The 72,089-nt window shown below is 40.5% G+C and overlaps 3 protein-coding genes across 3 annotated transcripts; 2 read left to right on the top strand and 1 right to left on the bottom strand.

The window, feature by feature from the left end:
• The first annotated feature begins 12,020 nt into the window (after positions 1-12,020).
• LOC115777423 (Fc receptor-like protein 5) lies at positions 12,021-15,808 on the top strand. Its single transcript, XM_030725331.1, has 6 exons — positions 12,021-12,147; positions 13,005-13,040; positions 14,771-15,034; positions 15,114-15,359; positions 15,435-15,605; positions 15,708-15,808. The coding sequence occupies exons 1-6, from the start codon at positions 12,117-12,119 to the stop codon at positions 15,806-15,808; spliced, it is 849 nt and encodes a 282-aa protein (XP_030581191.1). The 5' UTR covers positions 12,021-12,116.
• An 11,820-nt stretch (positions 15,809-27,628) lies between these two features.
• LOC115777422 (low affinity immunoglobulin gamma Fc region receptor II-like) lies at positions 27,629-37,080 on the top strand. The gene is made up of 7 exons (XM_030725330.1): positions 27,629-27,718; positions 31,255-31,423; positions 33,945-33,980; positions 35,745-36,008; positions 36,088-36,333; positions 36,522-36,662; positions 36,795-37,080. The coding sequence occupies exons 1-7, from the start codon at positions 27,629-27,631 to the stop codon at positions 36,824-36,826; spliced, it is 978 nt and encodes a 325-aa protein (XP_030581190.1). The 3' UTR covers positions 36,827-37,080.
• A 4,356-nt stretch (positions 37,081-41,436) lies between these two features.
• LOC115777421 (uncharacterized) lies at positions 41,437-56,109 on the bottom strand. Its single transcript, XM_030725329.1, has 5 exons — positions 55,767-56,109; positions 51,457-51,541; positions 45,301-45,654; positions 42,725-42,867; positions 41,437-41,496 (listed from the first exon to the last, which is right to left on the bottom strand). The coding sequence occupies exons 1-5, from the start codon at positions 55,989-55,991 to the stop codon at positions 41,437-41,439; spliced, it is 867 nt and encodes a 288-aa protein (XP_030581189.1). The 5' UTR covers positions 55,992-56,109.
• Between the last annotated feature and the right edge of the window lie 15,980 nt (positions 56,110-72,089).

Raw genomic sequence — 72,089 nt, 5'->3', positions numbered from 1 at the left:
CGTTGTCGAGAAGCGTTCAACCTGACCTACCTTGTTTGAGGGTCCGCTTCGCGCTCGACTTTGACCCTTTTTCGTTTTTCGCGCGAGCGAATACAATAGGCTCCTCGCCGATCCCTTCGGGAGGCTCGGGCCTAAAAATGTCATGGACAAAGTCTTTAGTCAAAATGTAGATACTTTTAGGGTCAGAGGTCATACTCACAACACCATTGTTGACCTTACATGCAGCTCACTGCAGGTTTGTCATCTTTGGTTGTCTAAACTGAAATCAGGGCGTGTCCCCCTTAGACCTCATGGGAATTTATAAGAGAACAATAGTTAGTGTTGGAGGAAGCATTAAACAAATTATACTCTTGAAACCACAAAATTCTGGCCCCTGTAGGGGTGGCCTTACAATAGTAGTTGAGTCATACTACTGAATATAGCATAACTGTAATTAAAATCTTGAAATCAATTGTTTTCTGCCTGGGAGTTCTTTGACCTTTGACCCTCTAATGTGCTCTTTCTTCACTGAAACCTGTGACTGAGCGTGCATAAGGCCTAACACTCCCCATGTCGAAGAGATCTCCTGTTGATGACTCTCCTCCTGGTCTCAGACTTTACACCGAGATCAAGGGTCAAGAACTCTCAGGTGACCTGTTTGTGAGATGGTTGGCCTCCTCCTTCTTGAGCACCAGGAGCCTTATTTATATGAGTTTATGGAGCTCTCAATCTGTTCAGGAGATCTTAGGATGAGCTTGAACACCTCGATCTGCACCAGTTTCTTTATTGGTAGCTGATCCAGTCTCCTGCAGCGCCGGTGTTGTTGTTCAGGCTCCTGTTAGAATAAAACTGAGAGATTTTCATTAGTTAAATCTTTACTTTTCTCCTAGTCCATATCCCTCCTTTTGAGACATAAACTCTGTTTTTTATCTCAAAAATTTACCTTAATTTAGCTTATTTATCTAAGGGGCATATTGATTTTATATCATTAGCTTTTGGGATTTTCCTTTAATGCTTGATTCAATATCAAATTGTTCAGACATTCAAAATTCAAATGTTCTCTGCTTTTCTCTTATAATCTTAGCTTTAAACAAATCTACCAATTAAAGAAATGTACAAAACAGTAAATCGGTATCTTGTATTCTATTCTTCATGGGCAAACAAATAAATTTTTAGTTCTCTGTGTTTTGCAAAAAATACTTCAACCTGAGATTTTCAAGGCATCTGTTTTACTGCCTTTGTTTGTTCATTATTTATTTTTAAAGCAATAAAATCCTGACTCCCTTTTTTTAAATGATTTTTAATTTTTTTTTGTCTTTTTATCCATCTGTGGTCGGCTTATCTCTCATATGTATCGGAAGCGAAACCTTCCTTTCGAGAATTTTTGACCAGCATACCCTTATCTTCAACCAGAACTATCCAAATTAAAGGAAAGAAAAGAAGCGAAAAAACTTAGAGCTATAACTGTCATCCACACGCACGACTTCTGTCTCTGACTCTCACTTAGATTCACGTGCACACATCCTTGAGATAAAAATGCACACACACACACACACACACACACACACACACACACACACACACACACACACACACACACACACACACACACACACACACACACACAGCAGTGCTAAAACCTTGGCACCATTCTCTTTTCCTTTTTTCCTTTTTCTTTCCTACACACACAGTTATGACAAAACAGCTAATATTGACCAGTGGAAGATTGTCCCATTCCTCTAAACTCTGTTCCTTTTTAAACAACAAATGACACCATACTCTGCAAAGAAATTCACCTCAAAATATTTTGTCCTTATTTCCTATTTCTCTCTGAAACACACATGACAATACAAATACACAGCAGTACTCAGTCACACAGACAGACATGTGGAGGCCTCCTTACACACACAGACACATATTCAAGCATCAATCAGTTTTTTCAAAATTCATTATTGTTATAGATTTTTCTTTCCCAAGTGACCTAATTTTGGGATTGCTTACTTCAGGTGGGTGAGTCAAAGTTTTTGACCCAAAGATCAACTTTTACCTGATTAAGATGGAGAGATTTCTCCTTTAAACTTAGCTTTCAGCTTAATATCTGTGCTTGGAAGTTTACACTAAAATAATTTTACATCACCAGTTATTTTTGAAGTTTCACCCTCTTTTTAATCAGAGCCCCTTTTCTACACCCACTGTCGTCAGTCATTTTGTCCGTCAGTCCAAACTGCAACAACAAAAACAATGTTAGCAAGGTACCATTTATATTTTTTCTTTTTTTTTAGGATTTTTACTTTTATTACAAAACTCTTTTTTCTCTTTATCTCTTTATTTCTTCATTTCACTGTATTCTTTTACTTTTTCTTTATTCTCTTTATTCTTTTTATTCTTTATCTCTATCTTTTGAGGCTTTTAAAGGGTTTTAGTTGCTTTTATGGATTTCTGAGATCAAGGTTCGTGAAAAGAACCGTGAAGAGCACAAGTGTTTACTCTATCAACTTTTCTACCGGGAGCCGTAGACAGACGCATCACTGTTACGCCGTTCAACTTTCCAAAGGATATGAGTAAAGACAAATGTTCTGCTTTAGATTTCAGAAAAACCAAAGGCCCTCTAAACCTGAAAACCCCCTGAAAAGGGTATTAATTCGGTCCGCTGATCAGACGGCCCTTGGACTCATCACCATCGCTATTCGTTTTGCCTATTTTTCTTTGAACTCTTTTATTATTTTCAACTCTTTTTCTTTAACTCTTTTAAACTCTTTTTTTTTTCTCAAACTTTTACACCTGTGTGAAATGGCTCCAATTACACCTTCCTCCTTTCTTACCACCAGTGACCATTATAATTTGATACCATTCAATATGCAGATATTTAGAAAAGGTCTCTGCCAACTTTTAGGTGGAGATCTCCTGGTCACTGATAGAGTCTGGAAGTCAGTACTGTCGCGCGGAACCTCGAAGCGGTGATTATCGGTGGCCAAATTCACTCCTTATTCCCAGGAAACTCAAAAAACACAAATAAAAACATCTGAAAATCAAAAACATTCCTGTTCGATCACGTCGGGGTCACCAATTGAAGGAATTTAAAATAATAAGAAGAAGAGTGTGGTGTTGCTGTTTAAGCCTTTATGTTTCTGCGTGTTCGTTTCATCAAACAGGAATGACAAAACAAACAGGAATAAGGAGTCCTAATATTAAATTTAATAAAGCCATTTTCAAACAGTTTACAGATTAATCCGGGTCAGAACTGCATACCATACTCGTGTGAGATGGCATGAAGTACTGGCACTTTCTAATTCAAATTACAGTTGTCATATAGTCAGAGCATATCAGTCTTAATTACATCATTTACAAAACAGAATGTGGAAAACAGATAATTTCAACAACAGGGTGACCTCGAAGTCTCCATTTCTATCATTGTTTAGTCTTCGTCAGTGTGGCTCATTGTACAGTCAGAACACAAAGTTCATGATGACACAGAACATTATAAGCTTCTGTATTTTTAATCAGTTAAGTTATTTTCCAGACAAATTTCTCAGGGAAGTAAACGTATGTAAGTAAATGTATGTAGCATATATCATATTCCAACAGGATGGAATCCCAAAACAATTAAAAAAACCCCAAAAAACAAAAAAAACCCTAAAGCAAGCTAAAATCAAACAGACATGTGACGACCACACCCGAGAGTGAAGACTCCAATCCCAGGAAATCACAGCAAACACGAAGACAAGGGGTAGGGGGAAACTACCACCCAAGCCACCAGTACTGCCACTTCCACGACTTCCAGCAACTGAAATAAAATAAACAAACAATCAATGAAGAACGAAAACAATTAACAGAAAATAAACAAATGAACAAAACTATGGGACAGTGAATGCCTCACACTTATTAAAACACTGGGTATGAACTCACATTAAAACTAGGCCTCAGAAAGATGGCTTAAGCTGCAGGCACAAAGCCGAGCACCGCAGCTGATACTGCTGTAACGTGAGGGTTCGGGATATGCCACTGATTCTCTCTCAGCTAAAAGAAACAGCACGATGGAGATGGATAATTTTCTCAGCAGCCTCTTTGTTTACTGCACCACATTTTGTGTACACTACAACTTCCTTGTTCCCACTTCCCGTGTGACTCACACAACCAATCAGAAGCCAGAAACTCCTAGCCTTAAGTAAATGTGGGAAAACCACAAAGGTACATTCACCACCGCATTAAAACTTCACTGAAATGTGCATCAATAAACATCCTAATGTACTTACAAAAACATGTAAACACTAAATATAAATGCAAATATGTATATGCTTAGCTTCTGTAACCGCATCTCTATAAACTAACTGAAGTTTACCTCTAAACTTTACATTTTCCTCCCTCTCTCACATAAGAAACGACCTCGGTTCACATAGGACAGGAAAAAAAGAGAGAAAGACAAAACAAAACAAAGCAACAAGCTACAAATAAGAGAACAAAAAAACCCCAGCACATTCATTTCAAAACATTAAGGTAACTGGGAGTCACAACTGAAAAACTAGATCCTTGACCAGTAGGTGGTGAGGGGACAGTGTCCTGTGGGGAACAGTCAAAACATCAGGTTGAGGAGAAGGGGGCAAAGGGGAGGGGGAGTTGGGCTTTGACTGAGTAGGGGGTCGTGGCTGACACACCTGAGGGGCTGATGAGGGTGCAAGGCTGAGGTCCTGCATGTTGTAGTTCCTCTTAACCTTGGATGTGGAAAATTTAAAGGGCAAAGCACCTGATAATGCAGTCAACTGATGAAGCTGAGGCTGTAGCGGTATGTCACCAGTAGGTGGTTTGTTCCCAGTTTCAGGAAGAGGTGCATTGTAAGGTCTGAGACGATTATAGTGAATAATCTGAGACTTGTCTGATTGATCCAGGAGGTAATGAATCCTGTATGTGACACCAGGGGATTCATCCTCAGAACCAACGCACTCAAGTATATCAAAGGGGCCCTTCCAATGGGGAGCAAGTTTCTGTTTTGCTGTAGTGGGGATATTTAACCACACAAGGTCACCAGGAGCATAAGTGGTGTGTTTGATGCCTTTATCATACTGTTGCTTCTGCTGGTTATGGGCAAAGTCTCTGTTCCCGGCAGCAGTACTGAAGGCGGACTGAAGCCTCTGAGTTAACTGTTTAACATAATCAGCAGGCGAACATGGGGTACAAGAAGCAGGCATGTTATTAGGTAACAGCATGTTATTAGGTAACAGCATGTTAGCAGGTATCCGTGCTTCACGTCTATGTGTGAGAAAGAATGGAGTAAATCCAGTAGTAGAGTGAGGGCTAGTGTTGTAAGCCAAAGCAACTTGATTGAGACAGCCATCCCATTCACCAGGCTGCTGAAGTAGTGACTTCGCTAACTGATCAATAAGAGTTCTATTGAATCTCTCAATCATACCATCACACTGAGGATGATATGAGGTGGTACATGTTTTTTGGATTCCCAGCAGGTGACACAGGTGTTTCACCAGATCAGATTCAAATTGACGTCCTTGATCCGTGTGCAGCATTTCAGGGATACCATGCTCACAGATGAAGTTTTCAAACAGACATTTTGCAACTGTTATTGAGCATTGGTCTGGAATGGCATAGAGGTTGACATAGTTGGAGAAATAATCCTGAACAACAAGCACATACCTGTTGTCATGACTTATGATGGGGAGCTCAAGTATGTCAGCTGCCACCCTTTGAAATGGCTCAGTGGCAACAATTGTTCTCATTGGAGCTCTGTGCCGAGGTGTGGGATTTCTTTGGGTGGCTGTAGCTCAGTAGGTAGAGCAGGTCACCTACTGATCAGAAGGTCAGGTTCGATTCCTGGCTACTCCAGGCTACATGCCAATGTATCCTTGGGCAAGGTACTTAACCCCAAGTTGCTCTCCGACGCAACCGTCGGAGTATGAACGTGTGTGAATGTTAGATAATTAAAGCACTTAGCTTAGGTAATATGGAAGTGCTTGTATGAATGGGTGTGCATGGGTAAATGTAAAACGTGTTGTATAAGCGCTTTGAGTGCTCTGACTGAGTAGAAAAGGGCTATATAAGAGCTAGTCCATTTACCATTTACCATCACATGGAGTGCACTGTGTACACCACATTTTGATGTCACGTGACATGAATGGCCAGTAATATAATTGCTGAGCACATTTCAGGACTTTATCTGCTGCCAGATGACCTGTTACTGGGTTTCCATGCAGCAGCTGCAAGAGGGTGTCTTTTAAAGCCTGAGGAACAACCAACTGGTGCAGCAATGACTTCGTGGATGGATTGAAAACTTTACGACAAAGTAAACCATTATACAGGGTAAGTTTAAAGTACTCATGCCAAAGCACTTTCTCTACGGGCGAGCGTTTTTTCATGTGCCAGTGGGGTGGTTTCCGACCCTTAGCTTTCCAACCAATGACCTCTGGCAGTACAAGATCATTTTGTTGCTCCTCTCTTAGTTTATCCTCTGGTAACACGAGCACAAAGGTGGATGAGACAGATGATGCATCATAATGCATCATCATTGCGTGCAACCTGTTTGGGGTCAGTGCTGTAGGAGCTGTAGTCAGGTGGGCTTAACCGGATTGAGCAGCTTTTATCAGGTTGTAGGGTGGCTGGAGCAATACAAAACATGCTCTGTTCTGTGGGCATAACAGTAACAGGGCAGTGTGACATGGCATCTGCATTGAGGTGGCAGTGCCCATCTTTATGGATAACAGTCCATTCAAAAGGATCAGGTTCAATGGCCCAGCGTGCTCGTCGACCAGTCCTATCACTGTCAATGGGTATCTTTCTGAGACCCAAGAGTGGTTTGTGATCTGTGACAATAACAAAGGGCTGCTTGTAGAGGTAGTGACGAAAATGTCTTACTGCCCAGCAGGGTTATAATAGTTTTGGATTTTACATTATAGTTTAGTTTTAGTTAGTTTTTACTTTTTTTTCTCTAATTCAGTTAGTTTTAATTAGTTTTCAGAGTGGTTTTTCTCGTTTTTATTAGTTTTTATTTTTGGTTTCAGGCTTAGTTTCAGTATTAGTTTTAATATTTTCATACCTAATCAGGTGCAAGATTCAAGGCACAAAAGTGACTATTGTGTAATGAAAACTTGACAAAAGATACCGTTTAAAGAAATATATTCAACAACCAACTGTTCACAAGACATGCTAAATGTGTGTAATATTAAGGACACACATGAGCATCAACAGGGAGAAACAAAGAAAAATATGAACTCCCAAACTCAATAAATTCTACAATAAACTCCACAATAAACTTCAGCATCAGTGCAGCAGATTAACAACACCTACATTTGGTGTTTGACAAAAACAAACTCTTTGAAGGTGTCAAAGCTCAAATCCAGCTGCATCCTGATGTTCTCACCACCTGAAGCTGCTTCTGTTTTGGAGCTAGCTTGGTTAGATGCTGCTAATGAAACTTGCAGGGTCTTTGTACACAACCTACAGAAGTGTCCGACCTCATGTCCACATTTATGCTTGTGTAGCTGGATTGTGTGAGTTAATTACCTTGTGGTCGTGTGCAGGTGTTTTATATGCGGTGCAGACTGGGACTTCTTTTTTGGTCCTCGCTCTTTGTGCTCAGTTTTTTGGCTGCAAACATATTTGTCCCTGTTTTTTTTTTCACCTTCTTCATTCCTTCACGTCCATTTCGATAGTTTCAGCAGTCTCCCTCTAGGAATTTGCTGACAGTTGTGAGTCCTTATATTGATGCTTTGATTATTATTCCTGATTGTTATTCTCTGACTGATAAAATAGCCGGAAACGCACAAGAACGCAACAGTTTGAGGTGGACTTTGATGTTGCTGGTTTTTCCTGACTGAGAAGTGTTCCGCACATTTTTCATCATCCACAACAAGACTTTCGATTCTATCTGTGCTCTTGTACTCAAAGAACCTCCATATGGGACTCTGCCGCTTTTTCGGCAGACCGCAGCCATTACTTTGCGGACCAGCGCGGTGAGCGCACGCGCATGCACACTCACACAGTTGTCCTGTGGCGCTCCCAGCTTAAATTCGGAGAGCGGAAAAAATGATTTCATATCAATCCACAAGGCTTTAAAAAAAAAAAAACAAAAAAAACAAGTAAATGAAAGTCAGTTTATCGATAATTTCAGTTAGTTTTAGTTAGTTTTGTAAACTCATAATTCAGTTTTAATTAGTTATCGTTATTTCCTTTTAATTATAGTTTTTATTTATTTCAGTTAACGACAATGTTTTTTCAATTTCAGTTTTCGTTATTTTGTTCGTTTTCGTTAACTATAATAACCCTGCTGCCCAGACAATAGCCCAGAGTTCTCTATCATAACTTGACCATTTTCTTTCTGCTTTGTGAGCACATGGCTAGCATAGGCAATCACTTTCTCCTGATGTCCCTGTTTTTGAGCTAGCACAGCACCAATAGGAGTGGATGATGCATCAATGTAGAGAGAAAAAGGCAATGTGAAGTCAGGGAATGAGACCCCTGGAGGGTTTGAGAGTGCATGTTTCAGATATATGAATGCATCATTACACTGAGAAGTCCACTGGAAAATTGCATTCTTTTCGGTGACTGCATGAAGGAAGACACTGTGATGTGCAAAGTTCTTAATGAACTTACGGTAATATGAACAGAGTCCCAAGAATGCTCTTACTTCTGTAGCTGTGCGGGGAATAGGCCAGTCTCGAACACTTTGCACATTTTTGGGGTCAGGCTGAATGCCATTTTTAGATACAATATGGCCTAGAAATTGTACCTGATCCTTGGCAAAAAAACATTTTGTTGGATTTAGCTTGAGGCCACTTGACTGGAATCGGGAAAAAATTTCTTCCAGGTGCTGTAGATGTTCAGCAAAAGAGCAGCTGTAAATGAGGACATCATCCAGGTACACTAAGCAGGTTTTCCTGGGAAGCCCACGAAGTACCATCTCCATTAGCCGCTGACATGTAGCTGGAGCATTTGTAAGTCCCATTGGCATAACTTTAAAGTGACAGAGTCCACTGCCTGTTGTGAAAGCTGTCTTTTCACGGTCTTCCTCTTCCAGTTCAACCTGCCAATAGCCGTGCTGAAGGTACATGGTGGAGAAACAGGCAGAACCTGAATCCAGCGCATCATCAACTCTGGGGAGAGGATGAGAGTCTTTGATTGTCGCTGCATTGACTTTTCTATAGTCAAGACAAAAACGCCATTTGCCATTTTTCTTTCGCACTAACACAACTGGTGCAGCCCATGGACTGTAGCTTTCTTCAATGACATCTGCCTTTAGAAGGTTGTCCACTTGAGTCTGTATTTCTGCTATTTGTTCAGCTGTTACTCTATAGGCTCTCTGTTTAATTGGTGTGGTATTAGCGGTGCGAATATGGTGCTTGATAATACCCATGCGACCTCTGTATTCTGGATGCTTACTGAAGATTGCAGAATATCTCTCAAGAAGTGATTTTAGGGACTGAATTTGAGAGCGTGACAAGTTTGTTTCATCTATTACAACTGGTGGGGTCAAATCAGATACAGGCAAAGTTGCACAACATGTCTCATCAAGTGGTATGATGTCAACAGATGAGCCTGAATGAAACTCATCAATGTGTTGACCAGAATGTAGCTCTACGTTGTCACTGGAGGGATTCAACACACGGACCACAGTAGTACCATTCTGAACCTCACTGAGAGAGTGAGCCACAATAATGTCTCAAACTGGATTTGGCATTAGGACACCATAGTAGTCTGTTGGCACAGCTGCTGACACACAGGCTGTGATAAGAGTTTCACTCATAGCTGGAATTTTGGTTGGTGCCAGCACTGAAACATTACAGCAGGCAGCCACCTCGTGTCATTTGGGTAACAGGGGAATTTTCATGTCCCACAGTTGCAGCACTTTGTTTCTGAGGTCAAGAAGGGCATGGTGTCTTTGCAGAAAATCCCAACCTAGTATGACTGACTGGTAAGCACCTCTGAGAACTTCAAATTCTTCCTGCAATATCATAAACAACGACACAAGGCCAGAAAAACAGTCCATAATGTTCAGGGGGCCACCCAGGCCAAGGAGCAGAACTCACAGGCCGGGGAACACTAGGTTCATCAGGAGGCCAACCGCAGTCCCAGCGGCGGCAGCAGCGAAGCAGGTCAGGAGGCCGACCGCGCTCCCAGCGGTGGTGGCATGGAGACAAGACTGAAGGCCGGCCGCGATCCCAGCGGCGTGACAGGGGGCCAATGAAGGAGGCAATGGCACACGTCCAGGCGAGGCTTGACCTGAACTAAATCCTTAGGATGCTCGGACTGAGCAGACGCCACAGGACCCTCAGGTTAGGGGCGAGGTGCAGGACGGGGCTCCGACTGTGCGGTACCCTCCAGCGCGGGCTCTGGCTGAGCGGGACCCTCCGGGTGCTTGGACACTGGATGCGCAGGCTGGGGCTGCTTTGCAGGGCACACAGCCGTCTCGTCCTGCGACTGGGGCTGCTTTGCAGAGTGCACAGCAGCCCCTAGACAGCTGGAGCTGCTTAGGGGATTGTTTGAATGTATCTGATGGTGGTGAGGATGATGTGACAAGGGCTCTGACTGGGAAACTAGGGGCTCTACTGCAGCTGACGGGAAAGACTGGGGCTGAGACAAGGAAGCTGCTGAGGCTGACACTAGAGGCACTGATTGAGACAGGGAAGCAGCTGCGGCTAAATCTGGGGGTGCTGACTGAAGCTGAGGGGCTGCTGCAGATGACAGAGACTGAGGGGAGGCTGCTACAGCTAACACTGAAGACTGTGAGGAAGCTGACACTAGGGGAGCTGATTGAGGTGGCTTGGAGATTGCTGCCACTGACACAGACTGCAGGGAAACTAAGGGGACCAAAAATACAGAGTGAGCAGGAGCTGAGGGGACCGGGACAGGAACTGGCGCTGAGGGGACCGGTACTGAAGCTGAGGGGACTGAAACTGAACTGACCAGAGGAACCAAGGGGGTTAAGGAGCTAACTGAAGCAGACACTAGGGGAACTGAAACTAAAGCACAGGGAGCTGACTGAGAGGGACCTGAAACAGCTGACACTGACACTGTATCTGACTGGGACCGGGGGAGCTGACTGAGACTGTGACTGGGGCTGTAACTGAAACTCTTTGGAGGCCAGGGCAGCTGACTGTGGAGCTGACAGGGACTGTGGCTGGAGGGAGGCTGGAGCTACTGCTGACTGAGACAGAGACTGGGGGAGATCTGGAGCTACAGCTGACAGAGACAGGATAGCGGCAGATGAAGCTGCTGCAGATGCAGAAGACAGAGACACTGTGGAGTGTGGCTGTGGCTTGGGGCCTGCTGCTGCTGCTGTAGGCGGCGGAGACAGTGGCTGAAGAGGCGCTGCAGGCGGTGCTGAAGACTGTGGTTGCCTGCAGCAGGGGCTCTGCTGCAGGCAACGGAGTAAGTAAGTGAAGAATGCATTGAAATATGTCATTTTCCAGATAAATCGAGCTAACAGAAACACCATAGAAATGGGAAGTGGTACAATACCGCAGTGAGAGCCAACACCAAGGGACCACGTAAATATTCAATGCCATATGTCAGAACAATATCCAGAGTGTGATTAAAGTGGCGTGGCTTATTTACATTTTGAGAGAAGCCAACTGAATCTAGTAATAGATTAATAGGTAATAGGTTATTAATAGGTTATTTTCACCACATATCAGTGGTTAAAGCAAAAAGAAGGTGTCACCCACTGAAACCAACAAATGAGCAAATAAAAGGAGCCTCACTCGAACAGCTGAACTACTATCAGCTATAGAAAGATAACTTGCTGCTTTGGATTTTCAACAAGACCAGTAAAATCTGTTTTAGTGAAATTATCAGTGATTTTACATTTAAGTCCAGATTTATGTCTTTCCTTAGTTTGAGTGTCCGTGCACATCAAGTACTAAATATCTGCTGGCATTGCCAGAGTTTTCTTTTGCTTTTTAGAGCAGCTTCTAGATATTTTTTGGCTTTTTCTTCCTTGTGAAATGCTTCACTCTGGTTTAAATCCTGCCTTTGCTGTGTATAAGGACAATGATTCCTCTTATAACTTATTACCTCTCATTTCTCTGAAGAGGAAACAACACTGAAACCCGCAGTCAGTCAGGAAGAGGAGGGTTTTATCACCTGATGTGACTGTTAACTGATCAAAGGCTTGATTCATTTTGTAAAGCAGCACCATGAAGGGAGCATCTCTACTACGGCTGATCTGTAAGTCCACTCTTTGATTTTATGCCCAGGCTAGTATTCAACAGTGACCTTTCAGAACATATCAAATTTTCATACATCCATTTTATACTTCATTAGGAAATAAAGCTGCAGTTAAATTTGCTTAGCATTCTTAGCGCCTCAGTAATAGTTTAAAGAACGACTAACTGCTCCTGTAACAATTAGCAGTACTGGAAAGAACATTTGCGACACAAAATATCAATTTAAGACAATTTTTACTAGCTAGTAAAACCTCTTTAGGTCTTAAATAGTCACTTTAGTGTTTGAATAGCAACGACACATCTTCAGTGATGACAACTGAAACAAGTGGCCATTCTGAGTGTCAGTGAGTGAAAAGAAGTTGTGAAAAGAGGAAACAGAAGAGTTTTTACATTTCCTAAAACACTGTTTAGTGTCTTTTCATGTTACTCAATATTATAAATACAAGAATTGCATTAAAAGTGTTTTATCTGCTCAAAGATGACACACTTTAGATCATGGACAAAGCCAGACCACAAAAAAAAAAAAACACTATTAAGTCAAAACACATGCTTTGTCAAAAGAAAAGACAGCAAAATGCTCTTTCCACTATCAGTTTAAAAATCTAAGCAATAACAGGTATTCCGTAAAACTAACAGTATGTGAAGGGTTTTAGTCTAAAGATTAGGCTGCCTTTTGGCTGTTTTTCCATTGTATGCATCTGGTTTGCTGTATACAAAAATTAGAGTATGATGTGCTGCTTCCTGTGCTCTAAATTAGGTAAATGTTGACCACACAGACATCAGTGTATGTTTCCCACACTCGGTCTGTTTTGTCTTTGCTGTGAAACCTCAACTCAACCCAACTGTCTTTCTTTGCAGTTCTGAATTCACTGCTGAGCTGCACAACAAACCAAGGTCAGTAAACTGTTTAGTGTTCAATTCTATCTTTTTATTCTTGGACTCTGTCAGAGTATCTTTGCCTGAATCACAGCTCAAAATGATCCTTTTTTATCTGATACTAGGCCACTCAGTTAATCCTCTGTCTGAAACAAGCTGTTTTAGCACCTCCCCAATTAAGAAAACTTTCTCCTGAATGTCTGACCCTTGCAGACAGAAGCTTTGAACAGTGTAACTTTTGTACCTGAGATTAGGTAAAACAAAACTGTGTTAAACTGACTGTTCAGAGCAGTCTGAGGCCTGAGATTTGGTTTCACACTGATTATTTGTGCTTAAACTGACCTATTTATGTGAAACTTGTGAAAATAAGGAAAAGTAGAATAGGTTCAAGTGTTCAAGTGTTCTAAAAAAAATGAAAACTTGGTGTTTGTGATACTATTGTTTTGTTTACTGTTTAAGGACAGGGATACTCTTGATTAAGTGTGGTGAGCTACATCTTAAAGGGATTATTTTTTTCTTTTGCAAGTTAGAAAATAAGATGCAGTTTTTGCCCTGGTCATAACTCCACAAAAATCCTCTTAAGGATACATGTATTTGAGGGGTGCATTGGAGTTTGCCCAACTAGTCTTCATGTGTTTTGTGGACTTTGAGAAGGCATTCACTTAGATCCCTCGGGGTATCCTGTAGGCGGTCCTTCATGAGTATGGCGTGTCTGGCTGGGTGATATAACTGTGCAACCATAGTGAGAGCTTGGTCCATATTGCTGGCAGTAAATTGGACTCCTTTCCAGGTGGGTGTTGGACTACACCAGGGCTGGCCTTTGCCACCGATTCTGTTCACAGTTTTTATGGACAGAATATCTATGTGTAGCCAGGTGGTGAAGGCTCCCCACTTTGGTGGCATCAGGATTTCATCGTCATCTGCTTTTTGCAGATGGTGTGGTCCTGTTAGCTTCCTGTTAGGCCTCCATCTGGCACTGGAATGGTTCACGGCTGAGTGTGAAGCAGTGGGAATGAGAACTGGCACCTCAAAGTCTGAGTTCATAGTCCAAGCAGAGGAGTTTAAGTATCTTGGGGTCTAGTTTCTGAGTGAGGAGAGAGTAGAGCATGAGATTGGCAGATGGATTGGGCCATGACTGCAGTGATGTGGATGTTATACTGATCACTTGTGGTGAAAAGAGAGCTGAGCATAAAAGTGAAGCTGTTGATTTACAATTTGTTTCTATGCTCACCTATGGTCATGAGATTGCAGATATAACAGGCAAAAATGAGTTTCCTTCGAAGGGTTGCTGGGTTGCTGAGGAAATTAGTCATTTGAGAAAGGCTCAGAGTAGAGCCGCTGCTCCAACATATAAAAAGGAGCCAGTTGAGATGGTTTGGGCATCTGACTAAGATGCCTCCTGAATGCCTCTTCGGTGAGGTTTTTCGGGCATGTCCCACCGATCACCCCATGTCACCCCACGCAGTCTCACCAAACATGCTCCCGTTGCCCCATCTGATACCACAAATCAAGGTCTAACTCAGTACTAGACAGTCCCATAACCTGCCCTATGTTCACGTTATTTTATTTTCTTATTTTATATATATATATATATATATATATATATATATATATATATATATATATATATATATATATATATATATATATATATATAATATGTGTGTGTGTGTGTGTGTGTGTGAGATGTATGTATTTACTTATTTTTTAATTAAAAATGGATTCATAACATCCCTTCTCCCTCACAGCTCATCTGAATGTGAGTCCCAGCAGCTCTCAGCTGTTTACAGATGACTTTGTGTCTCTGAGCTGTGAGGAGGACGACAGCTCTGCTGGATGGACTCTGAGGAGAAACACAAGCACAGAAACCAGAGCTGAGTGTGGAGCTGGGTTTGGAAAGCTAATTGGTTCTTCCTGTGACATCAGCTACATTGACCCACTGGAGAGTGGAGTTTACTGGTGTGAGTCCAGAGAGGGTGCCATCAGTAACATGGTTAACCTCACAGTCTCTGGTAAGCTGAGTGTGTGGAGTTAGTGTTGATGAAGCTGTGTGTAAATGGATGAAATGCTGTAGTTTGTCTCTGTGTTGAGGTGGATCAGTGATCCTGCAGAGTCCTGTCCTCCCTGTGATGGAGGGAGATGACGTCACTCTGCTCTGTCAAACAAAGACCACTCCCTCCAACCTCACAGCTGCTTTCTATAAAGATGGCTCCCTCATCAGGAAGCAGCCTACAGGTCACATGACCATCCAGCATGTTTCCAGGTCTGATGAAGGCCTCTACAAGTGTGTGATCAGCGGTCATGGAGAGTCTCCATCCAGCTGGATCACTGTCACAGGTGAGGAGCTTCATTCTGATTTCATCTCTTATTTCATCCACACATTCACCTGAACAGGTGGGATTCTCTCTGCAGAAAAATATACCACAACACCCATGGCCACCTCCTCTGTCCCACCTACCATTATGCCTGTGCAGACCTCAATGACCCATCCCAAACTTCTCTTCAGAGTGGTCCTCCACCTGGTGGTATTCTGTCCATACTTCATCTCCACTCTTCTGATGGTGTCTTTATACCGACACAGAGGTAATACTCATTTGTTCATCAATCAGTGTGCCGATGATTAGCTCCTCTATCTATCTTAAGTTTTTATGTGTTAACAGCTGATACAATTTTCTACATTTATAGGAATGCGCCTGCATGTCTCTATGGTAAAGACCCCATCCACTCAGGCTGGACAGGGATTGGATAATGACTATGAAGATGTAACTATCCAGGATCTTCTCTGAAGCAGCACTGATGTTCAGACTCCTGTTGATGGAAAATTCAGTTAAATTTCATATTTTTGATTATTGCTTCAACTGTATCTCTGAGGGACTTTGGCCTTTCCACCCATGTTATGGAATAAATAGACTGCTGTTCATCTCTTGATATTCTTATGTAGAAAAACAGTAAATATTCCTGCTCAGGGGTGGATATGCATCATGTGTTATGTCTGTATCACTGTAGCTCTGTAAATGTACAAGGCAGCCAGTTTACTTCTAAACAAAACCTTGAGTAGTTTTCATATCAGATGCAATATTATAATAAATATTGACTTTTTTGAGCAAGTTTATAAACCTTTCTCTGTAGATTTATTTGTTTCTCCTTTTTTGGAAGTTATCTCTGTTGTCTCAATCTCTCACTTATCTCTCAATATTTCTATGCACTAAACTTCATATTAAATATATATTAACCTCAAGGAATTATTTTAAAAATATTGTTATAAGAAGGCCTAGACAATTCAACATAAATATTCATTTTTAAAATATGATGCTGTCTCATCTGCATAGAGAGGTAATACATATGTTGGATACAACTGGTTTCATTAAAGAAACACGTAAGAAACTGTCCTTCCCTGGAACAGTCTGTTTGTTAAACAGAATTTGTAGCACATGTGAATGTGTAAATCACAAATTGTGAAAGCTGCATTAACACAATGTTGGTTTGAATGTAAAAATGATGTTTAATGATAATTAGAAAACTGTGCAATAAATCCAGAATTTTCCTTTCATTTAAATTTGTGTCTTCTTTATACTTAATAAAATGATGTTCCCTCATCAAAGAAGAATCTAAGTCTGAAAAGTTAAAATCCTCCACATCATGGCAGAATGGTATACATGTATAATCCATCATTAATCAAGGACAACCAGAATAATCCCAGGAAAAATTAAATACATCTTTGCATGCACAATTCTTATCATCCACTCAATGTTTTTGCACATCTCACAATGCTAACATGTCTTTACTAATTTCACTGATAACATAACATGCAATTAACTGGTTTCTTACATTTCTGTCTCAATTTATTTCTTAACCAGGAAGTGAAACTCTTGAGATTCAGAATCTCAATCTTTGTAAAAGTATCCTGGACCAAGACAGACCTTACATGCTTTTGTGATGATGGAAGCTCGAGTGGAAAAACCCACACAAGGGGGGGTCATGCTGATGGGCTTTTAGTGATCTCAGATGCTCTTGCTGTAAGATAACAATGCTAACTACTGAACACTTTTTAATAGCTGTGCATTTTCCAGACTGCTCTGAGCTGATAGGAAGACAACAGTAACTCAAATAACCACTCTTTACAGCCAAGGTATGTAGAGAATTAATATTGTATCCTAAGTAATATATTATCATTTGATATATCAATAATCCTTTCAAATTCATACTATTTTTAATGCTGTGATGTGGAAGTTTTGCACTTACATATTCTCTGTCATGTTGATGGTCGTTATGAAAACACTGCAATTGTGCACAGTTCACATTATAGATATAAAGTAACAATCCTTCCACAGGTTTACCAATCGAAATCTCATTACGACTTTCACATCCTTTAGTTAGACAAGTTTGATCACCCATCATTTTTTCTATATGAAACAAAGCTAGACTCACCTTCAGCCGTGTTTACAATCTGATGACCAACAACAAACGCCGGCTCATCACGGATGAGCCGGCGTTCTGATTGGTTCTAGGGCCATGGAGGCTTCAAATGCCAAGACAAGAGAGATGCCAAAATACAAGAAACAAAATTCAATTAAAACTCCATGCGGTGTTGATCGGGTCCTCGCACCCAGCGCGAGTCGACCCATGGCGCACTCGGTTTTATGATTGTTATGGTGTACCGAAGGTCTGTTACAAGTTTCATTCATTTATGGGAAACTATAGCTTTTGCTCTCCATATAAACCCAAAACAATATCTGGGTGGTGATCATGGTTCCAGTGTGCAAAATAGGACATGGGTCTTATTGACTTTTTTGATTGTGATGTTGAACAGAATGTCTGTAACCAATTTCATACATTTCCAAGAAACTAAATCTTTTGCTCTCCATATAACTCAATGCAGTATGTATTTGGGGTATGGTCACGGCTGTGGTGTGCAAAATAGAGCATGGTCTCATTGACTTTTTTGATCAGGATGATGTCAGGAATGTTGAAACAAATTTTCATGGATTTCAGAGAAACTAAATTCAGAGAAACTCATTCTGTGGACCATCATACAAATTTTCATTTGCTTCTGTAGGGGGCACTATTGCACCTATGGCCTTGAATCTGTAGTTATGGGCTCAGTCGGAGTTTGTACATGGGTAATTAAATTTTTAGGCTCATCAGGCAAAGCACGTGCGAACGAGTACACAAACAATGTTGTGGAAAGGGAGAAAAACGAAGCCCAAATTAAACGGCCTTATGTGACAAGGCCGTTGAATATTCTACAAAACATGAATAACTTTTGATGGGCTACTTGTCTAGATGATCTGGAGCCATTTTGGTCTCGCTGGGTGAAATGGCCTAGGAGGAGATGATTTCAATAGCAGGCCTGAAAATGGCAAAAATTGACACCTTCAATTGAAAGTGGCTGACTTACTGTAGGTTTCGGGTATGGGTCCAAGAGACTTTTTTGTACGTCTTAGGATGTTACATGAGCCTGCACAATTTCAGCTATGTAGATAAAATGTAGCTCTGGAGCTACGCAAAAAACATGGTATTTCATGATATTTCCAGATCCTACTAGGTGGCATATCATTGTGTTCAGGGCAGGAAATGGCTAAAATCAGCCATTTAATTAAAAATGGCATCCTTCCTGTTGGGTTTAGGCCATTGGACCCTAGGTCTTTTTTGTTCGTCCGGACATGTTACATATGTGTACCAAATTTCATACATGTACGTGAAACACAGCAGTGGGAATTGAACTAAAGGTGGCGCTGTAGAGCCATTTTGAAAGGGCTATGCCTGAAACCATTAAAATACTTACATTTTCACCAGACTTGACATGTGTGCAAAATTTCAAGAATGCCTTTATTAGTCCCACAAATGGGGAAATTGCAGTTAACAGAACATCCATCCAAAACAAAAACATAACACAGACAGGGGGGGGGGGGGGGGGGGGGGCAGATGTCTGAGGTCATGCAACCGTTTCTCAACGGCGCTACCTTTAGCAGAAAGACAGAAAGAGATACACTGGGATAGTTAGGTTCAAAAAAATCATCTCATACTGTGTTCATAAAGAACACCTTACGAGGTTACAAAAAACACCTCAGCAAAAAGCATATTGCACATATAAAGCCGGGATAGCAGTATGGTGGGTAGGGCCAGGGTCAGGAGGGGATGCAGACGGAGACGAGAGGGTGGGGGCATTGTGGAGCCCAGATGCCAGCTCCCAGCCAAACAGTTCGCTGATAGTGATGGAAGTTCATCAGCGGCCTTGGTACACCAGATCCAGCTTCACAATTCACAGAGAGGGCTGAGGGGGATAGCGGCCTTCACACATAGCTCTGGAGAGATATGATTGCCAGCCAAGGCCGGCTAGGGAGCCGAATTCTGATAATGCAGATGTTGTTTTGGAACAGGCTGCTTGTTTTTTCAACAGCCTTCAGTCTCACTGGGAAACCATTCAATAAATCCAATAATCCAAATTCATTAGTTACCGTCCTCACTGAGCAGAACCGTACCTTATCTCCAGATCGAACCCCTCTCACCTGCTACTCCCCAAGTCTACGGCTCAGGTTCATCAGGCTTTGAGTCTGAGTCTGTACCATTCTGGTCAGCCCATCCACCTGGGTCGGCAGCCTCTGCAGATGTCGAACTGCCGTCCAGGTTTTCTTGATTTCTCGGTAAATCAGGTATCCTCCAAGCCCAAACAGAAAAGATACCGCTACCAGATAGCCAAATATGTAAGCGTCTTCCACGTCTTCCACCTCGAGGGCCGAGAAGCACACAGGTCTCCACGAGCTCCAAGAGTCGATGACATATCCAACCGGGTCTGTTCCACTCGGACACGCAGGCTCCCCTTTCCCAGATCTCATAGTGGAAAAAATTCGATCAATGGTCTTGAAGGCCCAGTTTGCCAAATCCATATTAATCTTATTCTTATTCGAACAGTGTGCAAGAGACACTCTCACAGCAAGCAGCAAGCAGGAAAGATAGGGAGGGCAGGGAGAGAGATAGAATGCGACCGTCCCCGTCAGAGGCTTGAGCATGTTTAGGCCCTAAAAAAAGCAATTCATTTGCCTAAATATCCAAAGCAGTTACAATAGGGCCTTCGCACAGGTTGTATGTCTGTGTAGATTCTCAGTTATCCAGGTCATAGTAGTCTCTGGAGCTTGAAAAAGGCGACTGGACTTCTTTTTTTTTTTTTTTTTTTGTTTCTTGAAGACGTTTCACCTCTCATCCGAAAGGCTTCTTCAGTTCTCAACCAAATGGTGGAGAGACCCAGGTATTTAAACCCCTGTGGGCGTAGTCCCCTGGAGGTGGTTATGACCCTCTATTGATCATGTGCTTGAACACATGTGCCCAGGTGTGAAGGGGGCGTGGGTCATATTTAATCAGTGGTTTCAGTTGAAACCAATTTAGGACTCCGCTCCATTGTTTCCTGTGGCCTATTGAGGTCACTGGAACAAAGGTGTGAATGGGGGTTGAGACGTCTGGGAAGGGAGCTCAGAACAGCACTGTAAGCGGGGGAAAGTTGGTGACGTAATCCACCTCCTCTGTTCAATGATGGTTGTTCACAGTGGACATAGATGGCTTCTTTCACTCCTCTTTCAAACCATCTGTTTTCCCTGTCCAAAATGTGGACATTGGCATCCTCAAAAGAGTGCCCTTTTTCCTTCAGATGCAGATGTACTGCTGAATCTTGTCCTGTCGAGGTGGCTCTTCTATGTTGTGCCATTCGTTTGTGAAGAGGCTGTTTGGTTTCACCAATGTAGAGGTCCGAGCATTCTTCACTGCACTGAACAGCATACACTACATCGCTGATCTTGTGTTTGGCGGGTTTGTCCTTGGGATGAACCAGTTTTTGTCTTAGGGTGTGACTTGGTTTGAAGTATACTGAGATGTCATGCTTGGAGAAAATTCTTCTGAGTTTCTCTGACAAGCCTGACACATATGGGATGACAATGTTGTTCCTCTTGTCCTTCCCATTCTCTGTAGTTTGTGTTTGGCCTTCATTCCTGTGCATCTTAGCTGATTTGATGAAGGCCCAGTTGGGGTAACCGCATGTTTTGAGGGCTTTCTTAATGTGTGTGTGTTCCTTATGCTTCCCTTCTGCCTTAGAGGGAACACTTTCCGCACGGTGTTGTAGGGTCCTGATCACCCCAAGTTTGTGTTCCAGAGGGTGGTGGGAGTCAAAGAGGAGATACTGGTCTGTGTGTGTGGGCTTCCGGTAAACTTCAATGTTGAGGCTTCCATCTTCCTCGATAAGCACCGCACAGTCCAGGAATGGTAACTTGTTATCTCTGGTGTCCTCCCTGGTAAAACGTATGTATTTATCCACTGAGTTAATGTGACGAGTGAAGGCTTCTACTTCTTGGGTTTTGATTTTGACCCAGGTGTCATCTACATATCTGTACCAGTGGCTAGGTGCCTTCCCTTTGAAAGAACCAAGAGCTTTACTTTCCACTTCCTCCATGTAAAGGTTGGCTACAATGGGAGACACTGGGGAGCCCATGGCACATCCATGCTTCTGTCTGTAGAATCCATCATTGTATTTAAAATATGTTGTGGTAAGGAAGAGATCTAAAAGTGCACAAATCTGATCTGGGGTGAAGCTGGTTCTGTTCAGTAAGGAATCGTCTTCCTGTAGTCGTCTTCTGACGGTCTCCACTGCCTCAGTTGTAGGTATGCAAGTGAAAAGTGAAACCACATCAAAGGACACCATGGCCCTAGCACAGGTTGTGCTAGGGCCCTAAAAATCACAGGAAACAATGCAGGGAAACACAGGCAGGCAATAGTACGTTATGACAGAGAACTACTTCTTACAGCTAGGTAACTAAACACACCTAACTAACTCAGGGTAACGAGACAAGGGAAACCAAAACACCCCCTTGTTTCACTAGGTAGACAGATAGCTCCTTCCACGCACTGTAGTCAATGTATCATGGATTTATGGTGAACCACCACTTATATGGACAGCATGAGAATGCAGTAAAACTGAAATTAAAAAAGCAAATGACATTTATAAGTCCCATTAACTTACATATTCTTCATGTATTTTTAGCATCTCAAAGCCTATATTACATGCTTATGGCTTATGGCTAATTGAAAGTCAACATGACAGAATGCATGCCAATAAATGACACAGGAAGCACAAACAAGGCTTAACCTAGTCAACTAGCAATCACAGGCATCTTAGCACATCCATACTTACAGAATATGCCTCTATAGTGATTTCTTAAAATATAGTTGTAGCTGCTGTATCTACCTGAAATCATAATGTGCTCTCTATCAAGGTGTAAGGGAAAAAGAAAAAAAATGGCCACCAACAGGATACATTATCTGTGCCTAGATGTGCTTGGTACAGGCATCCTATAATCCTACAAGACCAAGAGTATCCACGGAAGGACATAGACTGTAGAGTGCGCTTGGTTTGGGCTGGTTGATGTCCTTATGCATTGCACTCTGTAGGGCAGTGGTGAGCAAACTACAGCCCGTGGGCTACAGCTGACCCATTTGTCTTTTTAATGTGGCCCACCAAAGATTGGTACAGAATTGCACAAATCAAATCATATCATAATTATGACTGATGTCCAAGATTCTGAAAATTGCTACAAAAAAAACAAAACACCAGACATCAATGCACTGGCAAAAACAATACTGTTCCCACTAAAATTATAAAAAAATATATAAAAAAATAAGAATTCCTCTTTTAAAATTAATACTATTAATATTTTAACATAAAACACAACTGCAAGGTGTGCGAGAACCAGCCTCTTAGCCAGCCAGACTCTGGCAGTCCTCATCAACTAAATGCTATGGGAGATGGAGATTATTCATACTGTATAGTGAAAGCAGTACTGCAAAATAGGGTTGCAAGTATCGATTATTCCATTGATTAATCGAGTGATCTGATTAGAAATACTTTTTTCGTATTGTAACTAGGGATGGCACGATACCACTTTTTTAGGTTCGATACGATACCGATATTTTATCTGCCGATACAGATACAAATCTAATCTTTTTAAAAAAAAAACAAAAAAAAAATTGATTTCAACAGTCTCACACACAACAAAATCAAAATCTTTTAGTTGTCCCATGTAAAAGACTAAGAACCAGGGAGGGGCAGAGCTTTTCAGGCAGTGGTGCCAAAGCTCTGGAACTGTTTACCACTCCAGCTCCATTTAGCTGACTCTGTGGAGTCTTAAAAAAAACAGTTGAAAACCTTTCTGTTTAACCAGGTTTTCTGTTAACTTTATTTTTATTCTTTTTCTTTTAATATGGTAATGTTAATATGTTTTTAACATGGTGTTTTATCTGGGTTTTTTGATATCGTGTTTTAATTATTGTACAGTGCTTTGCGATGTTTTGTATGTGAAAAGCACTAAATAAATAAACTTTACTTACTTACAACAATCGCTATATCACCTGAATCCTGTTGCTCCTATGTGAGAAGGTGATGCATTGGCTTATGGTATGTTGCAAATTTCAGTAGGGCTGCAACTATCGCTTAATTTAGTAATCGAGTTTTCAATCAATTATACCATCAATTACCCGAGTAACTGGATAAGAAATACTTATTTCACATTAACAGTTCATCTGCATATTTTAACTTCTGTATTGCAGGTTTTCCCTATGTGAAACAAACAGGGTGGATGAAGCAGCTACAAAGTTCTCTTTTCTTCACTTACTGATCAGCTGGTTGATGAAAGACCTCCAGCTGTTTCCCAGTAAGGGTTTAATGGAGATTACAGGGAGAAACGCTTCCTTCTGCTCCATCTGAGCTCACTGGCTCTGCCTCTTTGGGCTTGTGCAGACTGACTGCACGTAAATCAGCTGACTGCTACTGTTGTGTCATCAGTGTTTATGTTGAAAAACTGGGGGCTGGGTGAGCGTAATCTTGTAATGCTTTATATTCACAAGCATTCTCCTAAATACGTTTCTACTGCAGGTCTATATTTAGTCACTAATCAGGGATTAAAGTATAAAAAATATTTTGACAGGGAAGGAGTCCTTCCGGTACCGGACAATCACTGCCAGTATGTCCGGGAGCTGAAGTAGAGAAAAAAAAATAAGCAGAGCGCGGTGGAGGCGTGGAAAAACATGTCTGTGGTGATCGTTCAGTGTCAAAGGGAATCCGTCGCAGCGACGGAGAACTGAGGGGGTTATTTCCTCATCCCCACTCCATTTTGGTAGATGGTGGTAATGCAGCTTTAAGCTGGTTTGGTCAACCGCAAAGCCACAAGAAGAAGAAGACGACGGAGAACTGTAATGCAGTTAATGTGGGTCAGATCGGATCGGATTGCATTTTTTTATTTCTTCCCAATATCCGATCCAGTAATTTAGGCCAGGATCGGACCGATATACCGATACTGAATATCGGATCGGCGCGTCCCTAATTGTAACCCTGATTTCTGGTTGATGTAGCGTTCTCTGGTCTCTCTCCTTCTTGGGTGGTGGATGTATGGCGGGTTACAATTAATCTTAAAAATAATCTTCTATAATAAACATCAAGTCGGCAGGGCAGTGTGAACTGAACTTTTACTCCTTCGTCACCAAGATGCACACCACACAGGAAAAACCAGTTCTGCACCAAAACAGTCCCACCATAAACACTACAAGGTCAGAATTAAATTACTTCTCACAAGGTTCAGTAATACATAACTTAAATGGTACACATAAAATTATAAGATGAAGCAAATGATAATTAATTATATAATAAACTCAGTTAAGTAAAATGAATATTTCAAAACTTAATTTGCAACACAAATTTATATTATAAACTGCACAAATTAAATGTGACCAAAAATAAATATATAAATAAATATTTATTTATTTTTTGCTGCAGTGGATGGAGCATCTACTAAGTTCTCTTTTCTTTACACTGGCACTTACTGATCAGGTGGTTGATGAAGGACCTCCAGCTGTTTCAAAGTAAAGATTTTAACGGTGGTTACAGAAAAAAGTGCTGCTGCTTTGGACACTAGAAAAATGGATTCGATAAGCAGAATCATTAAGCAAGCAGACTAACCATTCCAAGGAAATGTAATTACTGGGATAATACATTCCCATCCCTAGTGTTAGTGTTACAAACCATTGATTATTTTATTTCTTCCTTAGACTACAAGTTGCATCTGTGATCCCTGCATGCAGAACTCTGTAGCCACACTGTATGATCCTAATTAAAGTTCTCGCTGACATCCTGACTCTCAAGGTGTTCTTACCGACACACCAGAGCGGTTCCATGTTACTTCGGCCCAGCCCTTACACTCCATAAACAGTTGGTAGTTTCAACATTGGTCCTTCGAGCTGGATTTGTGAGGCTGCCTCGGATTCTACGCCTACATGATGCAGCAGTCTCTAATTGGTGAGGAGCTTCCTGCAGCTTCTACATGCCCCAGGGCATCAGTCTCACCTGCCTGCTTACCTGAGAGACTATAGCCTCTTTGCCACCAATAGGGTTCCGGAGCCAGTGCCTTTATTTGAACCGTTAGGCAGGTTTTCCACCCCGGAACCACTCGGTGCTCAGCTGAAAAACTGGTTCAACTCCGGCCCCACAAACTAGCTGGTCTCGAACCAAGAACGCATGATGAAAGCAGCAGAAGGGCGTGACGCTGCCATCTCAACATCAAGTTTTCTACCATATTACATGTGTATTACATGAGAAAAGCGAAGCGATTTTCACGGCTGTGAATTAGGTTGGGCTCTAAGGCTGAACTTGCTGCTTTGTATCAGTTCATATCACAGATAAAAGGACACAAAGTGCGTACTTGTCGTCTTGCTCTAATTGCTTTCTGTGTTTACCTCTGTGCTGCACACAGATGCTGCAGTAGTTTGGTTTGGACTGTAAAACTTATTTGCAGCACAAGAAAGGGGAGCGTGTTCTCCCACGTTCGTGCGCTTTGGCTTGCGTGTCCAGACGAGGACCCGCCCACACTCATACGTAAAGGAGCAGTTCACAGAAACGTTGTGGAAATGCAGGCCCGCTCTTAAGCGTTTCCCCAGTTCACTGTGCTGCAGTGGGAAAGTAGCATATGAGGTCCGAGCAGCAGGTTGGGATAGTGCCACCCCCTCACCACATGCAGCACAGCGTACAAAGGGTTCAGAGGACTGGTTTCCCCCATGTGGCCGCAGCAGAAGTGGGAAGGAGGACAGCGCATTCATCACGCCCCACCAGCGCCAGCCCTATCAGCCAGTATGCTGAGTCTACAGAAGCAGAGGAGTGAAGCCCGATGGGGGTACAACAATCCGACGCAACACCTACGTCTGAGGAGAACACATGGTACCCTTCCCGTTCCAGTGCATAGCTGGCCAGTCCGTCTGTGAGCAACCAGACGTCTCCTTCTGCCTTTCATAGACTGTGGGAGGGCCCTGATGAGCAGGGGGCACAGTTAGTGCCTCATGACAGACATGTTGGATTATATAGACAGTCTGTGTTTCACAGTGATAAGTTTTGTTTGAGTGCTTGTGATGATGAGAATGTTATTTCCTCCTGTCAGCCCTCTGGTGTGCCTATTATGACCCGCACCCCAAGTCTGCTCGGATATCGCATCCAGAGCCGGTGTTCCGACCGCAGCCTCTGTGATTTAGAACGCTTGCATCTCAGGCCAGTCACCATCCTCTGGACACTGGTGATTGCCCTACCTCTGCATGAGAACAGGGCCTGATGGACTCCATCAACCGCAATATGAGGGAGCTACAATTCATTAACACTAGAACTCCCAGAATTTTAGAACTACTAGAACTCCCATAGGTGGTCATTCTGACCACCATACATTATTTGCTTACATTTATAATAAATCAATATCATATGCACAACTATAATTTATAATCAACATCAAAGAATAAATGGATCTGTAATGTTACCAATCAACTAAAGATGATTGTGGCAAGGAACATCAGTAACCGGAACATATGTGTGTGTAGATTCTCAATCATCCAGGTCAAGGTTTTCTCTACAGCTCAAAAAAAGTTGAGTGGGCTTCTTTAAATTTTTTTGAAGTTGGTTCTCCTCTTATCCAAGAAGCTTCTTCAGGCTTTACCACCAAAAGTTGGAGAATCCCAGGTATTTACTACTACTACTACTACTACTTTTATTGATAAAGCACTTTAAAACAACAGCAGCGCCAACAAACTGCTTTACAGATACAAATCAAATAAGCCAATACACATAACAGTGACAACAACAACAATAAGAAAACCAACACAAATAAAACAAATAAAACGAGTCTCAGCATGTATTAAAAGCCAGGGAATAAAAATGTGTCTTAAGAGCAGTGTTAAAAGTCGACAATAAAGAAGAACTCTTTATATGCAATGGCAAGTTGTTCCATAATTTAGGAGCAGCAACGCTAAAAGCTCTGTCACCCCTGAGCAATAACTTCGACCTTGGTACCTCCAGGAACAGGTGATCAGCTGACCTGATCACCTGTTCCTGGAGGTACCAAGGTCGAAGTTATTGGTACCTCGGTACCTCCAGGAACAGGTGATCAGCTGACCTGAGGCAACGAGCTGGGAGGTATGGGTTTAATAGCTCAGAGAGATAAGATGGGTCAAGACCATGTAAACATTTAAAAACAAATAAGAGAATCTTAAAATGAACTCTAAAATGTACTGTAGTGTAGTGAAGCCAGAATAGGAGTGACATGCTCACTCCTTCTGGCCCCCATCAGAAGCTGCGCAGCAGCATTCTGGACAAGCTGAAGGTGCTTAAGGGAGGATTGACTAACTCCAAGGTAAAGAGCATTACAGTAGTCAAGCCAAGATGTAGTGAAGGCATGGATCACTGTTTCAAAATGTGGTTTTGAAAGGATTGGTTTAATCTTTGCCAACTGGCTAGGATGGTAAAAACAGGACTTCACCACTGCCCTGACCTGGAAATGCAATTTAAGATCGCTATCAATTTTTACACCTAAGTTTGAGACGGTCTGCCTTAAATAAGATACCAAGGGCCCCAGGTCAATGGAAGATGTTGCGTAGGAGCCATTGGGACAAACCACCATTACCTCAGTCTTCTTATAATTAAAATTTAGGAAATTTAAGGCCAACCATGCCTTAATGTTTTCAAGATACAGCAATAGCGGCTTAATCGAGTGTGTACCTTTTTTTAAAGGCATGTATATCTGGCTACCATCCGTATAATAGTGAAAGGAGATCCCATTTTTTCTAAGTATTGAACCCAATGGGAGCAAGTAAAGTGAGAACAGCAGGGGACCGAGGATTGAGCCTTGAGGGACCCCATAAAGTAGGGGAGCAGATGAGGATTCAAAATCTGCTAACCTTACAGACATGGTTCTGTCTGCCAGATAAGACCTAAACCATTCTAATACGGTGCCACTGAAGCCAAACTGGGCCCGTAAACGAGCTAATAGAATACTGTGGTCCACCGTGTTGAACGCTGCAGTTAGGTCGAGGAGAATAAGAACAACATGCTCCCCAGCATCATTTGCCCTAAATATATCATTAAAAACTCTCACTAATGCAGACTCCGTACTGTGCAGGGCCTTAAAACCTGACTGAAAAACTTCCTTAATGTTATGGTTATCTAAATAGGACATAACCTGAGAGGAAACAACTTTCTCTATAACTTTGGAGATAAACGGCAACTTAGAAACAGGCCTAAAATTAGCTAAAACTGTTTAATCAAGGCCAGGTTTCTTAAGAAGAGGTTGCACCACAGCATGCTTAAAATTCACAGGAACTGTACCTGACAGCAGGCTGTTGTTTACAATGGCAAGAAAAATTTGTCCTATGCTGGAAAAAGCCTCCTTAAGAAACTGAGGGGAAGCAGGGTCACAAGGGGAAACCCATGGCTTGATATGTTCGACTATATCCTTTAAAAAGGTCAGATTCACTGTTTCAAATTTTTCAAACGCAGCTGGATAAGGAGCCATGCAGGAAGGATCATAACTAGGTGGTAAAATAAGGGCTCTTACAGCAGCTACCCTATCTTTAAAAAAGTGCAGAAAATCATCACATGTTTTTGGACATGGCTCTACACAGACATGCTGCGGGGCATTAAGGGCACAGTCAATCATTTTAAACAGCATACGTGGATTATCATGATGGGACACAATAATCTGGGACAGATAACAACTCCCATTAAGGTTTAATGGGAGTTGTCCCCTTTGGAGGTGCTCATTGGCCAATTATTATTCATGTGCTGTTGTACACAAGCTAAGGTGTAAAAAAAAAAGGTGTGGGTCATTACCACCAGGGTTTTTGGGTGGAACCACTGTGTGACACCCCTCCCACCCCCCCCACCAAAAAAAAAAGGTGTGAGTCAGGTTTACATAAAGTCCAGTCACCTGTTTTCAAGTTCTTGAGAATACCAAGAACGACACTTTGCCCGTCAACAGCAGGTGGTAGCTATCAGGAGTCAAAAAGCATCCGATTTCATCAAATTACGCTCTATATGCATATGGTCAATATGACAGCTATGACCATGGCCATAACCATCTTTAGTTGATTGGTAACATTACAGATCCATGTATTCTGATGATGATGATGATACTTTATTGATCCCACAATGGGGAAATTACAGTTAACAGAACACCCATCCAAGAAGACAAACAGAACAAACATCGGTCGGGGTCGGGCTACTGTGGGGCTCACTCAAACTCCCTCCTCAGCTAACAGTTCTGATAAGATGTAGAGTTCATCAGCGGCTAGGTCAGGGAGATCAGTCCAACACAGGTCAGAAGAAGGCAGGACAGCGGGGGCATAGAGCATCTGTTTACAAAAACATCCCGGCGACAATTTGATAAGAGGCAGTCCAAGGCCGCCTGGGAGTCAAATTCCTGATTCTACGACTTGTTTTGGTACAGACTGTACTGATTAATTTGTTGACAGCTATCAGTCTTTCTGGCACCTCTCTGTGGCGAGAAAATCCAATTAATCTGAATCTTCTTGGTTCGTTCCTTCACCGTGCAGAAACAGATACATACATCTCCAAGATCTTACCCCTCCGAATCAGCTCCAGATATACAGAGTCTGAGTTTGAGTCTGTACCTTCCCACATTCCCGTCATAAGCAGCCTTACCAAGGCCAGACAGCTGCCTAGACTTCCTGAATTGCAACGACAAGCCAGGTATCTCCAGGTACAATTCGGAGAAACCAGCGTCAATAAGCCAAATGTGTGTGTATTCCATTGACAATACGGCCAGGCATGTCATCTTCCACACCACACAGGAATCCATAACGTAGCCAGCTGGAATGTCAATTGATAAGAGGGAATAGGGTTCTCCTTCCCCCAATCTCCTCATGGTGAAAATTTGATCAAAACAATGGCGTTGAGAGACCAGCTGACCAGATCCATAATTATAAATTCCAGTTTGGAAGTTGTGTGAAGAGAGGCTCTAAAGCAGCAAGCAGCAAAGCAGGGGAAAAAGGAAGGGCTGGGGAGAGAAGAAAAGTGCGACCGTCTCTGCTGAGAGCTGAAGAAAGAAAACTATGATCTTTTATTGATTACAAATTAAATTTATACATAAATTTATACATATCACATTTACTTATTATAAATTTAGGTAAATAATGTACTGTGGTCAAAATGACCAACTATTGTAGTTCTAGGTAGAAATACTTATAACCCTCTTGTGCCTTGTAATTAAAAAAAAAAATAGAATAAAATATGCACATATGTAGGAAAAGTCAGGGTCCTACAGTCACATGGGGTTAATAGCAAAAACAATATTACACTACAAAATTTGAAAATGGTCAAAATGACCACCTTGGGAGTTCTAGTGTTAAGGATCAAGCACAAGGTGACATGCTGAGGTGGGTCAACAATATCTAGGTGAGCCACACTATGAGATACCTCCACCCCAGTATCAGCTGAGTCATTATTACCCTCAGCCATTCTCATCCAGTCAGACCTACGTTCAGGGCTACCCGCAACAACCGGTTCACAGCTGGAACCCAACCAGACTTGCAGAACCACAGAGCCTAGCCACCTTCAAGCAGTCAAATGCACCCTCAAGCCCTCAGATGCGGTATGAGCCACCCCCTAGAGTGTACATTGCACCAGCACACCAATCCCCAGCCTTCCTTAGACTGAGACCATGGCGGGGGCCCATTTCAACCATTTCCTACTTCACCAAAGGGAACCCTAGAGAATTCACCCATCAAAAGATCGCTTTAAAGAACATTCTCCCTCCCGATGCTGCCATCTGACCTGCAATCAGAATTTCGGAGATGTATGTTCCACAGGTCCGGGGTCAGGTACAATCGCACTGACTTCTCCAACTGGCTGTAATATGAGTCGTGATGCCAGGATAGTGAAGGCCATGCAAGCTTCCAGGATGCCCGGTCCGAGGGGATACGGCACTCGGATCAGAGGCATGACACCAAGATTCCTCATCCAAGCACTATCTTACACGGGGTTGAGGTTACTCCTGACCAGCAGCCAGTAGAACCACCCCAGTCAAAACCTGATCCACCAGGTAAGAAAAGGACCAACCATGTGTACTGCCCATATTGTGAGTGTGAGGATTATTTTCTGAGCCAGTGCCATGCCTTTAACTTCCTTAGAATGCTGCTGAATTTCTTCTGGAGGCTGGAACTGAAGGTCTCACTAGACCGGGGCCTCTGCCAGATGCTCCCACCACACCCACACTCACACATTTGGGTGTGCCAGCCTTTCTTCCACACTACCTGATTCAACTCATCACCAGGTGATGAATAGCTGACAGTTCAACTCCATTCTTCACCCAAGTATTCAGACTATATGGCCACAGAGCAGATGATACAATTACAAAATTTACCCTGTGACCTAGCGTGTATTAGGGACATGTGCACTTATGAATAATTTTGTGTTTGGAGTTTGTTATGGTCAAATTATGGTTAGCTCAAAAGTCCAATAACAGAATACCTCTCATGTTCAGATTGTGCAGGCTGTTACTCCCAGTCATGCCCCTATAGGTCTCATTGTCATTGCCCATGTAAGCATTGAAATTTCCCACTAGGAAATTAGTTCAGGAGCCCAAGCCATGAACTTGGAGTGAGCCCAACTATATCCAGCCAGTATTTCTCAAACTTTCACCCCAGCTCAAACTCTTTCCCCACCATAGAAGTGATGCTCCATGTTTCAATCACCAGCCTCAGCATCTGGAAAATGGACCTCTGCCTCTCACTGCTGCACACAACACACAGCACCCAACCCGTATGACACCTCCTGCAGGTGCTGAGTCCACACAAGGGCAGGCCCATGGACTAAGGCCTGGCAACCAGGTGCTCTCCCTCAAGCTCACTCGCCAGGCTGGGCTCCAGGACAGGGCCCTGTTAACTTCATCCCTATGCTGGTCCCTTGTTTGTTTTTTTTCCATAGAAATTCTATAACCAATTTGCCATGGGAGACTCTGCCATGGGAAAATCCCCCAGACTCATGCTGGACATGCTGGGACATGCTGGAGAGATTATGTCTCTTGGCGGACTGCAAATGTTTTGAGGTTTCCCAGCATGAGTCAGACGAGGTGGGTGGTGAGAAGGAGGTCTAGGCTTTCCTGCTTAGGCTGTTGCCTTCGCTACCCAATCTTGGATAAGGAGAATAAAATGGATGGATAGATATTCTACTATTTATTCATCCATCTTTTGTGAAATATGAAGTTTTACAAAAGAACACAGAATGTTTGTCTTAAACCATTTTTACTTTTATTAGAATTGGTGGCTAACACTGACACCTTGACAAAGTAAGAAAGGTTCTGGATGTATAGAACTTGCATATTTGTATCATTTCTACATGGGTTCTCTCCAGGCTCTTCAGCTTCCTCCAGCAGTCAAAAAACATGAAAGTTAAGATAAGTGGTGATTTTAAGTTGCTTCAGCTCTGTGTAGTGACCTGTCCAGGGTGTAATGTACTTCACATCTGAAGCTGGTTGGGATAAGCTTCATTACCGAGAAAGCGGTAATTTAGCTCATCATTAAGCTTATCATGAATGTGTCAGCTGAGTTGCAGAAGCTGTTTAAACCAGTCTGAACCAGACAAGCTGGGCATTTTTTTGTCTCACCACATTTTAGTGGTTAAAGCACAGAGAAGCTCTCAGGCCCAGTTTGAAAAACAGTCATTTCCTCTTAACTGAACCACTGTGACAAACAGGATGGGGAAAAAAATCAACTTTTTTTTTTTTTTATTAACATATAATTTATCTCTTTTTCTTTAATATTTTAGGATAAATATTTAAACAAAAAATCTGATGACAAGAACAGATTCAGTATATCTGCTTCTTTACTGGAAGCAAACCATTTCTAATAAGGATACGTGATCATAAAACCACACCACAGACACTCAAAGTATCAGGAAGGAGGTGGGTTTTACCAGATGTGACTATGACCTCATCAACATGTCTATAATATACCCAAGAGAAACAATGGAAGAAACAGCTCTGCTCTGGCTATTTTGTAAGTACAACATGTTTAACAACAAATTATATAATTCCTCTGCAGTCCTGATGTCTTAATAAGTTTAAAGGTTTGTTTATAGAGTTTGGTCCCAATAACTTTTCATTTCATTTAAGATGTTCTTATAGCATTTCTCAGTTCCCAGTATTTGTATTTACTTTTTGTCAAGCTCTGGAAGCATTAATAAAAAGTATTTTCAAAATAAAAGTTTTTAAAAAGCCAATTTTACAATAAAAGAAGCAAAAGTGATTGTTGTAAATGAAACGTTGCCTGCAGCACAGTAAGAGTTTTTGCAGGACTGTGTTAGATGTTTTTAAAACACTTCCTGTCTGATCAATTTTGTACTAGCAGTGCTACCAGCTTCAAAACATGACTTTTTTTTGCTGTGAAAAAGGGCAGCTTCATAATAAGCTTTATAAACCTAAACAAGCACCCTCATCTGAGACGTGTGGAGTTAAAGAGTTAAAAATGGGCTTTAGTGACACACTGCAGGCTTTCAATGCTTGAATACATCGTGCATGCCTTCCTGAGTCTGAAACCTCAAAGTATTCTGTGTTTTCTCTTTAGCTGTGACCACACTGCTGAGCTGCACAACAAATCAAGGTTAGTAAGTAGGTCAGATCTTTATCTTGTCTACAGTTAACGCCATATGAAAATACATCACTTTTACAGATTTTCCATCTTATGTATGTTTGTGATTGAGGTTGCTGTACTATTAGTGTCAGTATCAAAGTAAGAGGATCCAGTATTATGAAGTAGTGCCATAAATGGAACATTTTCTAGTTATATTTTAAGTGTTCTCCACATGCTGCATGCGAGCAGGTAGCAAAGTGTTGCTGCGTGTGGTTGGTGTTGCTCAGAGACACCACATCCTGTCCTACTATCACTTCATGCTCAGACAACACAACCTTAACCCCTCAACACCCACAGCCTTTGCTGCTTAAAGAGACGATATGCTTGGAAGCACTTTGTTTGTTTTGATGCACACTCAAAATTCCCAGTGTCCAGGTTTGCGTATTAACAATCATATAACTGAGCTTGTGACTAATTGTTGGGCAATAATGCTTGTTTCAGCCATTATGTGAACAGTAAATGTCACATGGTCTTTATGCTCTTTTCCTATGAAGCGCCTACAGGTCACATGACCTTTACTGTTGATCAGGTTGGGGAAATCTGCAGTCACCTGAGACTGAAGAAGTCACAGTTTCATCACTGAGTGATGAAATGTTTCTCCCACTGAAAACACTGCATCGAGATGAGCAGAATCCACTTCCTGACATTTTGATTTTTGTTTTGTTGTGGGGAAAGCAGCAGGCAGAACACATGACTTGGCTGGCAGTGATGAGTTTGCCTATCAGGAAATGTAATGAGTTGGTTGTCTGCTCTTAATATTGTCATTAGTCAACTTCAAAACAAATTCCAAGTTCACCATTAAGAAGTATTTAGGTTTTCCTGTTTGTGTATTTCTCTAACCATATCAACGTAGAAGATAAACGAGAATTATGTTGAGTATTACATTAATGAAAAAGTACACTAGAATTATTTACATAATTACTATATATAACTATTAAACGCATGTATGGTACAGGGCATGCTGGCATATAACATGGTAACATGATAACTGATATGATATATATGATAATGTGCAGATCAGCAAGGTGTCATCTGCATATAATGGAAATTTAGTCACTGTTTCTAATAATGTTGTCACTGTTTTCTAATATTATTTAAGTAGAAACATCTAGAACATGACAATTATTGATCCCAGCACTGAACTCTGTGGAACTGTGTGATTAACTTCTCTGTGTGAGGAAGACTCCTTATTTAAATGGATGAACTGTATTCTGTCAGATTAATATAACTGGTTCAGCAGAGTGGCAATGGCAAGATGAATAATGTAACCAACACAGAAGTGATATCTTGAGGGTAGCTCCATGTTCTAATTTAGTTTGGGTATTTGGGACTCTTCAGAGGATGGAGGGACCAGAGCCTGTGTTAGGTTAGCCTGCATGGGCTGATGGGGCTGCTAACCGCAAAAGCTAATGGTTTGTTTTCCTGGTGCAGAGCTGTGTGTTCAATTTTCTAAGCCTTGCCTTGGTTAGTACTAGAAATGACCACTCAGAGAATGCTCTGCTGTTACTGGTCATATTTTAGTTGTATCTGAATAAACACATCAAAAGAATAGTACACAATTTGTGAAAAGACTTGTTGTTTTTGTTTGTTTCCACAAATCTTCTCACAGTGTAAACTCCACTCAATCACTATGATAAAACTGTCTGACAGAGGAACAACCAATCATAAACCAATGTTGAGCGGTTTTAACTGTTAATATAAAAAATGCAGACTATCATTTGATCTCTCTCACAGCTCGTCTGACTGTGAGTCCCAGCAGCTCTCAGTTCTTTGAAGGAGACTCTGTGACTCTGAGCTGTGAGGAGGACGACAGCTCTGCTGGATGGACTCTGAGGAGAAACACAAGCAAACAACAGAGGACTCAGTGTGGAGTTCGATGGGGAGTACCAGCTGATTCTTCCTGTTCCATCAGCTACGTCTTTCCACTGGACAGTGGAGTTTACTGGTGTGAGTCCAGAGAGGGTGCCATCAGTAACATGGTTAACCTCACAGTCTCTGGTAAGCTGAGTGTGTGGAGTTAGTGTTGATGAAGCTGTGTGTAAATGGATGAAATGCTGTAGTTTGTCTCTGTGTTGAGGTGGATCAGTGATCCTGCAGAGTCCTGTCCTCCCTGTGATGGAGGGAGATGACGTCACTCTGCTCTGTCAAACAAAGACCACTCCCTCCAACCTCCCAGCTGCCTTCATCAAAGATGGCGTCTTCATTGGGAAAGAGACTACAGGTCACATGACCATCCACCATATTTCCAGGTCTGATGAAGGCCTCTACAAGTGTGACATCAGCGGTCATGGAGAGTCTCCATCCAGCTGGATCACTGTCACAGGTGAGGAGCTTCACTCTGATTTCATCTGTATTTCATTCACACATTCACCTGACCAGGTGGGATTCTCTCTGCAGGTAGCCCTGAAATCAACGCTCCACCCCCTAAATTAGCAGCACCCCCTGTAACAGTCCTGCCTTCTCAATCACCTCCATTCCCTGCCTCACAGCCCACCTCTGCCTTGCTCACAGTTTCAGACGAGCCTACATCTGGAGCTCCACCCTCTGCATCAACACAGCTCATACTGACCCTGGTGCGCTACCTGGTGGTGTTCTGCCCGTACTTCATCTCCACTCTCCTCATGATGTCTTTGTATCAATGCAAAGCCACAGGTAACACTGAATCACTCACTGATCAATCAGTAATCAGTGACCTTATGATTGACAGCTGTCTCTAACTGAGCTCATTTATGAATTTTTGATCAGATAAATTTATCTTTCCTTTCTGACCTTGTTGGACTTCAGGAAAAGTGACGACCCCACCCACAGAGTCTTAACAGCGACTGGACGAGGAGATTGATGATGTCACCAAAGAGCATCACTCATGAACTGAACCAGAGTCAGTGTCACGTGTCCCTCAGTTTTTTTCACTTTTCTTTTGTTGACACATTTTCAGAGCAAGTTCACAGGAAAGCTTCCTCTGCTCTCACCGACCCCTCAGCTCTGAATGACCCAGCAGAGTGGCTGCAGATTTTATTCAGATTTTAATTTGTGGAGGTCACAAAATACTGACAAACCTATTAACCAGTGACCTGCGGTGAGGTTTATGACGGTGAGGCACTGACTCGTTTGGAGTTGGATATTCACATATGTGAACCCAAAATAGAAGCTTATATTTCAATTTTATTTATGCTAATAACCAGGAACATCATCAAGGACAGCTCCCACCCTGGCTTTGACCTGTTTGACCTGCTGCCCTCTGCCAGGAGCTACAGGTGCATCAAAGCCAGAACAAACAGACTCCAGAACAGTTTCTTCACCAGAGCAATCACCACCCTGAACTCTCACACTCACCCACTGTGACTGTGTAACACCCACATCTCTGTGCAATATTATATTATTCATACTGAACAATATCTGTCACTCCTATATTGTGTAATATCCTATATTCATTCACCAAGTGCAATACTCACATCTTCATTATTATATGTACAAACTTATTTTATTTTTTTTACAATGTATATATTTTTAGACATTCTCTTATTTTCTGTATTTTTAATACATTTTATTTTCTCTGTGTTTTTTGATTATATTAGATTTTTATTTTTATTTTGGAGAGTTTGACTTGCATGGCACTGAACAGGAGTGGCCCTCCAACCTCATTGTACATCCTGTATAATAAAGGCATTCTATTCTTTTCTATTGTATTCTATTGTATTAACTTCATACTGTTCCACAATGGTGGTAAGAAAAACAAAATATTTAATGTAAGGTCAAAAAATACATTTTATATATATATATATATATATATATATATATATATATATATATATATATATATATATATAATATTATGGGGGGGGGGTCTCTCTTTTTAAATACGTTTTTTTTAAAAAGGCATGTATTATCTTACATTTATTGGAAGATGAGGTCCATGCACCTCCTTCTCCCTATGGGGCAGCACTGCTGCAGCACTGCCCCTATCGGTGTAGCACGGTACTTCCTGTGTATTTTCACTATTCATTTAAGATAAGATAAGATAAGATAGTGTTTATTTGTCACATGCACAGTTATACACAGTACAATGCACAGTGAAATGTATTTTGTACCTGCAACCATATAAGAAGAATAAAAATATGACTGATTACAAAGAATAAACATGTCACACACCTTCATTCGGTATATTAGACAGACTGTGGAACATCAGCATGTGTAGCACATGTGTAATCAAACATGTATGTTGGCGATATAAAGAGAGACAGCAGTGGGCATGTATCTAAATAGAATAGAATAGAATAGAATAGAATAGAATGCCTTTATTGTCATTATACAGGATGTACAATGAGATTGGAACTGGACTGTTGTGATGCACTCTCTACTGCACAGAGAATCACTTTGCTCCAGTGTTAGCAGCCTTACACTGGCTCCATGTGCATTAATCAAGTATAAAGAGGCACTGTTTGTGTCTTACACCTGCACACTGGTAGATGAGCTGCATCTATACATGCCCTCCTGATCATTAAGGTCGCGTATCATTCCCTCCTGATCATCCTGCAATCGAAGCTCATTTCCAGCTCATTCCAAAGGCCTCATGTCTTTGCTGTTGTTGCACCAACAATGACCTCAGAGCAGCATCATCTGTAACTGTTTTTAAATCTAAGTTGAAGACATTCCTTTTTCTGTCACGCTTTTGGAAACTGCTGATTTCTGGAACCGTGGTTGGAGGATTGATTGCTGTTATTTCCTGTAAACATTGTGAATGTGGCATCAGTTTTTAAGGAACCTGTTTATTCTACTTCATTGTAATGTAAATCACTTTACTTACTCTTGAATTGTTAATGTGTAGACCAGCTAGTCAGGGTGGTGTGCTAATCACAACATGGTAGGCAAAACTATGTGTTCATAGAATATTTATGTGTTTATATTTCATAAATACTGTTTATATATTTCTCTTTGTGTGAGATAAAAAAGCAACAACAACACAGGAGAAAGTTGCAGTTATGAAGTTAAAAGTCTGGATGACAGATTACGGTTTATCCCTATTCTGAAGAGGCCTGTAGAGTTTTTGTGGTCCTTTGGTGCCCTCTAGTGACTCATACCAAATAGAGCTGCCCACTGGGAGAATAATGAGTACTTTAATCTGTATCCAGAACCTGAGATTTAAAGGGGGACTGTGAGCCTTTTTTCGCCTTTTTCCACCACATGCCAGTGTTGGCTGTAATGACTTGAACCTTTAAATCAATAAAAATCTAAAAGTGAGCTTTCACAATAAGAAAAATGCACAATAAAATCAGAATTTACCTTCTATTAATGTCTGTGTCTGCTTTATATTTTACTGCTAGTCACAGGAGGAACAACTCTGTGATAGGCCCCCGGCAGAAATTTTTAGAACCAAAGGAAACACAACATTTTATCTAGAGTTAGAGAACATCTGGACCACTTCAGTTTGCTTACAGGTCAGGCGGGGGAGTGGAGAATGCAACGGGAACCCTTTTAAACATGATTTTAAGACATCTGGAGGGCACAAAAACCTTTGCAAGGCTGCTTTTTGTTGATTTCTCATCTGCTTTTAACTGTATTCAACCACAGATTTTGGCTAAGAAAGTACAGTGTTTTTATGGTATTGATTCTGGCCTCATATGTTGGTTGATTGACTTTTTACCTGTACGTTGTCAGAGGGTGAAGGTCAACGGCGTTCTTTCCGATGTCCTCTTTTCTTCTACTGGGTCTCCTCAGGACTGTGTTCTTTAACCCCTTTTATTTATTTTATATGCTAACGATTGTCACAGCCAGTATCCACAGAGCCACATTTTAAAATTTGCTGATGACTGTGATCCTGTCCCTCCTCAGCAGTGATGACACCAGATCACGGACCAGTGGTCAGGGATTTCACTGACTGCTGTGAGTCCTCCTTTTTAAACATAAATGTCTCTAAAACAAAGGAGTGCAGTTTTAGTGCAGTGCAGTCATTGTGCCTGTGGTTATTTCTGGGGAAAATGTTGAGGTCGTGGACCAGTATAAATATCTGGGAATGATCCTTCACAACAGGCTGACTTTTGAAGCCCACGTAGACTCACTTTGTAAAAACGCCCATCAGAGGATGCATTTTTATCGGAAGCTCCGTGGTTTTAATATGGATTCAACTTTCATGAAAATGTTTTACTCTTGTTTTTATTGAGTCGGTTATTAGTTTTAATCTCATCTGCTGGTTTGTTTGTTTTTTAAAGGTTAAGAATAGAAATAAACTGCGAGGAGTTGTAAAGGTGTGCGGAGAAATTGCTGGCACAGCCCTGAGCAACCTCACTGACCTACAAAAGGTGAGGTCAGTGAAAAAGACCAGACTGATCCAAGCAGATTTAGACCATCCACTGCACCAGGAGTTTAAGTTGCTTCATTCTGGATGCAGATATCGGGCACCAAGTTGTAGGACAAATAGATTGAGGGAATCTTTTGTCCCAACAGCGATTATGTTTTTAAATGATCTGTTGTGATTTTATGTTTGTTTTTATGTATGTTCTCATGGTATAGCTGTTTTTTAGGATTTCTGTACTACTGGCTGTGGAAATAATTGCTCTTAGGGGACAATAAAGATCATTGAATTGAATTGAATTGAATTGAATAATTTTAAATTCTATTCTAGATTTAACAGGGAGCCGATGAAGCCAATATGGGAGAAATCTGCTCTCTCTTTCTAGTCCCTGTCAGTACTCTAGCTGCAGCATTTTGGATCAGCTGAAGGCTTTTCAGGGAGCTTTTAGGACAGCCTGATAATAATGAATTACAATAGTCCACCTGTGAAGGAGCTTTGAGCCGCATCCTTCAGATTGGTGATGAATCATTTTATATCTTTGATATTGCCTAAAGATTTTGATATCTCAAAGATTTTGTTAAACCATATACTGGTGAATGATTTGAGTATTGATTTAGCATATTTAAATGTATTTAAGGTGTTGATGGTTTTGAAGTAATTAGTTATAGCATTTATTAACCCTTGTCTCTTCCGAGGTCCATTTCTGATTGGTGGGGGGTGGTGTTTGATGAAGCGCACATGAGGATACTCCACCTGACTCCCATTCTTAATCAATGGATTGGACTGAACCATGGAGTGTGGAAGGCAGGGCAGGGGGTTATTTTGTTAAAATGCTTTCCATTATAATTTAGATTTGTTCTAGTTTTGTTGGGATTCTCATGTTATTCATTTTAGGGTTTAATACAGGTATCTTATGAGATATTATGTACATAATTGTAAATACCTTTGGGAATGACTCCCCTGTAGTTATAAGGAAGGTAACTTAGTGTTTTTTCTGTGCTTTGTTTGGACTGGAGTTACTGTTAGGTGTGTGTGTTTGACTTCACTGTGTTTCACTGTTTTTTGGTATAATTGTTGGTAAAAGAAAGACAGAGCTCTGGATATTTGAGTCACTACTCATTTGGTTTTATCTCCACTTCAAGCCATGCGGTTGCTATCTTGAAAAGGGTTGTTTTTCAGCAAAAACCCCACACCACCCTAGAAGTAATAAATGCATGAATTAGCTTTTCAGCATCACTCTGAGAAAGGATGTTTTTAATTTTAGAAATATTGCGTAAATGCAAAAAAGCGGTCCTACATATTTGTTTAATATGTGCATTGAAGAACAAATCCTGGTCAAAAATGACTCCAAGATTTCTCAGTGTTACTGGAGGCCAAAGTAATGCCATCCAGAGTAAGTATCTGGTTCGACATCATGTTTCTAAGATCTGAGTACAAGAACTTCAGTTTTATCTGAATTTAGAAGCAGGAAATTAGAGGTCATCCAGGCCTTTGTGTCTTGAATTGAAGTGAATTGAATTGTATATGAAATGTTTCTGTAGACTGGATAATCTGAATATAGTCTAAAGGTGATCAGTCTAAAGTAACAAGTACGATGACCAATAACGCTTTGAAAAATAATGCTGAGGATCTGACTGAAACATCTCTGGGTGGCTGTGGCTCAGGTGATGCAGAGGCTTCTTCTTTACCTGCAGGACTGAGCCCCTCTGTCACCGCCTCTCTGACAGGGTTAACCCAGGGTTTTCTATATAAAGGAGGTTCACTTCATACCAGGAGGAACTGCCGTGGTAACTTATGCTGTGAGCTTAGCCTGCTCCAGATCAGGTTATGTTGCAGATTAGGTGTGAAATCACTGCCTGCTAACGAATCAATTCTCCAGAAAATAGCCTCACCATCCCTGGAAGATCCCACAGACCTCAGGAGAAGGAGGGACTAAAGTTTTCTTCCTCAATGTCTTTGTGTTTCCCTGATCCGTATCAGTAAAAAAACAGATTCTCGGATGCAATTTCATTCAATTATTTTTTTTTTCTCTTGGGCACAGTTTTACAACAATTTTATAGTTTTATAAGATATTAGATCCTAAAACAAGACCCCTGTACTTGCTGACCTCATATCAAATTTTTATGTAAACTAGGCCGAGGTTTGAATTAAATTTTTATATTTAATCTTTACTCTCAAACCTTTAAACAGCACGTAGTCTGAAAATGAGAATAAAAACTACAACTGTCAGCAGAAATATATATATATATATATATATATATATATATATATATATATATATATATATATATATATATATATATATATATTTAATATAAAATATAAAAATAAAAAAATAAATATAAAAATAAATAAAAATAGATTTCAAAGTTCAGTTAGAGCAGGAAATGAATGAATGCCTCCTGTGTACAACAAAACAAATAACAGTAACAACAACAGCAGCAGCAACAACAGCAGGAAGCACCATCACAACAGTCATTGTTTCTACTTCTAGAGCATCATTCATGTTTCCATCTGAATGTTCTCCTTCGTTGGCGTTCTGCTCCAACATGTTTTTATGTGTTTCACCTGCAATGAAAACAATAACTGTGAGAGCAGAAACACTGAGACACCAAAGCAGCAGGAAACCTGCAGGTGAAACAACCAACAACAGCTTCAATTCCTCATCAGGGGGGAAAAGCCATTTAAGAGCAGCTTAGTCAGCAAAAACATTTCAAATATATATGTATAGCAAAAATACATTTTGCTGCCACAGAAGTACATGTAGTACCTGTGTGAGCGGAAGACCACAGAGGAGGTTTATTCATGTAGTGAATGAGGACATTAGTCCATGGGCCAGACCACTTTTTGGTCCATCTCAGGGTGGCAAAACTTAAGCTTAATTTTTGAAAAGTTAAATGTCTGTAGATGATATTTTGGTATGACTGCCCTTCCAAAGTGGTAGCTTAATCACAGTTATCAGCTCATGGTTAACAACCATTAAGAAAAATTCAGTTTTTTGACACTGTGTATATCTGGTTTAGGCTCATGGTACAGACATTTATCAAAGGTCTAGAATATAGTGTTTGTTATCATTTTTTTTTTAAACCTACCTATCCCAGTGTATCTCTTTATGTTTTCCTGCTAAAGGTAGTGCCGGTAAAATGGTTGCATGACCTCAGACACCTGTCTCCCCTGTTTGTTTCTGTTGTTTGTATTTCTCTTGGATGTTAATAAAATATTTCTCTTGGATGTTAAAATATATGTTAAAATATGTTCCACCATTGCTAATTATTTTTTTATAAACAACAAGCTAGACAGAGGCACACACACACACACACACCAGAAAACCAGTAAACGTTCTGGACTAAACATGTATGGCTCACACTGTAAGTATGGCTCACAATCACCTCCCACAAAGAGACAGTGTGGGTATATTATACATTTCCTGAGTCCTTAAAGTCCTGTGAGTATTGCAGTGGTTGGCTCTTGTGTCCCTGATGTCCCTGGATGCCACAGGGCTAAAAGAAATGATGTTTGTTTAGGTGAAAATTATGGGAAAATTTGTCTTATTTGTAGTTTAAAGATCTCTACTGACCTCTATTTTGGTCAAAGCGATCCAAAACCTGGCTCTAATGAAAGAAACAAGGGTTCCCTTTAAAATGATACCAAACACTATATTCTAGACCAGGGCTATTGAAATCCAGGCCTCGAGGGCCGGTGTCCTGCAGGTTTTAGATGTGTCCCTGATCCAACACACCTGAATCAAATGGCTGAATTACCTCCTCAGTATGCAGTCAAGTTCTCCAGAGTCCTGCTAATGACTTCAATATTTGACTCAGGTGTGTTGAAGCAGAGACACATCTAAAACCTGCAGGACACCGGCCCTCGAGGCCAGGATTTGTATAGCCCTGTTCTAGACCTTTGATAAATGTCTGTATCATGAGCGTAAACCAGATATACACAGTGTCAAAAAACTCAATTTTAAGGGGTTGTTAACGTCATGAGCTGATAACTGTGACTAAGCTACGACTTTGGAAGGGCTGTCATTACAAAATATCATCTACAGACATGTAACTTTTCAAAAATTATGGTTAAGTTTTGCCACCCTGAGATGGACCAAAAAGTGACATTTTGGCCTCTGGACCATGAACTACATGCAGAGCAGGGGCGGAGCTTCTTGCGGGCTGGGAGGTCGGCATGCCCCGGCCCGGGCCTTGAGGGGGCCCGGATGGGAGAGAGGATAAGATTTCAGGTAGGCAGGCCTCTATCACGTGACGTCCGAAGAGAATTGGAGCAGGGGGACCATCTCCTTAATGTATCCAGATAAGCACGTTTACATGGCAGTTTTAAAGGTTGCCACACTCAGGACTGAGTCAAGGTTGCTACAAACTTTACAAGACCGACTCACTTTAGTGATGTAGTAGGTGTAAAATATTGAATAAGATGTTGTGCTGCATGACTGGCTTCATTTTCACTCTTACATTTAACTTTATGACACGCAAATTTTCAAGTGGATCACCGATATTTTCTCCAAGTGTATTGTGGGTAAAACTCGTCACCAACCGCCCACCAACGTCATCATCAGTCACTTGGCAACAGATTGTAAACTAAGTGGAGCATTTTTACAGAGTAGGCTAACATGAGTGGCACTTCATAACATATACATGCCCACTGTTGTGGGCATGTGTATGTTGTAAAATGATGTTATGATGAGCTTTATTATTTGGGTATAAAGGACCCGGTCATTTGCCCCGCCCCCGGCCCGGCTCTGATTTGTTCCGCTAGTGATGCAGAGGGCTTGCGTCACAGAGAAGAATGTTAGGGAAAGTGTAAGATAGAGGCAGGTGACCCCTGTGGTGACCCATAAATGGAGCAGATGAACGAAGAATGCTTTGACCCTTCACACTCGCCATAGTAGAAGTGAGCAGAGTGGACTGTGGACGAATTGTTTTAGCTTTACACATATTGTTTATTTTCTGTGTCACAGAGGAAGAAAATCCTAATTGGGGGCAGACTCACCTGTGACTGTGAGGTTGATAAAGTGATTTATTTCAGAGTGAGCTCTGTTACTGCTCCCAGAGTTCCTCACTGCTATGTGACACTCATATATCCCAGTGTCATTAAACGTGACGTTCTTCAGGATCAGAGAAACATCTCCGTCCTTCATCTCCGGGTTCCTCAGCTTCACTCGGCCGTGGAAAGATGGATGCTGGTAGTTTTCATAGGAGCGCCTGTTCCTGTAGAAGTAGACGTAGCCGTCTGTGCTCAGGTCAGCTCTGCTCCACTTCAGCACTGAGATGGTTTCATGTTTGGGAATCTGACACTGAAGAGTGGCATTCTCTCTAAGCTTTGCCTGCACATCCTGCTGCAGAGCTGAAAGAAGAGAGGAATCATCAGTTTTTCTCACTGTTGGGTGGTTTCAATGCATGAAGCTCATGAACTTTAACATTTAACATGCTAACTGAGGCCTAGAATGTGACCTGGAGCTCTTGAGGCTTCTTGTAGTTTAATTTGTTGGGACATCCACTCTCGGGAAGATTGTGGCATTGTACTGTGGTTTTATAGAGGTGATCACATTTGCTGGTGATTAATTACTCAAGCCCATCTGATAAGCAGTAGCTGGCTGCTACTTACACTATTAATTGCTATGAAAGTAGTTGGGGTGTACTTAATTTTTCACAACTGTATAGACCCGTTTACTGTTTGTAAACAATGATGACTTAAGTAGCGATGCGCGCGCATTTTGGAAATGGAAATACAGCAGAGTTTAATAGCGTTTCAATCTACGGGAAGGGATTAACAACGAAAGATCATGAAAACTACCTGCAAAAATTGATTTTGACCACAGGTGTTGTGCGAAACTCAGTGATCCTCCGTGAAAATCTGTTCCCCCTGTGTTGGGAGCACGAACTCCAGCCAGAGAGGCGGATCTGACTGTCTTCACGGCGCTTCTGATCAATTTCTCAGTAAAATGACACTGGTAAATTAATTTGTTCCCATGTTATGAAGGGGGAACACAATATTTTGGATGGCTGAAATATTTGGTTCCCCCCGTGTAACTTTGGAAAATAAAGAGCAAATGTTTTCATATTCACAGGAGCTGTTGTTCTTGATGAGAGGAATAAACACTGTAAAAGACATTTACCAAGAAATTGATCAGAAGCGCCGTGAAGACTGTCGGGTCTGCCTCTCTGGCTGCGCTCTCCTGACACAGGGGGAACAGATTTTAGAAATTCTGTAGAAATTCTGACAGCCAAACATGCAACTATGGAGAGCCAGTTCATTCTAAATGAAATAAATAAATAAATACTGCTATTGATAAATTATTAATAAATATTCCATGAAATAAATATCCCCATGAAATAAAACAAAAATATTTTTAAAATAAATTTTCATTATTATTTTTATTATTTTATTTTCATTTATTTCAAGGTTTATCTATCTATCTATCTATCTATCTATCTCAAAATGGAGTTTTATTTTGACACTTTTATTTTGTAAAGCTATTTTACATATTTCAGTGACTTTTATTTTTTAACCCCGTTTTTCATTTTAAGCTCTTTTTATTTCATGTTCTTATATTCAAATGAGGGGGCGGGGTTTTATCTGTGGGGCGGTGCTAATCAGACGTCAGCGACCCAGAGGAGTAAAACAGGAACTAGCCCGCAAAATATCGAACAGGAGAAGAAGAAAAGAATTGATGCCAATTTTTTGTAGGCCGTTTGCAGAATGTTTCTGATGTTTCTAAATTTATTCAACTGATTCACAATGTCTGAAAACAGAAGCATCTCAGACTTACTGAGAGAAGCTGCTAACCGTCCTGACAGAATGGTAGCGCGGCAGACCGGGTCCTTTCCAGCCCACGAAGACCGCAAAGGCTGGAAGTGAGCGGCTGTGAAATTGGACGGTCTAGCCTTCGTATCAGCGTCACCTGCCCTCACCTCAGCATAGTTCATATTGCCTTAGCAAGCGTGACGGTGCGAAGCACAGCTTTGTAAAAGCAGCTGGTTAAATGGAGAACGAACTTTTGCTCCTTTTTGTGGTTTAATTTTAAATCTTTAATTCAAAATAAGCTGTTTAAACACATTTCAACATCAAGGAATACAGCTGAGCAAATGATTAATTTCCAACTATATTAAGTGAAACATTAACGTAGAATAAAACTATCCAGTTATGATGCTTAACTTTAATTTCAGGCAAACCGATTTGCTCAGGAACAAATGAAACACTGAAACAAACCAAACATCAGCCGTTAGAGATCATCTGAATGAGTTATATCTGTGCTTAACTTCCACTCAGTGGTGAAAGCCAGCGGGGGTTTGAAAAGGATGTGCCGCAGTCGGGCGTTCTCTCTGGCTAAAGCGAGCCTCGATAGCCCGGTCAGCTGACAGCTAGTGCTTTTTACAAATAAGCGATATCTTGATAAAACGAGCTGATATTTGAGGTTTACACATTTACATTCTCACCTCAAAACATCTTAAAAGTTTATTTTATGTCACAGAATCATTTTTCAAACTTTTTGGCCGCTATCCTCCGCTCTGTCCGCCACTCCTGACCAGTAGTGGTGGGCGGATCGATCCAAAATATCGATTGTATTGATACAATGCTGGTATTGGTATTGAACAATACCAGCGTGATAAGATCGATACTTTAGTTTGTTTGTCTCTTGTAAATTCAGTGTGTTTCTCCTGTTCATCAGAGAGTAGATATGTCTGTGCAAACACAGCTCCTCTCATGCAGGGAGTCTTTGCTCCGCCCCCTCCTCTCCAAGTCTCTGCACTGCTGTGATTAGCTGTCTGCTGACTCGTGACTCAGCGGCACTGAGCAGTCGTGTCGGCTGCAGCGAGTGAGAAAGCGGAGCGACGTGCAGATGTACTTTACAGCTGGAAATGAAAACAGTGTAAATAGTGATGTGTTTTGGGAGGAAATTCTCTACTGTGCCAACACCATGGACTTATTTAAATACGTGAAAGAGCACGAAAAAGAAAAATATTTGTTCTCGAGGAGCAGGAGGAAGGGTATCGCTCAGACCCAGACCCCGACACGGAGACAGAGCCCACTGTCACAGTCCTTTCAGAGAGGCTAAAAATAACCAGGTAGCTCATATAGTGGTGAAATTGATGTTTCTGTCATCACTCATGTTGGTTCTTCAGGATTCGTTAATGTTAAAATGTAACTTATCATCTTAGCTGTTACTTCAGCAGACTGATTTCCTATAGACAATATTCAGGCAGTCAGATATATATTCAGCCCATTAAACTATGTTAAATTACTTTATTGAAACTAACCCTTTGTGCGGACTCATCAACTCTGTAACAGACTAAGTCTATGATTTAATTGTTTTAATATTTTATCTTTATTCTCGATCGAGTCTGCAGTAGGAGAATAAAAACTCAAACTGTGGGGAGCAGGTTATCTTCAGAGTTTCACTTTCTAATCAGCTGGAAGCGCCATGATTTGTGTGAAACGCCCCTCTTAGATTGGTTAGATGTGGCCAACACCACCCTTTCATGTTAACCTGTAGGACAAACCTGCTATTAACTAGTTTAACCTAGCCGGTTAACTTAAGATGATAACCATTGTTTATCCTGATCGCCAGTGTTAGGCTAAGTTAATCCTGATAACCAAAAGATACCCTGAGTATGTTGAACTCCCTTCATAGTGCAGGTCCCTGGTTTCCAAAGAAAATCCAGTTTCAAAATACATGAAAAAGCTGAAAGGTGTGATTTATTGTGTTAACGAATTATTGTGGAAAGTGAAAATCAGAGTGATTTAGTGATCATTAAAATGTGTTCAGATTTGGCGAAGTGATGATGATTCATGTCAAATCATGACACAATGCTCTCCCCTACATAAGCAGCCTCTATAAGTCAAAAGTATCGGTATCAATATTGGTATCGTCAATACTGGTCCTGTATTTACTTGTATCGGATCGATACCAAAATTTGCAGTATCGCACACCACTACTGACCAGCGCCGCCCCACAGATAAAACTCCGCCCCCTCATTTGATTATAAGAATGTCAAATAAAAAGAGCTTCAAATAAAAAACAGGGTTAAAAAATAAAAGTCACTGAAATACGTAAAGTAGTTTTACAAAATAAAAGTGTCACAAAATAAAACTCCATAATGAAATAAATGAATAGATAGATAGATAGATAGATAGATAGATAGATAGATAGATAGATAGATAGATAGATAGATAGATAGATAGATAGATAGATAGATAGATAGATAGACAGATAGATAGACAGATAGACAGATAGATAGACAGATAGACAGATAGATAGATAGACAGACAGATAGATAGAAAGATAGAAAGATAGATAGATAGATAGATAGATAGATAGATAGATAGATAGATAGATAGATAGATAGATAGATAGATAGATAGATAGATAGAAATAAGTTAAAATAAAATAAGATAAAAATTCATTTGAAGAATATTTTGTTTTATTTCATGGGGATATTTATTCATTTCATGGAATATTTATTAATAATTTATCAATAGCAGTATTTATTTATTCATTTATTTATTTATTTCATTTTGAATGAAATGGCTCTCCATATGCAACAGCCAGACATTGTGATGATATCACTTGTAAATCACCTTTAAAGCTGAGCAGTCTTCTTGTTCTTATTGATCTGAATGGAGTAACAGTTCACTTCCGTTGCCAAAATGCGCGCATCCTTTGATGACGTAGGCTGTAAAAGGGTCTATATTAGTGTTTAATTCTAAAGTTATTGTTAGGAAATTTTTTTTTACTGTTATAGCAGTAGTAGTTATAGTATTAATTTAAAGTATAATTTATTAGTAGTAACAGTGGTCACATACACTGGATTGATGGACACTGTATGTTTACAATACTAGTTTATCCATGAGGCCTCATATTCATTTATACACATATCATATTATGTTATATCTCACTCTCCACCTGTATACCTTTTGAAATATGATTAAGCAGACTGACCATGTTTGGATAATGTAAAATATTAGGATGATAAATTAATGATGATAAATTTAATTAGGTGGGTTTTTGTGTAGAAGTTTCAGTGTGTCAGATGTCTTTAACCTGGGGAGCATCACATTGTTTACTGTGCCTGTCAGATTTGTCATAAAGTGAGGGGAACTACGGGGACAGGTGTGTATTTTTAGTGCACTTCAGAAAGCAGCTGGAAATGCCAGAATTTAGTCATTTTGGTGATCAGGTTTCAAAAAGGAACAGAGGACACAAATTGACAGAGGTCAAAGGTCAGTTAGCTTCCTCAATTTCAGCAAATCAGATTCTCTGTGAACGTCGAAAAAAAGGAAATTGGAGTTAGAGCTGAAAAGTTTCCCTGTTCTATTTTCTCTCTCAAAGTAGAGGCGGTTTCTATTGAGATAATTTAATGAATTTACAGCACAGTGCGCTGCTCTCTCTCTCTGCTGACACAAATCAGTGGCGCTCACCCAGCAGTCAGTTTCCCCCCCTCACTTTCTCTCTTTTCTCTCATCATCATCATCAAATATGACAATATTTAATTATACTTGGATAGCCCATAATGGGCTTCACAATCCACAGCAGGAATAGTAATGAGACACATGCTCGCTTGTAGCAAATAGAAGTGATATTATTAAAAACATAAATTAAGTAACTGTAAGGCCCAGCCTGAATTACTCTGGCCTGTCTTAAATGCTGCAGGTAAGCCACTCATTGAAAGTGTGATGAAATGTTAGCCTGAAAAATCTTCAGTTTTCTTTTCCGTGACCAAATCTCTCCCATTTAAATAATCCTGGAAATGTCCCCGTGAAAGGAAATGTCCCCATCCCACAATTTGTAGTGTCAACCTGTCTCATTATTAAACATTACAGTGTAATGACTCAGAGTCTCCATCTAAGGTCGGTAAATTGAAGTCATATTTGACTTCAAGCTTTGCTGCTCCAAATAAAACTGAATAATTTCCATGCTGAGCAGCTTCCACAGAGCTGTGTCTGTGCAGGTTCTCAGTCCTCACAGCAGTTTGCAGAACTAACGAAGCCTTTTGGATGATCAGTGAAACGAAAAGAAGTCCAGACACTTTTTTCAAGCTCCAGAGATTACATTATTCTTATTAGACATTATTTACCCTTTTTCTCCCCCTCATCATTTTTTAGTTATAGAGGAATAAAAATATGAACATATTCTGTTTTACTCACCTACAGATGCAGCAATTAGAGACAAACAGAGGAGAGCCTCGAGAGAATCCATCTGTGACAGCAGGCTGCAGACGGTGGCTGCAAACTAAACAGAAAGAGTTTTACGGTCACCTGAGGGACGCTTTATGAAGCTGGGGGGAGGGGGGCAAAGAAAGGGAGAACTAGTTTCCTCTGCAACGAAAGGTAAAGTGAAAAAAATCTCACATTTAGCATCAGTTTAGGTTGCACACCACCACAGTGGATTCTAAATGTGTCTGAATTACTTTGAGCTTTGAATCGATCCGCACTGATAATCTGAATGCAGCTACTGAATACTTTTAAATAATTTTACAAAATCCATATATGTTGAGTCTTCATCACTCATGTGAGAGCAGCCTGGCACTTTATGATGAAATGAATCACTTTTAGCAGACAATGCGCTCACTCCTCTCCTACATGTTCTTTGGAGCACTGATGTTTCAGGCTACCCTTTATTTCACTGAGGTCGCTACAATAATCACTATAATCAGTCACTTCCTGTCTGCACATTGATATGATTTGTTGGACTTTATTTCTTTTCTTTTTTTTTTGCATTCTTTATACTAATTTTTATAGTTATTTTTTGTATGTTTTTCTGTACCATTTTTCTGTTTGTTTTTACACCACTATTTTTGATGGGTTTTAGTGATAATAAGCATACTCTGGATTATTGAAATGTTTGATTACTGAATTAAGACACTACTGATTTGAATGGGCTACTGATTACTAACCTGATTGACTATCGATTTAATTCGGTTTTGATTATACTGTTTGACTTATTCTGACTTATTTTGATTATATTGACAGACAACTGTTGATTTAAGTGGTGTGATTCATGACTGTCTTCAGTTGTATTGTTTGATTGATTTATACTTACTCCTGATAAGTTTATGTTGCACTTAAAAAAAGAGGTTATGTGTGATGGAGTCTCACTCTTGGGTTGATTGCCTGGCAGATCAATGTGCAGGTGGAGGTCATAAATCAAAAGGATTTGACACTTTTCAAAGACTACCTGGAGAAGTTGGGGATTTTCCATGAGATAATACTTTTTACAGATGAGGTAATGGAGCTGTCAACGAAATCCTGAGCAAGCATCACATACACATGTGAGGGGAAAATACCAAGAAGGTCATAATAATAAAAGATTAGACCACCCTTTGAGTGATAAATAGCAGCTCTCAGAAGCCTCGAGAACTTTTCACCTCTGCCTGCGACTTCGACCTGTGGATCTGCTTAAAGCTGCAACCACCAGGGGAGCTTTGCTTTTTCCTCTTTATCTTTTTTTGTGTTTTTGCTGAACTCTTTGTTCAATAAACCGACAGGAAACGATTTTGTGGATTTCTCCTCAAAGTGTTGATTCCAATTGGAACTGAAAAACCTGTGAAGACAGCTTATCGGCCTGAAGGGGGAGGATTTATCTCATTAAATTTTTGACCCGACAGACTCCAGAATGGACCCTTATTTGAGTTTATAGAAAAGCTTTTATGTTCACTGTGAGGTGACATGAAGCCCAAGTTAGTAAGAGAATGTTTGATTCATGGGAGAGGTAAATATTTTATTGTTGCATGTTTCTACTGCTGGTCAAACTGTGGGTGAGTAATGCCGCCTTCTTAGGTTACACCTTTGTGTCATAGTGAGGTGTGTTTCACACATACACCCTCTGCCCTCTGCAAAGTGTTGACTTATTTTGAACCACGCTGGAACACAGCAATACTTTCTTTATTTAAAAGGTCACGACCTCTACTTCAGAGCCTCTGAAAATGGGGCTTTGTATTAAAATTGCTGTAATTCTTCAACATTTGAAGCTAAATTTTTATAAAACCTCATGAATTAAAGCTGAAAGTCTGCACTTCAGTCACATTATTAATTGGTGGATTTACAATCCAGTGCAGTGGTGTACAGAGGGAAAACTGCAAACCCTGTGTCTTTGTTCAAATAATTATGGAGGACACTGTGAGGACACTGTGAGGTCTAATGAGGACAAATTGGTCCTCGACATTTGACAGAACAAAGACAATAAAAATGAAGTGAGTGCAGAGATTCAAATCTGACCTGGTTCAAGAATTTTGGTGTAAACTGTGAACATGAAAATAAATGAAATCAAAAACTTTTTATCTTGCAGTCAAATTCAAAAGTCTCTAAATTATCTTCACACAATCACATGAATCTGTTTCTGAATTATATAAAAGTCCAACTCATCTCAGGAAACAGTTATTCTGAGCTGCAGCGCAGCTGCATCAACATGAAAGAGACGAGTAAATGTAGCCCCCGGGTACAGAGGGGGATGGGTGTGTGAGTGTGAAAAGATGCATACATCAAAGATGCACGCATGTAACACCTTTATCTCGTTTCTACAGTTTTGAAAAGTTTCCAACAGTTACAGGAACAATAGAGGTGTGAAAGAAAGAAAAAGGTGATGCACAATTCTGACAGTTTCTATAAGAGAGCAGAGCTATAGATCATGTTTAATGAGTTATCGAGCCTAAAGTCAAAGTTTCTGTCATCATCATAGTAACTTATGCTGAACACATAATCTGGTCATGTTGTCGTTATGTTCAGCATTTTGGTTTAAAATTAGCAGCACTGAGAGATTTAAGTGAACTACAGACTGACTGCTGGGTAAATACGTTGTGTACTGTAACATGTTAAACTGTCCTTTACTAACATGACAAATGAAGCCCACCTGTAAAGGTAGAGTAAAGTTCACCTGACCTAAATCCAGTAGATCACCTCTGGGTCATTGTGTGTCAGTCCCTCTGAGCTGCACCTCAGACTGACCAGGAGTTCAGTGACCTTGTGGTCCAGATCTGGGAGGAGATCCCCCAGGACACCAGCAGTCATCTCATTAGGAGCCCTGATGCTGTCAGGCATGCATACAAACACGTGGAGGCCACACAAACCACTGAGTATGACTTTGAGTTGCTGCAATGAGATTTCAGCCTTCTGCATCTTTTTTTCACTTTGATATTTGGGATGTGTTTGAATTCAGCTTCTGTTGATAATTTTCATTTCCATCAAGCGATGTGGCATCCTTTCATTCCTAACAATCACCCAGACATCACCCAGACCATATTAGTATAGAGATGAGCATGATTGTTTTCCGCATTGAGATCTGATGTTAGCTTTGTGTTAGCATGCTAGTAAGTAACTGGATAAGAAATACTTTTTTTCTTAACAGTTTATCAGCATATTTTAACTTCCGTACTGCAGTTTTTCACCGTGTGAACAAACAGGTGGACGGAGCAGCTACAAAGTTCTCTTTTCTTCACCTTAACACTTGCTGATCAGGTGGTTGATGAAGGACCTTTTGCAGAGTTTAAGCGAAGCATCGAAACAGTAAATTTGTGTCAATAATTTTTTAGAATTGAATTATTTGAGTTAATCGAATTGTTGCAGCCCTAATTGTTATACATTATTTAATAGCACGATGGTGAAATGCAGATTGCACTGAGCAATAAAAATAAAACTAATGCTGATGTCTTCACTCCTCAAAGGTTGTAGTATTTGCCTCGAGGAGCACACACACTCTGACTCTGACACACAGCAGGAACAGAAAGATAACATGACCTAAAATATTTCACAGATGTTAAATGATCAGGATACAGACATTCTTCAGTTCACAGAATAATATGTGCAGGAGCCTAAATGCAGTTCTGTGATATTTAGTTAAAAAGGGTTACCAATAAATAATTAGTTATGTTTTAAAGGACAGTTTAAGTTCACATTAGTATAAGTTAATAGATTTAGAAGGGATTAAGAGGCTTTTTTTTTGTTTTTGTTTTTACAGGTATTTTAGGTTATTTGTGTGTTGTAATAAGTTGATCTCTTAAAAGGGCATTTGAATTGTTCAGTTACATTAGAAGGATATTTATCACCGATAGTGTTCAGTCAGTAAAACTCGGGTCTGTTTGGCTTGAATCTGTGTCCTCAGACCTGAACGCTCTGAGCAGCCTGCAGTAAATCCAGTTTCAGAGCTCTGATGAGCGGCAGCACTGAGAGCGCACAGAGTGCTGCGATTAATACACGAACTCGTTCATTCAAGATATAAACAGTTTCCTGCAGCTCTGCTTTCTTGTCTTGTTTGCAACATAGCGCCGCATTTCTTTACAGGCTCCCCATCAGCTGATCTCTGATCCTGTATCTGCGTGAAGTACTCGTTTATGTGCAGAACAGAAAAACAAACCCTGTGAGCGCGCAGACAGACTTCAAAAGCCTGCACAGGAAGGCTTTACACAATAAACATGAGCAAAGCTCTTACATGACTGCTGGATTCAGAACAAGTTAAAGCTCACCTGCAGCTCAGCTCCAGCAGCCATTTCCGCCTCATTTTTCTGTTGATGCGAATCTTCAAAGTTTTCTAAATATCCAAAGGATGCTGGGATTCCCGAGGACAGCAGAATATCCAAGATTAAAACCGGACTAGTTTTTAAATAAAGCCGAAAGTCTCCGAGTGTGACAGCAGGTTGTTTACAGCTGCTCGCTCTGATTGTTTTTGTTCTTCCTGAGGGTGGGGCCATAAACACGTGCGCGATAACAAAGGAGCTGAAGTTACTGAAAGAAAAAAGCTTGTCGGGCTCCGTGTTTCAGAGCTGATCACCAACAAACGGATCATGAATCAATCATCAGTCACCTTAAAACCACCCTGAAACTTTTATAGCTCCACTGCAGCGTTTCTATTTCATCTCTCATCCTCATGAGCCTCAAACTGAGACGATGTCTCGGTGCCCTCACAGAGACGGACACACACAGGTGCAGCTTTGAGATGTGGCTCAGGCTGCAGTGACAGCACATAAATTAATCAATAACTGATCACATGATCAGATTTTAGAAGGCCTCAAACAATAGAGAGCATCTCAGCCTCATCTTTATTCAATTTAATTTTCAATGCAGTTCAATTTTACATCTCGGTGAATAAATATTGCACATTAAGGGTGACAGTATGAATAATATAAATATTGCACAGAGATGCGGGTATTGCACAGTATGTAATGCTGTAAATTTAAAATAGAACCTATAGCTTGTAGCTACTGTCAGCTGCTTCCTCTCCAAGACAACAAAGATACTAAAATTGTACAAATTATTTCTCGAAGAAAACAGGAAACAAAAAGCTTTCAGCAGGTAGCAGGAAGTGACTATATAAGGAAATAAGTGCTCGTGTGAATAAAGGACAAAAACATTTATGTTACATAGTTGTCTGTGTCAGTTTCGATTGTCTGTGTGTGAATGTTAGATAGAAAGCACTTAGATGTAGAAAAGTGCTTCTGTGTGAATGGGTGAATTCAAATATGTTGTATAAAGTGCTTTGAGTGCTCAACCAGAGCAGAAAAGTGCTGAATAAGAACTTGTTCATTTAGCAGTTACCTTTTAGCTGCTCCAGGAGCTCTCTTATAGTCCAGTAATAATCACTATCAGTAATAATCACACATCAGCATAGACAGCTTTGATCATCTGGTTACTCTGAGATCATATTAACGTCACTGCACATTTTAGGCCACTAGGTGGCAGCAGAGCAGCTTCACCACAGAAGATACAAAAAGGCAAAATTCATCAAAAAAATCTGTCACACTTTCTAGAAGGCTTTAAAAAAAACTGATTTGTGTCTTTATCTGTTACTGCAGAGAAACAGGAAGTCTGCAGGAGGAGACCTCTGCTCATTTGATGTACATCATTCCTGCTGTTATGTTACATGCCAGCTGCTGGACCTTTAACATAATTTTGCAAGTATTTCATCACAGTCTCCACTTGAGGTTTAGTAAAGCCAGATAACATAAATCTATCCTGACTGTGGTATATCAGTGAAGTAATATTGGTGACATATCAAAGTATCTATAGATCAGCTGTGATGTATCAAAGTGTTGTATATAGACAGTGGTGTGTGTTTATGGATAAACAGTTACAGGAAAGTGCTTGTGGGACCTGGATATAACTGCGATCGGGTGAGTTGAGTTTATCAATTTTTTAGTCAGGAATAATATATATTTTAAACAGTATTGAGGCTCAGGAGTTTCCACCTTTTGATTTAAGTTCCCCAGCCTCTCTCACCAGAGTCTGAAGAAGCAGGTACACAGAAACTGAAGTGCCAGTTTGATGCTTCTGATTATGTTTTTGTTTTGTTTTTGTCTTTTTGGTTTCAGAAAACGGGACCTTGTTTGTCTTTTGTCACGTGATGTTCTGATAAACGATACCTGGGCCACAACACAGTTGGTCCCAGCAACTCTTTTTTTCCCCCAAAGTGACTAGCGACAAATTTAGCGTCTTTTTTCCGGTGACTTCGGCGACTTTTCAAGAGCGCAGAAAGCTGAAATCCTCGACTGTCGCAGCGTTTTCTTTACAGCCCTCGTACAGCATCCTGTTGGACACTTCGGCAAGGAGGGGGGACCCCCTTTAGCAACTTTTGAGGCAGCTGACAGTGTGTTTTCTTTCACAAAACTTGGCAACAGCGGACACTAGTGTGTGATACTGCAAGATTTGGTATCCAATACTGAGTAAATACAGGGCCAATATCACCCATACTGATACTTTTTAATAACTATGAAGAATATTCATAAAGTTTAAGTGTTTTGTGATTTTTTTTTTTCCTTTGGATCATTAATTAGTTAAAACTCAGGCTAGAATTGGGCAAAGTTTATGGGTAAATAGAAAATACTTTATCAAAATAAAAGTTTTGTTCTAAAACAATAACAAAACAATTTTCCCCAAGAACAAAGTAAAACGTTTTTCAGGTATTCAGAAAGTATAATACAAAAATTTAATACAAATATCTCTTCATTAACTAATTTTCTGGATTTTTTTCTTAAATAAACAAGATGTACAAAATTATCACTCCACAACGTTATAAAACATTTAAAGCAATTTTTTCTCAAGTAAAATATGTCACATTTCACATGATGTATAACATCAAAACACTGTGAGAAGGGGAGGAGCAAAGTTTGTCTGCTCTGTGGTGTAACAGGAGCTCAGCTCAGCTTTGATGGAACTGCAGCAATGCATACAGGAGAGAAACTGAAGCTAAAGTATCGATATAATTACACTGTATTGATCATATCAATATATCATAATCAACATTATCAATATTTGGATTGATCCCACCACTAGCAGACACAGGCTTCATTTGAAAACGCCCCCTTAGCTCAGGGCTTCAGTATCAGATGGAACAGCACTACCCTGATACAAAGTTGATTCATGGATTGAAATTGAAGCCTGTCAGTAGGTGGCTTGTTGCTGTTGTTGATGTTGTTAATCTGGGTTCTTTTGTGCTCTTGGAGTACTTTTGGTAGGTTGGCCACTCCTGGGACGGTCCACGTCTGTTCCAAGTTTTCCTCATGTGGGAATAATGGCTCTCACTGGAGTTTGTTGGAGTCACAAAGCCTGAGAATTAACCAGTTCCAGACTGATGCATGTCAGTGATTTTGTTTCCCAGCTGTTTCTTTAGATTTGTGTATGATGTGTGAAATTTAACTCAGCTTTCCAAAAAAAATGTGGTTAATCACAGTTAATGATTTAACAAGGTGGGGCAATTGCTTGTTCACAGATGGCAGGCTTGGATCAGTTTTTTTCTTTTTAAATTTAATTTTGTATTTTCTCAGGTTATCTTTGTCTAATAAAAATTGTTTGATGAACTGAAACATTTTAGTGTCGTAAATATGCAAAAACAACAACTAAGACTTCAGGGAGTAACTGCTATTCATGCTGTGGTGTGTGCCGTGGGTCATGTGACATATGTGACCCTATAAAAATTAAGTAATAATAAATACATACACAAAGAAGCAGCTACACTGTGTGTGTCTCACTGTGAGGAGAAGATGTGTGGGTGTGAGCTCCACTGTGGGAGTCGCTGCAAGGAAAAAGACTCACCAGCTGTGTCATTCAGGCTCACAGCAGTATTTAATCCAGATCTTTATTCTAACAACAGCCTGTTCTATGTTTCCTCGTCTCTGTCTCACCTGTCTACCTACTTTAAATATCAGCTTTAACCATCAGTTTATCTTTTGTTGGTGAAATCAGCTGCACTGATTATTGAATCTGAGCTCTGAGCTGTGCTTTGTATTTCCTCAGGTTAACTTCCACCTTGTTGGCCTAAGAATCTCATCTCGGCTCTTTGTGGATGATGCGGTTGATTAGCAGTTTTCCGTGTCTGTGTGATGCTCTCAGGCATCCTATGGATGCAGCTTTTTCTTCTTTTGGCTGCTCCTTTTAGGGGTCACAGGTCATCTCCCTCCATCTGACCCTGACCTCCCCCTCTATCACACCAACCCTCTAAATGTCTTCCTTCACTACATCCATGAATCTCCTCTGTGGTCTTCCTCTTTACCTCCTGCCTGCTATAGGCCTAGGCTGCTGGGGGGTTCACATAATGCACTGTTTCTTTTCATTCAGCTTATTTACTTTCTTTATACTCCACTCTGCATTTAATCATTAATTGTTATTAATCTCTGGCTCTCTTCCACAGCATGTCTTTTCTCTCCCTTCACCTCCAACCAGTCACAGCAGATGACTGCCCCTCCCTGAGCCTGGTTCTGCTGGAGGTTTCTTCCTGTTAAAAAGGGAATTTTTCCTTCCCAAAGTCACCAAGTGCTGCTCATAGGGGGGTCACTTTGACTGTTGGGTTTTCTCTGTATTATTGTAGGGTCTTTACCCACAATACAAATCACCTTGAGGCGACTGTTTGTTGTGATTTGGCGCTATATAAATAAAATAAAATTGAATTGAATTGAATTGCCTGGCAGCTCCATAGTCAACATATTTTGTCCAGTGTATCCACTCTCCCTCTTCAGCACATGTAATTGCTTGACAGGTAAACAGGTTATTTATGAAGGAAGACACCTGACACACTTTAATTAAAAAAGTAAAACATTTAATATATTCAAGAATCAGGAAAAATACACACATGCATGTGGGGACTCAGAGGAGACAGACCTGTATGTGCTCTCTCTCTCTGAGCTCGTGTTCCTGTCTAATCATAACATTTTTATACTGTCAGCCTCTTCTTATATGAACAATCTCTGGGCGCTACGAGTTGCCCTTCATCACTCAGTCTTGTTCAAGCTGGTTTTCATGACTCAGATTCCTGTACGTCTTCTCTTCTGATGTTTTAATTATGCGTCCTTGTGTCCGGTCCTCAAGATAAGATACACTGAAACAGAGAACTTAGTCTAGTACTGATTACAGTACAATTACTGATGTATTATTTAATTGTTTATTATTTGGTTGATCCACTGTTTGTTAATTAATTTACTGGAGTTTACCTTTAAACATTTGTCCTTTATTCACTGAGTAAAAAAAAATCCCTAACAGACTCCATTCTCCATCCAAGGTCAATAAAAAGTGTTTGAATTTAAAAAAGAAAACATATTTTGGACTATTTGATAGCAAACTTTGCTGCTCCAAATAAAACACTAAATTGAACAATTCATGTTAAAAGATTACATTGAATTTTACTTATAAAAAGTTATTTATCTTGTTTTACTTCTCGGATTTTAGTTTTGGACAAACAAAAACATTTTATTATGAATAAACACATGATTTGTTGAGTGGGCGATAATAGGAGAATTGTCCAAATAATAGATCAAAAGTTTTCATATATTAGGATCATATCAAAATATAATTTGTACATCAAATTTGAGCTCTAACTCAAATATTATAAGCAGGCCTTCTTTCCTATCTGAACTAATATAAAACACATTAAATTAATGCTGCAGATACCCTCACTGGTAAATTAACTAATTATGACAAAACTACAGCATCCCCATTCACTGTAATAGATTACCAGCTTACAGCTTCTCATTACTCTACAGATGCAATCAAGTAACAATATGAATGCACAGAACTTACTGATGAAATGAACATGAACAAACCTTGTGCCACTGTCAGCCAGGTCAGCACACCTCCTTGTTTAGTTTTGGCCTCATTGCATTTAAACAGTATTAGCTGGTAGGCTATTTGGCTTTTAAACTGTAGTGTGGCTATTTAGAGGTCAGGCATTGCTGGACTCAGAGAGTCCTGATTTTTAAATTAATATTTAATTGCACTATAGATTACAAAATGCAGTGCCAGTCAAAAGTCTGAGCAGACTCACATATGAATGGTTGAGCGAGTCTCACAGTGTGACTGGAACAGTATATAATTTTTTCATTATAAATCAATAATATCTGCAGCAGGAAAACGCTTTTGCAGGTAGTTTTCTTTGTAGATAATCCCTTCTTGTAGACTGAAACACTATTGAACTCCGTCGTATTTCCGCTTCCAAAATGCGCGCGCATCGCTACCTACGTCATCATTGTTTACAAACAGTAAAAGGGTCTATAAGACTGCACACCAACCAGGTGAACTAGCATTGTTGTGGAACAGGTAATGTAGAGGCTAATCTATAGTTTCTTTCGATCTTCTGTAATTTCCATTTAACCTCTTCCTTTGAATGACCAATACAGAGCCGGTTTTACGCGTGTGACAACATTCAGCCGCAGCACGGTAAAACTACCGTGTTGCTCCATCGGCCATCTTTATTCTTCTACATCTTCAAATACAACAACATTTTATTCTTCATGGGCCTTAACAACAGAATTGCGCCCTCTGTAGTTCAATCACATAAAATACATCTTCTTAACAGATGTTCTCAAATCCAAATGTTACAAATGAAATACATTTCCCTTTAACTTACTTATACAAATATGAAACACAAAAGGAAACTAATATATGACATAAATCAGTTATAAATTTATAAACTCTACAAAATGGTGCTTACATTCCGGCCCCTAATTGTTCTTGCTGAGGCATAACAATTACCAAAATTACATAAGCAACATTTTCAAACTCTTTTGTTACTGTACCAGTACTCTTAACTGTAAACAACATCATAACACAATGGCTTTAAACAAAAACACATCACTCATCCATTTCCAGTAAAAGACACAATTTGTCCACTGGTCTTTCCAAAACACTGCTTTTTGTCTTAACCAAAACTCTTCTCACATGACCATTTGAATCACAAATTGCCTTTTCAACCTTTCCCATTAACCATGAACCTCTTGGTGCACTATCATCCACTATAAGAACAACATCACCAGGTTTTAGGTTTCTTTTCACATTTAACCATTTCTGTCTCTCTTGTAAAAGTGGTAGATACTCTTTGGTCCAACGTTTCCAAAAAATATCAGACAAGTATTGGACCTGACGCCATCGTCTTTTTGAGTACAAATCCTCCTTTTGAAATAAACCAGGTGGCAACACAGGTTGTTTTTTCATGAGAAGCAAATGATTTGGGGTTAATGCTTCTATATCATTTGGGTCATTAGAAACTCTTGTAATGGGTCTATCATTTATAATAGACTCTACTTCACAAAACAAAGTGTGAAGATGCTCATCATTAAGAGTCTGTTGTCTCAGTAGCTGGGTAAGGATTCTTCTGACAGAACGTATCTGCCTTTCCCAAATCCCACCAAAATGAGATCCAGCTGGTGGATTGAATGTCCATGTAACACCTTTCTGCAAAAGTGACTCAGCAATTTTAATCTCATTCCAACCTTTGATTGCCTCGCGCATTTCCTTTTCAGCACCTACTAGGTTTGTACCATTGTCTGACCTCATAACAGACACTTGACCTCTCCTGGCCACAAACCTTCTAAATGCATTAATACAAGAGTCTGCTTCAAGTGAGTGAGCGACCTCTAGGTGAATCGCTCTTGTGGTGAGGCATGTAAACAAAACACCGTATCTTTTTACATAGCTTCTGCCACATTTAACCTCAAAAGGTCCAAAATAATCTATCCCTACATTTGTGAAAGGGGGTTTGTCGGTTTCAAGTCTGTCTCGTGGCAAGTTTGCCATTCTCTGTTCACCAGCTTTTTACACTGTACACATTTTGACAATATTTTCCTGAGAGCTGCATCAGCTTTTGGAATCCAATATTTTTCTCTCAGTTTAGACAGCACAAAATTTCTGCCACTATGACCTGTTTGTTTATGAATATGTCTGAGAATCAATGTGGACACATAGTGGTCCTGATGAAGTATCACAGGGTGTTTCACATTGGATGGTAGAGCAGCCTTATCTAACCTGCCACCAACCCTTAAAATACCATTGTTCAACACCGGATCTAGTTTCACAATGTGACTAGTCCTTTTAACCTTTTGACCCTTCTGTAGAGTTAAGATCTCATTTTTGTAACTTTGTTTTTGACAAAACTTAACAATCTCCATCTCTGAATTTTCTAATTCTGTGACTGTTAAATAACCATCTTTGTTTGATTTCTGCACTTTCTCAGCCATTTTCTTTTGACATTGAGTATCGCTGGCTGACAAGGATTTGCGTTCACGTGACAGCTCTTGGAGGAGCCGTTTAAATCTCAGCATCCAGGCAAAGGCCTTTTTTAGTCTGTACCAATCTGAGTAGTGACAAATGAGTTGACTGATAGGATCAGTTTGCATGACATCAACATCAACACTCATAACTTTCACTTCTGCATCATCATGAATGTTCAAGGATATTATCGGTGACGCTGGCCAGTGTTTATTGTCCTTTACTAGAAAGTCTGGACCTTGAATCCAGGCTTTGTTTGACAGGAAATCACTTGCTTTCATTCCCTTAGATGCGTAGTCAGCAGGGTTCAACTCAGAGTTTATGTACCTCCACTGACTGACCTTAGAGTGATCTCTGATAAGTGAAACTCGGTTTGCAACAAAAGTCTTAAATCTGACACTGTCATTCGCAATGTATCTCAACAATGTGGTGCTATCAGACCAGAATGTGGATTCCTCAAGTGGCATTCTTAGCTCGTCTCTCATCATTTTGTCAATTTTTACAGCTACAGCCGCCGCTGTTAGCTCTAATCTAGGAATAGTGAGTTGCTTCAAAGGCGATACTCGTGATTTGCCAATCAAAAATGAGCAATGAGCTTCACCTCTTTCATTTGTGACACGAAGGTATGCAACAACACCATACCCTCTCTCACTCGCGTCTGCAAAAAGATGCAGTTGTGCAGATGTTACATTTCCAAATCTAACTGGTTTAAAACACCTGTCCACTGTAAATCCTTGTAGTTTTGTCAAGTCCAACAGCCACTGTTGTGACTTCTTAGCCATGTCAATTGGAATGTCCTCATCCCATGAGAATCTCTTTCCACACAGTTCCTGCAGAATCATTTTGGCTGGGAAAATAACTGGGGACAGAAACCCTAACGGATCATAGATTGAACTCACAAACGACAGAATGCCGCGTCTAGTTTGTGTCATTGGTTTTTCATTGATTTTGATTTTGAACGAGTCTGTTTCAATGCACCAGTTTACTCCTAAGACTCGCTCATCTGGAATGTTGTCATGACAGAGGTCTAATGCCTTAACTTCAGATGCTCTTTCTGTTTCAGGAATAGAGGCAAGAACAACTCTGCTATTACTATTCCATTTTGTAAGATGAAACCCTCCACTTGCGCATAGTTTTGTTAGCTCCTTCACCATAGCACAGGCCTCATCTTCATTCGACACGGATAAAAGACAATCGTCTACATAAAAGTTATTCTGCACTGCACTAATGGCCATGGGTGACACCTCATCTGAAGCATCCTCTGCTGTTTTCTTTAAAGCAAAGTTGGCACAGCTTGGTGACGATGTTGCACCAAACAAATGCACAGTCATTTTGAACTCCTGTAGTGGTTCATCCAGGTTTCCCTCAGGCCACCAGAGGAATCGAAGCATATCTGTATCCTCGGGCGGGACCTTTACCTGATGATACATCGGCTCAATATCTGACATTAGAGCAATATAGTCATGTCTGAAGCGAGTTAAAACACCAACCAATGTGTTTGTCAAATCAGGACCTTGTAAAAGTTCCTCGTTCAGTGACTTCCCCTGAAACGAGGCAGCACAGTCAAAAACAACGCGGAGCTTTCTTTTCTGTGGATGGTACACGCCATGATGCGGTATGTACCACAGTCTTCCATCATCACGTTCAAGTTGTTCATTTGACACAGGGACAGCATACTTCTTGTCTATTAGTTCAGAAATGAACACTGTGTACTCTTTATGAAAGTCTTTTCTCTTCAGCATTTTTCTTTTGAGGCTTTCTGCTCTCTGCACAACTAACTCACGGTTGTTGGGTAGTTTAACAGACTGATCTTTAAGAGGTAGGCTTATACAATAATGTCCTTCCACCTTTTTAACTGTATCCTTGACAGAGTCCATGAATTTCACATCCTCTCGTGACATTTCATGACGCTCTTCAGAAGCCTTTTCTGGAAAATCGTGGTTAAACTGTTTCACACACAATGTTTCAATCTCAGACATTGATATGCGGTTCACCGAAACACTTTGTTCACTTTCTGAGTCATTTCTTTTCAAAGGACCATTTATAACCCACCCTAGGATTGCACGGACTGCATATGGACCCTCATCTACGCTGTGAATAATTTCCCAGGGTTCCATTGCCTTGTGAGCGTTTGCTCCTATCAAGAGTCCAACATCTGCATCTATTTCAGTCAGTTCTGCTCTGTGCAGGTGCGGCCACTTAACTAAGTCTGTCTGCATAGGAATGCTCTCTTTTGAAACTGGAATGTCTTTATGTGTGTACGTATCAGGTATGTCAATATACACATTTTCTGTTACACCACTTACTTCGAAACCTGAAACAATGTAACTTGGCTGCAACCTTTTCTGACCCATAGTGCGGAGAAGGATTTGAGTTTTCTTTCCTTCTATGCCAAGCTGTCTCATAAGCTTCTCTGAGCAAAAAGTTGCTTGGCTGCCATTGTCCAAAAATGCATAAGTGTCAATTATCTTGTTGTTTTTCTTGAGCTTAACATGAACTGGCACAATAGCCAAAACTCGACTGCTATTACCGGCCCCAGTAGCACCACATGTGCCACCTGTGATGGGGACAGGGCTGGGAGCTTCAACATCTGAGCTTCCAGTGTCATCATTTGGTTCGTTATTTACTGCTACATCCTCTGTCGTGTCATAGTGGAGCAAACTAGGATGTCTTTTGAAACAGTAGTCACATAGCAATCATTTCTTGCAGTCTTTACTCAAGTGCCCTTTGCTCAAGCATGAAAAGCAAAGTCCTTTTCCTTTAAGGAACTCTACTCTCTCTTTGTGAGGCAGTTTTCTTATTTTCTGACAGTTGGCAAGTGAGTGATTTCTGTCACAATACACACATGGTCTTTGAAAGGCATTAATCGTCTGACGCACAGTGCCTTTGTTTGCATCTAGCAACCTTTCATTTATTGCAGGTGCCACACTAGTGGCAAACGCACTGCCCTTTGGTCTAAATGTCTTCTCTGGTTTTGAGTATTGCTTGCACTTGTCATCGGTATCTTTAATGTCACCAAATAAAGGATCTGATGCTATCTTAGCTTGTCTGTTCAGGAATTTCACTAAATCTGAAAACCTAGCTCTTCTTCCAGAGTTTTCTTGGATGTCGAAAGCTGAGACTCTCCACATTTCTCTCATCTTATAGGGTAACTTGGAAACTATTACCCTGAGATTTGTGGGGTTGTCTAATTCCTCCAAGTAGTTAATATCTTGCATGGCATTATTACACCCAGTTAGAAACAGTGAGTAACTATGAAGACCTTTGGTATCATCTGCTTTCAACTGAGGCCAACTTACAGCCTTCTTCAGGTAAGCTGTCGCTATTTTGATGTCATTGCCATAATGATAATGTAAAAGTTTCATTGCCTCATGGTAGCCTTTTTGTGGGCTCATGTGTTGGCAACTTCTGACTAAGTCTCTAGGCTCACCTCTTGTGAACTGTTCAAGGTAGTAGATCTTGTCATTATCATTATCTGTCTTGCTACTGATTGTATGTTCAAAGGCTCTAAGGAATGGTTTGAATTCTAAGGGATCACCACTGAAAATGGGAACATCTCTCTGAGGTAAATTTGTGAGTCTTTGTTGCTTAACCAACATCTCTGTAATACTATTCTGTTTCAGCATTACTTCACACAAATTAACCTTTGTGTCCATTTCAACCCTCTGAGAAGGAGTCTCCTGTGCAACTTGGTACTGAGATCCACTTAAGTGAGTGTTTGACTGTCTGTTGACACCAACTGGGGGCAAACCACTAAATGAGTCTGCACGGCGATAAGTTACACTTCTCTTTTCGTTGTCCTCATACTCACATTCCTCCAGTACCTTTATCTTTGCAGTAGAAGCAGCAATTTGAGTTTCAATTTCCAGCTGCTCCTTCCTTGCCTTTAACTGCAGCTCTTCCAACTCCAGAGCTTGTTTCTCCTTTAACTTCTCTGCCTTTGCCATCAGAGAAGCTCTTTCTGCTTGTTCCTTGCGACGTGCAGATGATGATGATGATATGATTGAACCACAGCGGCTGGACCCGACCCTGGACACGCAGGATCCTGGACGCTTCCCTCTTGAATCACCTGTCAAAGACACGCTGTCATCTGGACCCACGTCGTCCTGTTGTTTCTGCCTTGCGCCGATTGTCCACTTCTCAGCATCCATCATAAAATTGCTGAAATGCTCCTTTTTGGGCTGATACCAATATGTCTGATCAGCCTCTTTCTCTTCCTCTGACAGCAGTTGTAGAACATTCTCATTTGTTTGAACAAAGTCACTTATGAGTTTTGAAAACTCATTTAAATGTTCATCAACAATATCTACAGCGTCATCATTTTTCATCATAGCACTTATTTTATTCAGTTTCGCTGTCACCTGAGAAAGCTTTGCTCTTCTTGAACCGATTTGTCTCTGTAAAAGGTCCTCCAGGCCCTTTTCCGTGTATTTCGGCGCCCTCTTTTGGCCGTTTTCAGTACCGCAGACATTTTCTTGCTCTCTGGTTTCTTGTGATTCGTCATCCGCCATCTTGCCTTGTTTTCTTTTCATTCATCAACAAGAGATCGAATAAAGTAGTCCATGACACAAAGCATGCTTTGCTTTCCAAATAAGTGCCATCTAGTGAAGACTACAACATCCTTGTTGTCTTGTATTTTTCTCTTGGCTCATTTAGGCAAGTTACCAGTTCGTAGCTTGTGATTCCATGACGATCCGTTGTTGTGGTTACGTCGCTGGGCTCGGTCTCGGCTCGTTCTTGCTGAGCGCGGTAGTTTTACTTAATGTAGAGGCTAATCTATAGTTTCTTTCGATCTTCTGTAATTTCCATTTAACCTCTTCCTTTGAATGACCAATACAGAGCCGGTTTTACGCGTGTGACAACATTCAGCCGCAGCACGGTAAAACTACCGTGTTGCTCCATCGGCCATCTTTATTCTTCTACATCTTCAAATACAACAACATTTTATTCTTCATGGGCCTTAAGAACAGAATTGCGCCCTCTGTAGTTCAATCACATAAAATACATCTTCTTAACAGATGTTCTCAAATCCAAATGTTACAAATGAAATACATTTCCCTTTAACTTACTTATACAAATATGAAACACAAAAGGAAACTAATATATGACATAAATCAGTTATAAATTTATAAACTCTACAAAATGGTGCTTACAGGTAATGTTTTGTCTCATGTGCTCAGGGTGAATTTGCTGTCATCTGTGAAAAACACAGGCAATTTGTGCCAATTCTGGTATTCTATGGCAAATGCCAGTCAGGCTCCATGGTGCCGGGCAGTGAGCACAGAGCCCACTTCCAGACATTAAGTCCTCAGGCCACCCTCATGAACTCTGTTTCTGATTAGTTGGTCAGGGACATTCACAGCAGTGGCTGCTGGAGGTCATTTTGTAGCTCTGTAGTTCTCATCCATTTCCTCCTTGCACAAAGGAGTGGATTCTGGTCCTGCTGATGGGTTAAGGATCTTCTACAGCCCTGTCCAGATCTCCTACAGCAGGGAACATCAACTGGTGGCCCCCACCAGAGCTTTCCACCTGGACCCCCAAATAGTGCTGCCACAGGTACCATTACTCAATCAATCATGTCGCATCATAACCTGTTAAAACTAGTCTGAATTATCAAAAGCCCCCCCCCCCCCCCCAATATACATCTGTTCCTCAGTTGTCACGAACCCCACGGCCTAGTATCTACTGTTTTGTTATTGTTCAAATGAATGTGCTGCCATTTTGTGCCATTGTGGTTGTACTGTGTTAATCTGTGCTGAAATATTTTTATCATAGTCTGATATTTGTCCTCTTTGCCTTCATTCACACTGGGAGGAGGATGAACTGAAGATTTTGCTGCTTTTGCCTCAAAATAAAAACTACCTTCAGACGTTTTGTAAACAACCCCAGCTTCCCATGAAACATTTTTTTTCTTGCATCTCCTCTGCTTGACATTGTGCCAGGCACCAACATTACAAAAAAGAAACAACCTGATTGGCTCTCTTGTGAACATTTCAATTGGTTCTCAGATAGAACTTTAGAGTACCAAGTTAAAGCTTGATTTTGTAGATAGAACCTTATTATTTTGTGAATAAAATGGCCAAAATTATATACAATTGAAAAAAAATTCATACATGTTGTAGATAAGCGGTCAGAGAATAGGAATATGACAATAAGTAAATTTCATCAAAAATGTCAGATAGAACCTTATAATTCTAAGGGGACTATTTAACACCTCCTACTAACACAGACACTGTTGTCAGTACAGCTGAAGTTGCCAGGCAATAACAAAGTCCTGCAGACTACAAAGATGGAGGTTTGTACCTACAACATTTGGTTACAGAGTCAGAGCTCTGTTCTCTGTTCAAACAACCAAGTCTGATGGCAGTTATTCACGAAATTGAATCTACTGATTTGTGCTCATGAACAGAAATCAATAGAATAAATTTTGTGACTATTGCATGAACTGCTGTGAGACCGGATTGGTTCAAAACACTTTGATTCAGACTCAAACTGTGCCATAGGCCTCAAATATCCACCCCCTCTCAGCCCTTTTCACAGGGACAGGCTCAGACAGGTTTAACTTGAACTCAGTGTTTCCTGGTTTCCATATTCCATCTCTTTGTACATTCAGAGGCTTCATTCACTCATCAGTGTGGATCATCTTTGGACTGAGTCCAGATTCAAGCTGCATCGACTGGTTTTCGACTGGCTGAGTTTTCGTTCTCTTTACTGACTGCTCATTATTTCATGACAAAGACTCAAAAAGTAATGAACACATCCAACAGTAATTAACATTAAAACTTTATTCATAAAATAAATAAATCAATCAAAAGTGCATTTAGAAAATAACAGAAGCACAAAATGAAGACAATTCAAGCTGTTTCTCTGGAGGTCAAAGGACAGCTTTTATAATCCTGTTTAAGCTGAAGTAACAAACAAACTGAGTCTGTTTCATCATCTGTTTGAAAGTAAAACTTAATAAATGCTAAAATGTTTCACAGTAAATATGTGACTGCTTCCTCTTTATGAACTCAGAGAAATTCAGCAGCAGGTTCAAGAGCACAGAAACACCTCAGGCAGATTTTAGTTACAGAACTTCACTTTACACCATCATAAATGTTATTTTACTTCACAGACATCAGCTCACATAACTCCTTCAGTGACCTACATCTCTGTGGTTTACAAAGCAGACCCACAGCAGGACTTTATTTCCTGTTACACAACCTGCAGCAGACTTTGTACCTGCACCCAGAGGTGAAGCCTAAAGATCTGAGGAGGCGCTGCAGTCTGATCTGCTCACAAAGTCAGGAATATTTTTCTTGTTGGGTTTATAATCTTTGTCTTTCTGCTTTGATTCAAAAACAGGATTTTCATTAAAAGTAGTGAATTGTTGCTTTCAACAGATATTTATCATGTATTCATTCATGAGTCATGTACAGCCCAGTATGAGCTTAACTGGTACTAAGATTGTTGTCTAATAACCATTTATTTAAAATAAATAAAAACACCTCCAAGTTGTTCCTTTCCTTTTAGTGTAATGAACCTTAAAAACACTGAAAATTTTCAGATATAATAAATCATCACTTTGTAAAACTGATGATCAGATAGAAAAGTCCTGAGAAAAATAAGTGCAATTTCAACCTTTTTGTTTGTTTGGTTTTCTCACAGTAAAAACTTCTGCAGTAAATCAGAGAAACCAGTCAGCACAGCTACTCTGGCTTAACCCCACTGTAAGAAGTAAACAATTAACTTGAAGAAAGGTACATGCCACTCAATATTTTGACTTTGTCCCATAATTTAAAGGAATTCAGTTCATTCCCAGATGTTTTTCTTAAACTGAGCCCACTATAAAACAGGAAACTCTCTAATGTTTATCGACTCATCACTGCTTAAGACAAGAACCTAATGTTATCAAATAGACTAATCATATTGAATCTATGACCTATTTATCCAGTTTATCAATTCATTCTGACAGAAGTGGCTCCTCAGCGTCTTTCTGGGAGGAGGAACAAATGTCACACACAGAGGACGGAGATCCAGCATAAACAATCTGGCAAATCAAACATGTGAAGCTGCTGTTGACAGTTTTGGTGAATGAGGGAGCAGCTGAAAGTATCTTTGCATTAATTCTGACAATGATCCAGTCCTCTGGCTCAGATTAAGTTAACAGTTCAGACTCTCAGGATGTTGTGGTGTCTGATTGATCTTTGTGTTAAACTGTGTGTTAAACTGCATCTATGTATAGGTTTTCTCCTTTAGGATTATGGCCTTGAGTTCAAGGGCTGCTTTGATCAGTAAATGGTATGAGAGAGTGTAATCTCTTGTTGCTTTCTCTCCAA

This window comes from Archocentrus centrarchus, unplaced genomic scaffold (genome assembly GCF_007364275.1).
Source record: "Archocentrus centrarchus isolate MPI-CPG fArcCen1 unplaced genomic scaffold, fArcCen1 scaffold_53_ctg1, whole genome shotgun sequence".
NCBI classification, from domain to species: Eukaryota; Metazoa; Chordata; class Actinopteri; order Cichliformes; family Cichlidae; genus Archocentrus; species Archocentrus centrarchus.
Note: the sequence above shows the minus strand (reverse complement) of the source record. Positions and strands in the feature narration are given on the sequence as shown.

Coding starts and splice junctions, on each gene's coding strand:
- LOC115777421 (XM_030725329.1), bottom strand. CDS start 55,991: ATGGCCCCACCCTCAGGAAGAACAAAAACAATCAGAGCGAGCAGCTGT. Junction 45,655..51,456: donor TCTAATTGCTGCATCTGTAG/GTGAGTAAAACA, acceptor CTCTTCTTTCAG/CTCTGCAGCAGGATGTGCAG. Junction 41,497..42,724: donor CTGCTGCTGTTGTTGTTACT/GTTATTTGTTTT, acceptor TATTACTTCTAG/GGTGGTGTGGGGTTTTTGCT.
- LOC115777423 (XM_030725331.1), top strand. CDS start 12,117: ATGAAGGGAGCATCTCTACTACGGCTGATCT. Junction 13,041..14,770: donor GAGCTGCACAACAAACCAAG/GTCAGTAAACTG, acceptor TCTCCCTCACAG/CTCATCTGAATGTGAGTCCC. Junction 15,360..15,434: donor CAGCTGGATCACTGTCACAG/GTGAGGAGCTTC, acceptor TTCTCTCTGCAG/AAAAATATACCACAACACCC.
- LOC115777422 (XM_030725330.1), top strand. CDS start 27,629: ATGCTCACTCCTTCTGGCCCCCATCAGAAGCTGCGCAGCAGCATTCTG. Junction 31,424..33,944: donor GTCAAAACCTGATCCACCAG/GTAAGAAAAGGA, acceptor TTTTCTCTTTAG/CTGTGACCACACTGCTGAGC. Junction 33,981..35,744: donor GAGCTGCACAACAAATCAAG/GTTAGTAAGTAG, acceptor TCTCTCTCACAG/CTCGTCTGACTGTGAGTCCC.